The 72,089-nt window shown below is 40.9% G+C and overlaps 1 long non-coding RNA gene across 3 annotated transcripts; it reads left to right on the top strand.

The window, feature by feature from the left end:
- The first annotated feature begins 29,424 nt into the window (after window positions 1-29,424).
- Window positions 29,425-62,058, top strand: LOC114260035 (uncharacterized). 3 transcript variants are annotated; one of them, XR_014363125.1, is made up of 5 exons: window positions 29,425-29,646; window positions 29,921-29,991; window positions 33,073-33,928; window positions 34,059-34,150; window positions 61,564-62,058. It is a non-coding gene; the product is annotated as an uncharacterized LOC114260035 (long non-coding RNA). The 3 variants fall into 3 exon arrangements; XR_014363124.1 differs by having other exon boundaries at window positions 29,852-29,991; XR_014363123.1 differs by having other exon boundaries at window positions 29,852-33,928.
- Window positions 62,059-72,089: the final 10,031 nt, after the last annotated feature.

The following is a 72,089-nucleotide window of genomic DNA, read 5'->3' as shown; positions in this document are numbered from 1 at the left end:
GATATATTTATGCCGCAGCCATTCCACGAACTAGGCCTATTCGGCTAACGAATCTCGTGCAATGGCTGAGGCAAGGGCAGATTTATTAATTTGATCGGCCAAGTACTTAAGCCCGGTTCCGATAGATTTATGCCGCAGCCATTCCACCTAGGCCTATTCAGCTAACGAATCTCGTGCAATGGCTGGGGCAAGGGCAGATTTATTAATCTGATCGGCCAAGTACTTAAGCCCGATGCTGATAGATTTATGCCGCAGCCATTCCACGAACTAGGCCTATTCGGCTAACGAATCTCATGCAATGGCTGAGGCAAGGGCAAATTTATTAATTTGATCGGCCAAGTACTTAAGCCCGATGCCGATAGATTTATGCCGCAACCATTCCACCTAAGCCTATTTGGCTAACGAATCTCGTGCAATGGTTGGGGCAAGGGCAGATTTATTAATCTCATCGGCCAAATATTGATGCCTAATGCCGATCGATACCAGGTATTAAAAACAAAGTATAGCCACCTTGCAATCAACAGCAATATCATGCATTAGTAACAAAAGCTAGCACAGACAACAGCAACCCAAAGTATAGCCACCGTGCAATCAACAGCAATATCATGCATTAGTAACAAAAGCTAGCATGGACAACAGCAACGCAAAAAAGGAAATTTTCATTAGGAAATTGGGCACAAGTTGTAGCCATGTTACACATGAAAATTACCAAACAAAAAGCTATAAAAATACATTCGAAAACTCCTAAAATAGCAAGCAAAAAAGGCGTGGCCCAAATTAATCTTCGGAGTTAGACTCCAGCGGATTAATATCCACTTGCTCGTATGGAATTGGCATAGCCAATGTCACACCAGCAGCAGCAAGGGCTTTGAGCCAACCGTGCTTAAATCCCCAATTTTCAAGTTTGGAAACTTCGTCTACATATTCGGCAAGCGCAACACTTCTCTCGGCCTCTAACGCCTTACAAGCCTCCGAGTTGGCCGTTTCCTTCGCCTTCTTTACTTCCTCTAACTCAGCCTCCAGTTTGGAGACCGCCTCTTGGGCCAATTTCAGCGCCCCCTCGCTCGCGTCCGCCTTCCTCTTGGCGGCTAATCTCAGTTCTTCCGCAGCCCGTGCCCTCTCCATCTCGGCTTCGGCCCGCGCGCCTTCCATCTTCACCCTTGAAGCCTCAAACTCGGCCCTGCTCCTTTGGCCCTCAACTTTCGTTTAAAGACAGCCGACCTGTGCGATGGTGTAATGATGGCGATGGCCCATCTCCGCTATCCTTCCGACGGTCTGCAAAACAGGAAGTTAAGACCAAAATAGTATTTGCATAAAGTGAAAAGACAAAGTCAAGATTTATACCAAAAATGCCGACTGCGCGGCCAATGCTATTGAAACCAGATTCGGCTCTGCTCGGAAAGCCGCCTTGTCTGTCGGCAGTAAAACGGATGTAGCCATGCCAAGCGCGACCGCTGGATCTTTAATTATCGAAGCATTAGAAGGAATCGGCGTGTTTTTTATCTTCGGTTGAATAACGAAAGGCACGATCACATCTGACTCCTCTAAATGAGGTCATTTATCGGCTCGGTTATATTCTGAGTCGGCCTCAGCCTCGGCAGAGCGCTTCCCCGCCCTTAGTTTAGCCTCTCGATCGGCCTACACAACCAACTCGGCCTCGACACTTCAGTTTTCTACTGTCCCCTCAATAACAGGCAGCGAGGGCTGAGATTCGCTAACAGGTAGGTGTAGACGCGCCCGCGTGGGGGCCTCGCTACAGTTCGGACTCGATTTGTTGTCACGGTTCTTAATCTGAACCAAAGAGTCCAAATCTGGCAAATCGTTTTGAGAAAACAGATTTTAGGAAAGAAGTGCCAAACATGGACTACTTTTCCAAATACAGAGTCGCCACCTAAATATTTTTTATAGGGGAATTTAGGAAACCCTTACTCGGTGCCGAAGGCCACATGTCCGTCATCACCGGAGTTATCTCGGCTCGGGAGCTTGGGTACGATCGGGGAAGGTCAGCTATGAGCACCCCCTTTCGCCCGGTCCGAAGACCGGCCTCTACTAACCATGATATCCGATTTTGAAAACGTTATGTGCTCTTATTCCAGTTATTAGTCTAGAATTACTATATTATGCGCACAGCAAACAAGTATAGACTAGATTGCCTAATTTGGAAACAAGCATTGCATATCCGTTTGTTTTGAAAAGCGCTTTGGAATTTGCTACTCGCAAGTAGGCTAAAACTCGGATCTCAATGAGTCATTCTAACTCAAACAATCCAACCTTCACCCACAGGCATTCAAACAGTAATATCACGTAAGCATTTAGCCACATGGCAAAATACTGTCATGGCAACATTCACACGCATGCGAGATGCTAAAGCGTAAATACTTACATCGTACTCCGTGCCAAAAATAGGAACATGTTAGCAATCAATGCATGATCCAAGTCCATGTTAAGTGCCTAATGCATCGCACACAAAATGTCACTAGAGTAGGCTCGGCTAGTCTATGAATGACATGTGAAAATGCACAACCAACATGTAATCAGTTTGGAATTTGAAATACAGATGTAGTTAGAATGATGCGCCGAGCCCGGTACATGCAAAGCCAATGTATGAATGCAAACATGCATTACATGAGGTATGCTAATTTAAACGTGCCCTAATACTAACCATCAAAGCAGGTAAATAAAAGGGAAGAAAGAAGTGGGGATTGGAAGACATGCACACCACTCACGCACGCTTATTACAGATTTGCCCTCACTCGGAGGGACCAAATAAATAATACAAATTAATTAACTACGCAAGCTAATTAAATATTACAAATTGCCTAATTAATTAACAAATTAACTAGACTAGGAAAAACAGTAAACCGCCTCGGGAGGAGGGCCAGATGCAGCGCGTGCTCGGGTCTTACTCGGAAGTGCACCGCCATGCCTAGTCTGCCTCTGTTTTCCCTGCTCTACCCCTCTGAAGACTGCCAAAGTCTCAAAGATGCCTCCCTGTATACTGGGGTTCACCACCGGTTGAATCAGATTACCACCGGCAGTGGTATGTGGTCACCGGCACAAAATGAAACCATCGGCAGAAGAAAGATTGCCGGTCGGCAATGTACACTGCCAGTCGGCAAAGAATGCCTGCAGAACCTGCAACTCACAGCAGCAGAGGACAGAACTTGCATGGCAATACAATTCAAGGCATATATGCACCAATCATGTCCCTTATCATGTTTGTGACTCAAAGGGACATGTGTTTCGATTCTTGGACTGCCAATCACGCATTTCCATGCATGACGGCCCAAGGAACCAAGCGTGCAACTTTCATGTCAAATGAAATGCAAACCAAACAAACAAACTAAGGCCCAATTCCTATCACCAAGTCAAGGAATAAGGCATGCATGCAAGATGCAATGCAACCTAGGCATACAAGTTAAGAATGCAACATGGCATGGCAAGACACTTATGCAAGCATACAAGCATACATGAGGCAATGCAAATTAATGGAAAGGTGGACTTACACATAATTTAGGCAACTCTAATTAGGCCTAAAACAATGGCCAAAGTGACCAAAACAAAGGACTAAACACATACACACATGCACATGTTGGAAGCCTAAATGCTTAAGCATCAAAAGACTACTTCTAAGCACACTTAGAAGGGAATGATCATGGACATATGACATACATTATAAGCCTTGAAAACATGTAGGAAATGATGTCAAATTAACCTACCAATGCAAGCTATGCATGAGTCCAAACCTAAGGACCTAAAACATGACCATATGACTCATGATGCAAATGACCAAATTGAATCAAAACAGCCCCAAATCATGCAAAAGTAAGCTTCAAGAACCACTTAGATGGCATCCAAATGGCCTAATCTTAGAGGCATACACAATGGCATAAACATGAAGCATGAAACATCAATTCTTGAAACATAAGGCATATTAAGGCAATAACATGGCATTACATGGTAGGTATGCTAAGCATGCATGGTGTACCAAAACCAACACACAACAAGGTTATATCATGGCATAATAAGCATGAAAAACAACCAAGACATGATCAATACATGCTCTAACATGATGCTCTCTCAAGAGGCTAAGAGGGTCCCTTTCAAGGACAACAAGGAGAGGGGGTGGCCCTCCCCTTTTGGAGACTTCAAGGCACCATCTCCACCACTAAAATCCCTCAAGATTTCAGTGGTGAAGAGGCCCAAACACCAAAGTCTCGAAACTCACTCAAAATAGCACAAAATGGGGCCTTTCAAGGCCTAAGAGGGGTCAAGCACCTCCAAACCACAAAACACTCTTAATGAACAATCAAGAGGGCCTAAAAATAGAACTTTTTTGTATTATACACCAAGCTCAAAAACGATTTTAAGGCAGGTCAAAAAACAATGCAAAAATGGGGAATAAAGGGGTTAGTTTGTTACCCTTGAAGACCCCTTCAACAATGGTGCTCCAACAGCTCCTTCTAGGTTGAAAACAGCTCCAAAACTTCAAAATCAACCTCTTAGAACCTCAGTAGCTAAGTGAAGGTGAAACACTATGTGTTTGTGTGCAATAGTAAGACACAAATGCACTTAAACACACACAAGAGGGAGATATAGAGATAGAAAGTGTATGGTTTCTAACCCTAGAACTCAAAACCCTAAAAATGGTTGTCTAAAAATATCTCAAGTCTCTCAAGTGTCTAACCCTAAAGCCAAGAGACAAGGCTCTCTCTTATAGAGCTTATTGTCTTGTAAAGCTTACAAGACAAGCTTCCAAAGAGGGAGATCCCTCCATACACGTGTATGGAGGGGAGCCAAAAGCAAGACAGCTGTGATAAAATATCTGCAAAAGCAGATGCACAGTAGTCGGCCGGCCAAAAATGTCATTTTGACAAAATTGAGTGCGACCGGCAACAAAGAGTGCCGACCGCCGATGGCAGCAAAAACCAGCCGGTGACCTCTAGCCACTGCCGGTGGTGTGTGGGGATGCCTCACAAGGCATTCCCTGCCCCTCCAAGGCAAAACACAAGTGTTTGGTGCAAAACCAGACACAAAACGGTCAAGTTCGGAGATCCTGAGGCAGGGCGCGTAGCCGAGACCTCCGGGAACTCCAAACGAACACAAACATGGATGATCACCGAGTGTTCAAACGGTGACGTCCAAGTCTTGAGGACGGTCAAAAATGGGGTGTCTACAGTTGCCCCTCTTTGACAGAACTCGAAAGTCATAACAATGACGGGAGTGAATGTCAAAGCCCAGAGACTACCCATTTTTGACAAGGCCGAAGACTCAGACAAACATGCAAGACAAGCAAGATATGCGCCCGAAGGCAGGGGGCAAAATGTAAGACAATGCACAAAGCCAGATACAACTTATGATCATGCAATATATACAAAACAATGCAAATGAAGATGTAAATGAAAATGAAAATGCAATTGAAACAATGCAAACTATATGCAAAGCAATTGAATTACGATCCAATCACGAGTGGTTCGAAACCACACCTATGTCAAATAGATTGATGGAGGTAACAAGTCTGTCTACCATAGAACGGTCTACTGAACTATGAGCATCGTAGACAGACACAAGAACAAGTATTGGGGGGAATTGACATAAGTGGGGATACGACCAGCTGGAGAAAGGACAATGATCCTAATGCTGATGCAAAAATTACACTACAATGTAATATATATATATATGGATATGCTGGGGAGATGGCAATGGATATGGCACGCGGGCCAAACCAAATCTTGCCTAGGAAAGGCATGTACGCATACAAGCCATGTCTAACATAGAACGGTCTACTGAACTATGCTTTGACACGAGAAGTATGGGCACATACCAGACCAAGCTCAACATGGAAAGGCGCAAGCCATAGATGTAAGTGATGTAATGAATGCATGCAATCTAAAATGCAATGGGTATGGCACGCGGGCCAAACCAAATTTTGCCTAGGAAAGGCATGTACGCATACGAGCCATGTCTAACACAGAAAAGGTGCCACAACCCTCAAACCAACATACCAGCGTGGAATAGGCGCGTACACATGCAGAACTGTGCTTTAACATGAAAAGTAAGGGCACATACCAGACCAAGCTCAACATGGAAAGGCGCAAGCCACAAGCGGAAGTGATGCAATGAATGCATGCAAACTACAATGCAATGGATATGGATATTTACAAAATGCATGATAATGCAGTATGATGCTATCTACTGGGGAAAATGCAATGGATGCATGCAAGCTACAATGGAAATGCATGACAATGCACTATGATGCAATGACTATGATTGCAACTTTCCCTATCTTACCAACAGGCCGATATACTAGGTTGGTTCAGTATCCAGAACTGAGGCGTAGACATGCCGCCTCAATCTATGGGGCTTCCATACAGATTTCAAGCCGAGGATACACCCCTGGGTATTTAAACCAGACTTTAGTCTCGGAACTCCCGAACCTTTGCGTTCTAGGCATAAGCCGTTCGAACTCTAGTTTCCACCATCCCAGTTGGTCTTCTAGGAACTCACCGCAAACATAGGCAGGTGGCTTTACCAGACCACCGAAAAGTCGTTCGGGCACAACAAACACCAAAGGAATTGCACCTTCAGAGGATTTAAGGTCTCCTAGACCGGGATGTTGCACGAGGAATGCACCGAAGGTTTCGCACCTCCAAAGGATTTAAGGTCTCCTAGACCGTGCGTGTTTAAGGTCTCGCCAGACCATTGCAATATGCATGACAATGCAAATGAAGCATGATGCAAGATGATGCAAATGAGACACGCGTGCCTCATAAGATGCAAAATGATACAAGTGTGACACGCATGCCACACGGAATGTAGAATGAAACAAATGAGACACGCGTGCCTCATAAGACGCAAAATGATACAAGTGTGACACGCATGCCACACGGAATGTAGAATGAAACAAATGAGACACGCGTGCCTCATAAGACGCAAAATGATACAAGTGTGACACGCATGCCACACGGAATGTAGAATGAAACAAATGAGACACGCGTGCCTCATAAGATGCAAAATGATACAAGTGTGACACGCATGCCGCACGGAATGTAGAATGAAACAAATGAGACACGCGTGCCTCATAAGATGCAAAATGATACAAGTGTGACACGCATGCCGCACGGAATGTAGAATGAAACAAATGAGACACGCGTGCCTCATAAGATGCAAAATGATACAAGTGTGACACGCATGCCACACGGAATGAAACAAATGAGGTGCACAAAACAGTGCGATTGATATGCAATGCGCAAGACAATGCGATGCGCTAAACAGCGCGATCGATTTTGAAATGCACAAGACAGTGCGATGCGCTAAACAGCGCGATTGAAATGCAATGCACAAAACAGTGCGATGCGCTAAACAGCGCGATTGAAATGCAATGCACAAAACAGTGCGATGCGCTAAACAGCGCGAGTGATTTTGAAATGCACAAAACAGTGTGATGCGCTAAACAGCGCGATCGATTTTGAAATGTACAAAACAGTGCGATGCGCTAAACAGCGCGATCGATTTGCAATGCACAAAATAGTGCGATGCGCTAAACAGCGCGAGTAATTTTGAAATGCACAAAACAGTGCGATGCGCTAAACAGCGCGAGTGATTTTGAAATGTACAAAAAGTGCGATGCGATTTGAAATGCACAAAACAGTGCGATTGATATGCGGTGCACGTGGGGCAACTTTTGAGCTTTTGTAAAAGCTAAAAGGATACGAAAAGGATACACCTTGCACGAATTCGAGTGCCACGCATAGAAGACACGATTCGAGGTCACAACGGAGGCCGGTTGAGCGTCGGGGATGCACTTTCTTGCACTTTCTTGAGCTATGAAGACCAGAAACTACTCATATGGCCTAAACAAGGCTGTGGGAACACCACCGGCTGGGAGGGGAATCCACCGGCTGTCCATTGGCTGAAAAAGAATCCCATCAGCACAATATTCTGCCGGCCGGCACAAAATGTTGCCGACCGGCAAAAAGTTGCTGAGTCGGGGCAGTTTCGACAATTCACCTCGGGTGTTTTAAAATAGGGTTTCTAAACCCTATTCCTCACTTCCTTCATCGTCGAAAACCCAAACTCTCTCTCTCTAGAGTGTTTTCCTTTCCTTTTTCTTCCGTTTTTTCGCGTTCTACGCCCATTTCATCATCGGATTCGTGATTTCCTTCGCGTTTCGGACATTTTCAAACGAACAAATCTTTGTTTCGGTGCCTCGTTTGCCGTTCCCACCTTTTTGGGGTTTGTTCCCCTCGCTTTCCTCTTGATTTTCGTGCCCTTTCACATCCCGGCCTTTTCGGTCATTTTTGGCCTTCTCGGGAGTTGACTTTTCGGTTGACTTTCCGTATTCTAGCCCGGTTTTCCTTCCTTCGGCTATTTTCTCATCATTCTTGATATGGCGGATGACATTCCACGCGGTGGGACTCCCCCGGATCACGAGATGGATCCCGGGGTCGAGCTCCTGCCCTTGAGCGAGCGCCCGTTCGACCCGGCGACCTACCGGCCGGCGATCCATGTTTTGCCCCCAGACGGACTGCGCTAGTTCAGGAGTTTCGAGAGGTACGCGCGACCCGAGCTACTACTGCGTGAGCCTACCTCCCACTTGTCCTTCGACACTTTCGAGGTAACCCTCTTTTCTCTGCTTTACTTTCTGCAATGTAGGATACAAAACTGTCAACTGCCATATCCTGATTACAGTCGATATTCTGTATATTGTAGGTGATTGCAAATGCACTTGTAACTGATTATCTGTTTAAGACTGACACGTGTACACACACTGCACTAGCCTTGAACCACTCAACACACGGCACACACCGCATCTCACTGCGAACACCGGCACCCGATATTTGCTTGAGTCTGAATGTATGCACACATGCTATACTGTACTGAACCATCCAAACACGCTGACGCATCAGACGTTTGTAGTTCACTGTAAGCACACCGGCACTCGGTATTTGTTTAAATCTGTCAAACTTGCACACATGCTACATTTGTTCTGAACCACCCAAACACGCTGACGCATCACACGTTGTAGTTCACTGTAAGCACACCGGCACCCGGTATTTGTTTAAATCTGTTAAACTTGCACGCATGCTATACTGTACTGAATCACCCAAACACGCTGACGCATCACACGTTGTAGTTCACTGCAAGCACACTGGCACCCGGTATTTATTTAAATCTGTTAAACTTGCACGCATGCTACATCTATATGCTCCTTAGAACTGTATTTTGAAAATTGCCTCGCAATTGTTGTTTTCTGTTTACAGGGAGATTCCCATACCATTCGTGGGTATGGGAACACCGGCGCTCGAGAGTGGTACGCCGAGCTTTTCGATGCGGTCCGTCGCATCGTGGACCAGGCGGGTTTTGGTGCCTTCTGCAGAGGACTCTCCCGGCTCACTACATGCCGACCTCTCCTCGCCGCCTTGGTAGAGAGGTGGTGGGACACCACCGATTCATTCCACTTCTCCGCGGCAGGGGACATGACGATGACCCCTTACGATTTCTCGATGCTCACAAGCATCGGGGTGGGGGGTGATCCAATCCCCTTTGATATTGACATGGATGAGTGGACTGCCACTCAGATCCATCTACTCGGTGAGGTGCCACCTCTTGCTCGTCCAGGCTATGTCCGATACTCCTGGTTCGAGGTGCAGTTCCGGGTCCAGCCTACCCTCGTTGACGCAGCCCCGATGACCCCGGAGGCCGTGGAGAGGTACGGTCGCGGCTTCCTCATGTTTTTGTTCGGGACGACCATTTTCGCCGACCGGGCGAACACCGTGCCACTCTGCCTGCTCAGCGCACTGGTGGACGTCAGGCGGATCTTGCATTACGATTGGGGTGGCGCTGCTCTGGCCACTCTCTATGGATACATAAGCTCGGCTTCCCGCGGCAGCGGACAGTTGCTCGGAGGCTACTGGCGGGCTTGGGAGGTACATTTCTTCTCCGCTTTTCATTTCTGTTCTATATTTTCTGTACTCTGTACACTGCACACACTGTAGTCTGCTTTATACTTGCTGTATACTGTACACACGGCACACACATACACTCTGTTTTACACTGACTGTACACTGCTCACACTGTACACTCTGCACAATACACTGCACAACACATGGCTCCGCCATTTCTGCTTTATTCTGTATTCTGCTTTATCTGATAGTCATATTGATGTTTTCTCTGCAGTTGTGGGTTTATGCCTACTTTCCTAGGCTCGCACCTGTACCGGTCACGAAGACCCCTCTGGTCGTCCCATTTTCACGCCGCTTTGACGGGAGATGCATCGGGAGGCCGCGAGAGACTTTCAGCTTTTTCCGCCGCTTCTTTGACACCATCACCCCCGCGGAGGTATGTTTTACTTGCAGTTCATTTAAGCTTCGCCCTTCCACTGCATATTTCAATAATAGTAGATAACAAACTGTGTTGCATTTTCAGATCACCTGGCAGCCTTGGGCTCCTTTGCCAGCCGTGACGCGGGATCGGTTTGCCGGTGCCGATGAGACCTCGCGTTTCCAGATCTTGTTGGAGGGCCCGGTCTGTCGGGCTTGGTACCTGGGTGAGCGTTTCTTACGTCAGACCCTAGGATTACCTGAGCAGATAGTCCCGATTCACCCTCCCGAGGATATAAGGGAGACCGAGAGGCTCACCACTGAGCAGATGGACGATTACACCATCGGTTGGGAGGCGACCCGCTTCAGAGGTATCGGCGACTACCGAGAGTACGTGCAGACGTACCTTATGCGGCCTCTGAGCGGCGGCCGTCGAGCTGAGGAGGCTAGGCCGGTGGTGCCAGCGGCTAGGGCGGGAGTGAGAGCTGGAGCTGGAGCTTCGAGGAGGGCCCGAGTCCGTGGCAGGGGCAGAGTTCGGGAGGGACGGGGGACCGGTTGGTCTGTTCTGCCCGCTTCGCTGACTTTCCGAGGGCAGGGCGGGGCGACCTATCAGATCCCCTTCGCCCCTCCGCCTGCTGATCACGAGTTTGTCGGTGTCCCCGACTTACCCCCGGTATGTATTACTGCATTTCTGTACAGCCATTTCATTTCAGTTTATTTGATATTCCACAGAACATTGATGCACCCGATATTTTTGCAGGCTTCTTCTGCGTACACCCGGCAGTCATTGGAGATGAATGCCTCCATGATGGGGATGTTGCAGCGGACCTTTGATCTCCTGGCTCTCTACAGCATTCCGGTATGTTTTCCTGATCACGGCCTCAAATCACGCACAAGCTGATTCACGTAATCTGATGCACAGCACAACACCTGATACACTGATCTCACAGCGTCTGATACACTGCATGCACTGCATTCTGTACTGATAAACTGTCCACGACATTCACACACTGTATACATACACTGCATTCTGCACTGATAAACTGCTCACGGCATTCACATACTGTATACATACACTACATTCTGCACTAATAAACTGCTCACGGCATTCACATACTGTATACATACACTGCATTCTGCACTAATAAACTGCTCACGGCATTCACATACTGTATACATACACTGCATTCTGCACTAATAAACTGCTTACGGCATTCTGATGCATTTTCCTTTTGTGTATTTTTTCAGCCTCCTTTCCAGATTCCTGGGGTAGGAGGTGCTCCAGGTGGACCTTCCGTCCCTGCCCGAGGGAGAGATAAGGAGGGCCAAGTATTCCCCCGCACTAAGGCGGGGTGCACTTATGCCGGAAGTAGCTCGCGGGCTCCTGTCCCCGATGACGACGATGATGAGGATAACAAGTCAGAGGCGGAGGCAGAGTCAGAGGCGGAGTCATCAAAGGAGGAGACCGGAGGCAGCACTAGCTCGGGCTCTGACGACGATGCCGATGATGCTCCTGGACCTTCGTCCAGGAAGAGGACTAGGACAGACTGATAGCCCTCGGAGTCGCTGGACATGGATTTTTGTTGTTTTTCTTCTTTCTTGTATTTTTCCTTTTTGTTGGTAGTCAGGATACTTTGTACTGCCGCAAGCAGATTTTTGTTTTCCTCAAAACTTTGTACTTGAAAAAGATTATGAAATGAACAATTTTTTTTTCTTAAAAAGTGTTACATTTACAAATCTCATGTATTGCATCGCATCCCATCATGCTACACTTCAATGTAAATGGAATATGATTTGTTGTCTAAATGTTGAACATTTGCATGGTAATAATCAGATAATTAAACAGCCAACAGCAAAATAGCCTAAGCAGCCCACTGCCTGATTCTGGACACACAGCCCTTACTCTGCTGGGGATTAATCAGCATACAGCCCATAACACAGCATTCGGTTCATTCTGCACACAGCAAATCCTGAGCGGACGGCCCAATCTGACAAGACGGAGCTCAAAGATGGAACCGGTTGGAGTTGAAGTACGCTCAAATATAGAGAATGGCACAGCATTCTGAGTATAAACGATTTTTGAAATTGAATAAGGGTTTTTCAACCGGGGTATCGCGCCTACAACTGGACACAGCGGGGAGGACTCAACAAAGGTACATGACCTAAACACAGCGAGACACGCTCGGAAGAAACCTAAAGCAAAGGATGAAACCGACAAATCAAAAGACACGACACACAGACGCGTTAACGAAGATGGGGAACCTCAGATCACGAGGAGCCAGTTTATCTGGGTATTGTTTCCTACCCTTTCTGATTTGTGGTTCTCACATCACTCGACCCTCAAGCTCGGATTTTCTCTCAAAACCCTTTTCCTCACTTTTCTCTCAACTCACACCTCTCTATTCTTCATTCTCTCATTTTTCGTCCCTCCCCAAGGTGGTTAATGAATGAATAGGAAGTTGCGGGTTCATGCCCAATGCCGTTAGCTCACGGCTATTTCTTCTGGTGGGTAGAGTGCCCTTCTGGCAAGTATGTTGACGACGGGGGGGAAGACAGAGCGCCTGGCTCAACTGTGCCCCTAGTTCATCACTTTAACCATTCTTTGTTTTTTGCTTTCTACTAAAACAGTTTTGATCAAAATGAGAGTCGGATTAACGTACTTGTTCGATTTTTGATTTGAAAACCATGCAAGTCAGGCTGTAAGCACTGAAAATTTTCCTTTTTGGGTCTCAAACAAAGGTCCAGTTTTGGAAAATGGAATAGTTTTCGAGAAAATAGTCAACCTCAGTAAAAATTTTCAAAAACTATTTTACAAACAGTCAATGCTCAACGAGCATGGAACTTACTCTTTGAGATGCGCAACCCCAGATCGGAGGCAATGGAAAATTGCCCTTGGCTTAAAGGGGGTGGAAGGCAACGGAAAGTTGCCCCTGGTTTGAATGGCGTCTCGCGACGATTCGTGGCAACGGAAAGTTGCCCCTTGTTTGGATGGTGCCGCAGCAGTCCGCGAACAGTCTTCATTGGCGGTGGTCGAGCTCTTGGACACAGAGATGACGAAGACGGTCACAACAAATATATGGACACAGTCACCTTGGAAGGTGTTGGCGACTGGACTTTGGGATGAAATCGAAACCATTGCATGGACTGAGACGCTATGAAAGCGTTGGGGGCTGGACTTCATGATGAAGTTGCCTACGTATCCCAAACATGGGAATCAAGCCTCACGTAGTTCCGGTTAAGGTACACTCGGGTATTTTAACCTTCACTTTTCAGGCTCTAATTTTTGCCAAGGCGCCCGATGTGGGTTTTCGACCTTGCGAGCTTCTTTTCGTTTTCTTTTTTGATTTCTTTCCCTTTTCTTCTTTTTTCGCATTTTTCTTTTCTTTTCTTTTTTTTGTACTTTTTGCTTTTTGCTTTTTTTTGTATTTTTCTCTTGCTCTAACTTTTGCCTGGGTCGCCCTTCCGGGTTTTCGGCCCAGCGAGCCTCTCAAAGGGTAAAAGTGTAACAAGTCCATGCCAAATGGTTTTTGAAGTTGAAGCTTCTCTGTGTCTAGGAGAACGGCTGTTGCACTGATTTGTAGGAGAATCCATTATGGCTGCTCCACAAGCTTCTTCTAGTGAGATCTGATCCTTTTGACTCGCCTTCGGTGCCTCTTGCTCGAGGGTTGCTTCAAAACTGGCCACACGGGCCTCCTCCGACAGTTGACTGTTGGATGTTCCGAATGAGTTCGAGGTTCAAGACAAACAGGTCGAATCTTGAGGTTGAGAGCGATCCTAGGCTGCACAATCTCAAGAGCGGTCCCACACAGGTCTTCGCAGGGCCGCGTAAAACATTTGTTTTTGAAAGTTTTTAACTCGCTCGCGCCGAAGATAGTGTGGAACCAATCTGGATCAAGCCAGGATCCTTCTCAGTACTCATGCCGACAAGCATGATTTCGTTCATTAAGGGCTTAGCACGCCTCTTTTTCTCTCAAAATGATCAAAATTTTACAAATCCCGAGGAATTCCTTCCTCTTCGTTTTTATCACCGCAGTGTTCAAAAGGAATTTTTGAAAAACTTAGGTTAATGCAATGAATTTGGCGTGCAGGAGAGCAGGCGAGATGTACTGTCAGCCCAATCAAATTCTCTGGCACTTATGCTGAAAGCAAGCATGAAAGTAAGGTAGCAACAGCTGTTTCATTCAGGTTTATGGGTATAACTGGCCCTTCGACAGAAACAGACTCAAAAACAAAAACAGGTAATTACAAGACAAAACGGTGTTCGAGGCAACAACCCCAGAATCACCTGGTATTCTATACAAAGGGGACTGACTCGCTACAACAAGACAGACCCTTAAGCAAAAAGACTGACTCAAGACAAAGAGACAGACTCAAAACGAAAGACTGACTCGATACCCAAGCTAGGATTTACAAAGCTAGCGTTCACAGCCACTCAAAAATGCGTGCCAGACGCCACATTCAAACCCCAGAATCACCTGGTATTCTATACAAAGGGGACTGACTCGCTACAACAAGACAGACCCTTAAGCAAAAAGACTGACTCAAGACAAAGAGACAGACTCAAAACGAAAGACTGACTCGATACCCAAGCTAGGATTTACAAAGCTAGCGTTCACAGCCACTCAAAAATGCGTGCCAGACGCCACATTCAAAATACATCCAAATGCCGCCCGCAGGTGGTTCACCTTCTGATTACATACTTGCAGTATCGGTGTCCTCAAAATCCAGTAGCTGGGTGGTAACGGACTTGGCTGAGGTAGGCGGGAGGATAACCTCATTGTCAATCAAATCTTGGACCTCATGCCGGAGGCGGAAGCAGTTGTCGGTTGCATGGCCTGTCTGCTGGTGGTACGCGCAGTACTGAGCAGCATCATGCGTAGCGAGGAAATTCTTCGGGAAAGGCCGAGGCTCCAAGGGTTTAAGGTGCCCCCTCTCGGCAAGGATCTGAAGTGCCTTGGACAGAGGCATGTAGAGAGCATGAAAGGTCCTGTGCCCCCGGGGCAGGTACTTTGGGGTTTGAGCGCTCTTACTAGCTGCACAAGCGAAAGGGTCGGCAGGCGCCACCTTAGCTTTCTGATCTTTTCCGGGTGCGGGGGCGGGAACAGGAGGAACTATTCTGGCATGACGGGGCCTATCCTGATTTTCTGACTGGCTTGAACTACCCTCAGGTGGAGTGGGGAAAGCATCCTCCACAGTTTTTGCCACAACTGCGGATATCTGTTGCTTGTTCATCCCCCCGGCTTTTAAAGCCTCGACTGCCCACAGCAGTTGTTCAATGGGATCGGCATCTTCCTTCATTTTGTCTTTTCCTCTGGCCTCAGCCTGATCGAGGGTTTGGGTTGATGTTGATATGTCATTACCATAGCTGGAGGCCATCTCCGATTGGCTAAGTTCAATCACAATTCGCCCCAACAGCGGGGGCTCTTGGGGTACAAAACTCCCGGCATACGGTGCGGCTGGAGGTGAAGCTGACATTTCGTAGGCGAGATCCGCCATAGACCTTTGGAGATCCCCTATCATCCCTATCAGTTCAAATGTAGTAGGTTCGTGAGCCTGGTATAACTGGGGAGCCCAAACCGGGTGCACAACAGGCGACCTGGGTGGATGTGACACATCAATGCTGGCCTCACCTTGCAGGGTGGTCCCTTGCTCTAATGCAGCCGTCATAACTACGATCTCTTCTGAATTCTGCGTCATCATAAGCCCTGCCTTGGCGAGGGGGAGCACCAGCTATTCTGTACTAGCTGCCCGAACCCTAAAAGAGACAACAAACAACATTTCAGCCCAAATAGATCAAACACTGGTGTAGCTGAACAACTGCACTCTACTGCTGATCACTGTTCCCAGAAATCACTGTTCCCAAAAACTGAACCTGATACCCGCAGATAACTGATTCTCATAACTGACACTGATACCGGTGTCCTCAGGTCTGATACTCAAACTTGCAAACTGATATGCACTTTCACTGTAGAAATACATTCTAAAAAGCACATAGCAAGTAAAGAGAGCCAAAACACCCCTATGTTGGGGTAGGGTTTCCCTGTCCTATTTTGTCAGGAGCTAGGGTTTCACTATGCACGCAGCGGTTTTCAAACAACCTAACATCGGATAAGCAACCTGTCCTAACTTGGGATGGTCACTACGGATCCGAATATGCACTAGGTCGAATGGTCGAAAAGGGTGCCCCGGTAAAAATCGGAGTTTGTGTTCCCATATTGTCAGAGCCCATAACCGGTCAGCCTTATGGTCATGCCTTGACAAGACAAGCCTCCGGCAAACCGTTCAGGAATGGCAGATGGCAAACACGGTGTCCTAGGCGCACCAATGCACATGCAATGCAAAGAAACACATAAGTGAAATCAAAACAGGATATCACGAGTTCGAGTCAAGCTCTCTAAATCCCCAGCAGAGTCGCCAGAAACTGTAGACGCGCCCGCATGGGGGCCTCGCTACAGTTCGGACTCCATTTGTTGTCACGGTTCTTAATCTGAACTAAAGAGTCCAAATCTGGCAAATCGTTTTGAGAAAACAGATTTTAGGAAAAAATGCCAAACATGGACTGCTATGCCAGATACAGAGTCGCCACCTAAATATTTTTTATAGGGGAATTTAGGAAACCCTGACTCGGTGCCGAAGGCCACATGTCCGTCATCACCGGAGTTATCTCGACTCGGGAGCTTGGGTACGATCGGGAAAGGTCAGCTATGAGCACCCCCTTTCGCCCGGTCCGAAGACCGGCCTCTACTAACCATGATATCCGATTTTGAAAACGTTATGTGCTCTTATTCCAGTTATTAGCCTAGAATTACTATATTATGCGCACAGCAAACAAGTATAGACTAGATTGCCTAATTTGGAAACAAGCATTGCATATCCGTTTGTTTTGAAAAGCGCTTTGGAATTTGCTACTCGCAAGTAGGCTAAAACTCGGATCTCAATGAGTCATTCCAACTCAAACAATCCAACCTTCACCCACAGGCATTCAAACAGTAATATCACGTAAGCATTTAGCCACATGGCAAACATACTGTCATGGCAACATTCACATGCATGCGAGATGCTAAAGCGTAAATACTTACATCGTACTCCGTGCCAAAAATAGGAACATGTTAGCAATCAATGCATGATCCAAGTCCATGTTAAGTGCCTAATGCATCGCACACAAAATGTCACTAGAGTAGGCTCGGCTAGTCTATGAATGACATGTGAAAATGCACAACCAACATGTATTCAGTTTGGAATTTGAAATACAGATGTAGTTAGAATGATGCGCCGAGCCCGGTGCATGCAAAGCAAATGTATGAATGCACGCATGCATTACATGAGGTATGCTAATTTAAACGTGCCCTAATACTAACCATCAAAACAGGTAAATAAAAGGGAAGAAAGAAGTGGGGATTGGAAGACATACACACCACTCATGCACGCTTATTACAGATTTGCCCTCACTCGGAGGGACCAAATAAATAATACAAATTAATTAACTACGCAAGCTAATTAAATATTACAAATTGCCTAATTAATTAACAAATTAACTAGACTAGGAAAAACAGTAAACCGCCTCGGGAGGAGGGCCAGATGCAGCGCGTGCTCGGGTCTTACTCGGAAGTGCACCGCCATGCCTAGTCTGCCTCTGTTTTCCCTGCTCTGCCCCTCTGAAGACTGCCAAAGTCTCAAAGATGCCTCCCTGTATACTGGGGTTCACCACCGGCTGAATCAGATTACCACCGGCAGTGGTATGTGGTCACCGGCACAAAATGAAACCATCGGCAGAAGAAAGATTGCCGGTCGGCAATGTACACTGCCGGTCGGCAAAGAATGCCTGCAGAACCTGCAACTCACAGCAGCAGAGGACATAACTTGCATGGCAATACAATTCAAGGCATATATGCACCAATCATGTCCTTTATCATGTTTGTGACTAAAAGGGACATGTGTTTCGATTCTTGGACCGCCAATCACGCATTTCCATGCATGACGGCCCAAGGAACCAAGCGTGCAACTTTCATGTCAAATGAAATGCAAACCAAACAAACAAACTAAGGCCCAATTCCTATTACCAAGTCAAGGAATAAGGCATGCATGCAAGATGCAATGCAACCTAGGCATACAAGTTAAGAATGCAACATGGCATGGCAAGACACTTATGCAAGCATACAAGCATACATGAGGCAATGCAAATTAATGGAAAGGTGGACTTACACATAATTTAGGCAACTCTAATTAGGCCTAAAACAATGGCCAAAGTGACCAAAACAAAGGACTAAACACATACACACATGCACATGTTGGAAGCCTAAATGCTTAAGCATCAAAAGACTACTTCTAAGCACACTTAGAAGGGAATGATCATGGACATATGACATACATTATAAGCCTTGAAAACATGTAGGAAATGATGTCAAATTAACCTACCAATGCAAGCTATGCATGAGTCCAAACCTAAGGACCTAAAACATGACCATATGACTCATGATGCAAATGACCAAATTGAATCAAAACAGCCCCAAATCATGCAAAAGTAAGCTTCAAGAACAACTTAGATGGCATCCAAATGGCCTAATCTTAGAGGCATACACAATGGCATAAACATGAAGCATGAAACATCAATTCTTGAAACATCAAAAGAGTCATGAAATGTAAGCATATGAGCATGATAAGTGGACTGAAATGACATGGTGAATAGTCTCAAACCACTAAATCAATGCAAGAATGTCATGCTATACGTTCATACACTTAGGGCCAACAAGCCGGAATGCAAAGGAGCTATACTAAGCATGCCAAATCCGACCCAAACAACTATGGACAGACCTCTAGCATGGCAAAATAAGCATACAAACTTCACAAAACTAGACCTAAAACATGCTCGAACAAAGGCTAACAACCTAAGGCATATTAAGGCAATAACATGGCATTACATGGTAGGTATGCTAAGCATGCATGGTGTACCAAAACCAACACACAACAAGGTTATATCATGGCATAATAAGCATGAAAAACAACCAAGACATGATCAATACATGCTCTAACATGATGCTCTCTCAAGAGGCTAAGAGGGTCCCTTTCAAGGACAACAAGGAGAGGGGGTGGCCCTCCCCTTTTGGAGACTTCAAGGCACCATCTCCACCACTGAAATCCCTCAAGATTTCAGTGGTGAAGAGGCCCAAACACTAAAGTCTCGAAACTCACTCAAAATAGCACAAAATGGGGCCTTTCAAGGCCTAAGAGGGGTCAAGAACCTCCAAACCACAAAACACTCTTAATGAACAATCAAGAGGGCCTAAAAATAGAACTTTTTTGTATTATACACCAAGCTCAAAAACGATTTTAAGGCAGGTCAAAATACAATGTAAAAATGGGAAATAAAGGGGTTAGTTTGTTACCCTTGAAGACCCCTTCAACAATGGTGCTCCAACAGCTCCTTCTAGGTTGAAACCAGCTCCAAAACTTCAAAATCAACCTCTTAGAACCTCAGTAGTTAAGTGAAGGTGAAACACTATGTGTTTGTGTGCAATAGTAAGACACAAATGCACTTAAACACACACAAGAGGGAGATATAGAGATAGAAAGTGTATGGTTTCTAACCCTAGAACTCAAAACCCTAAAAATGGCTGTCTAAAAATATCTTAAGTCTCTCAAGTGTCTAACCCTAAAGCCAAGAGACAAGGCTCTCTCTTATAGAGCTTATTGTCTTGTAAAGCTTACAAGACAAGCTTCCAAAGAGGGAGATCCCTCCATACAAGCAAAACAGCTGTGATAAAATATCTGCAAAAGCAGATGCACAGTAGTCGGCCGGCCAAAAATGTCATTTTGACAAAATTGAGTGCCGACCGGCAACAAAGAGTGCCGACCGGCAATATATATTGCCGATGGAAGCAAAAACCAGCCGGTGACCTCTAGCCACTGCCGGTGGTGTGTGGGGATGCCTCACAAGGCATTCCCTGCCCCTCCAAGGCAAAACACAAGTGTTTGGTGCAAAACCAGACACAAAACGGTCAAGTTCGGAGATCCTGAGGCAGGGCGCGTAGCCGAGACCTTCAGGAACTCCAAACGAACACAAACAAGGATGATCACCGAGTGTTCAAACGGTGACGTCCAAGTCTTGAGGACGGTCAAAAATGGGGTGTCTACAGTAGGGAGGGCTGAATTTCGGTAGCAAGAGGCACTCCGGTTCGAATAGCCCCTGTCCTTCGTCGTGCTGCCATCCTTTCCACGTTCGCCTTTTTGGCAAGTTGTGTGAGGCTTAACCCAGCCATATCTTCTGGGTACGCGCTGGGAAGGTCCTCAAGACTGTGAAAAATATCGTTAAATGGAAGGTCCTCTCGGCCCGAAGTGGATGAGGGGTCTTCTAAATTAAGGTCGACTTCTTTAAATGCTAACTTCAAAGCCTCGTCGACTTCGGCTTTAGACTGGTTTAACTCGGTGGCCTCAGCTACTTCCGGTCGCTCAGAATCTAACCCTTCAAAATCGACTTGCCTCAAATTTTTAAAATCAGTCAAGATAAGGGCGATAAAACTCTCCTCACCCTTCGAAATTGGGATGTTTTCTGCCATCGAAAAGGTCGTATAAGTCGGCTCGTAGCGGAGCAGAATGTGGGCCACCCTCCCCTGTTTTTGAAGACTCGGCAGGCCGAAATAGTTGAGCGCAACCTTAATTTTCGAAAGGACAGCGTCGTCGGTTGAGATCAGCACTTTCTTCAAATCGTTTCCTACACAAGTAAAACTATGAGGTCCCAAAAATAAAACCTTATAAGTATAACAAAAAATAAATAAATAAAAGAAGCTACACGGCCACCTGGTTCGCCCCTCCGTCTGGGAATAGGATCGAGGCGATCCTTGCCTTCGCCGAATTCCCAGTTTCCTTGGACGACGACCATAACATCATCGACTCGTTTCCCGGAGCTGGAAAGCATAGTCACTAGTTGATGGCCATTGTCCTTGGCCCTAAGGAAATAATGCCTGTGCCGACCAGAAGACTTGGCCAAGGCGTAATAGTGCCGAACAGCGGGAATGCCAAGGTTAAGCCTAAGGTGACGGTTTAGTGCGATAACCCCCATCACGATTCTAAAGAAGTTAACATTGGGTTGGGAAAGGATTAAGCCCTAATGGCAGAGCACAGTCCTAAGGAACGGGTGAAGGGGAAAACGGACCCCGCCCTCTGCGATTGATAGAAGAAGGAAGACGATTGTGGTTTTATCAACTCTCTCCATGTCGAGGGTTCCATCTGTCACCAATGACAGACGGACGTCATCAGGAATGGAAAAATGACGTCGGAAGCCAGAAATTCAATTCGGTGAAAGGAGAGCCTTTAAATGTTTTGCCATTTCCCCTAGCCAATAGGAATATGCTAAGCCAAAAACAAAACAAGAAAAAAAATTTAAAGCAAAGAAGGAGAGAACTTACAAGGGGCGAAGAGGATAGAGAAGAAAAGGAAGTTGCAGAGGTAATTCGGAAGGAAATCCTGCGACGAGCGTCTAAAAGCGTGTATGTATTTGAAAAAGACGTCGAAGTTTTAAATCACAATAAATAGAAGTGTACGAAGAGGTGGGAATTTGAAATTATAACCGAGAAACGTGTGCTCAGACATTTGTGTTGGAAAATGGTCAGCTGCCGAATTTCGGCTTTGACTTTTCAGAAGCCAAACTCTCCAGCCAACTGTTGTTAGCGGAGTGTTTGGGGGACAATTGTGGGGGCCGAGAATTAGGAGTCGTAGGGATTCCGGATAATCTAACTTAGGAGAGTCGAAATATGTGGCATTTGGCATAGACTCGCATTCCCGAATCCAATCTGACTTGACCAAATAGCTGGTTAAGCAAGGGCCGAGTGAAGAGCGGTTTACTAAAAAATATGCCGAATAGCGAGTGGAAAATGGACCTAATCCCGAGGCCCCAGAAAGAAAGGATATAAATAGAAGAACGTCAGCCAAAAAGAGGTATGTGAAAATTATTAAGCTTAACTTAGAATACAAGTAATCTTCAGTGCAGAGACTAACTTGCTCGTCGGAGTGCCAATCCCGGCACCCCCGACCGGAGTGTTTATCTCTTTTTAGGTGACTAGAAGAGGATCACAGCGTCTCCCAGGATCAAAGGAGTATTTCCAAATCCACATCACCACAGGGTCTAATAGAGAAATTTTGGCTAAATTTTTCAAAATTTTAAAGGGGAAATATGGCTTATAGGTAATTATTCCTATTTGTTTTAGTGAAAAATTGTTTACTTCCATTTTGTCAGCTAGACTATTTTCAAAGAAAAAAAAAAGATTTTGCTGGAGTATATCCAAAAAAAATAAAGAGATTCCCTCCAATCTAGATTATAGATTGGTGGGCAGGACTCATCATGAGTCTTGTTTTGATAATTTAAGTCATTCATTTTATAAAGTACTTTGTGTATATCACTCACACAAAAAGTGAAATCGATCCAATAATTATAGCATATTTAATTTATTGCATTTGTGTCCAAAAAATTAAACATGTGTTTTTTTTTTTAAATAAACCACCATTTTTTTGGTAACAAACGTGATAAATTGAATAGATTACGATTATCGGATTGACCTAATTTTTATTTTTATTTTTATTTTGGTTGATATACATTAAGAATCTTACAAAATAAGTAGTTTGTATTTTCAAAATAGGACTCATAGTAAATCACACGGGTCAAACAACACCCTCCAATTCATAATCTGGACAAGAGAGAAGCCCCGATTGGTTTGGTTTTATTTTACTTTTTTTTTTTGGGGGGGGGGGTGGAATTACACCGATACCCCCTTAAAATTTGTTTTTAATACAGATTTTTCTTTTTATCTCAAAATTAATTTGTCTTTTAATGGATGTAATAGAAAGTGTTTAACCATTTTAATACCACTAAATAAAGCATAAATCACCATTTTACCATTTTCATGAAAATGATCATGAAAGATTTTTAACCCTTAGATTAGATATACAATAAGTTACAAAGTGTAATACAATGATGGAGATTTATTCATGATCATTTTCATGAAGCATTTTTCATGATACCTAGTATTTTCCTTTCATATTATTCTTCCCGTTCTGCTCTTTCTCTTTTTATACCACAGACCAATACATCATTTTATCTCTTGCCTCACCAATGACTACCATGATCATCACAAGAAAGTTAAGTCCACACATCAAGCATCCTTAGGAGACATGTGTGCCCATTTGATGTTTGGTCATCCGTTTCTAGCATTGCTGCGATCATCACCAATCCACTACTTCCACCACCGACCACCTGCAATGCCATCACTGCACACCCCCAGTTCGATTGCTAAGCCTCCAAAACCTCTATCCCACCACTTCCTCTATCTCTCTCTCTTGCTCTTCTCTTCTCTCTTATCATCTATCCCTTCATGGTTAAATAAAACCCAAACCAGAGTATCCCATCCTAGTATAGAGAAACAATTGCATGAACCAACAATATAAGGTGGTGAGCGGAACAAAGAGGGAAGTTGAAGTAGAAGAAATCGCAAATCAAGTGGTGGGTGGATTTGGGGGTGTGACGACAGACGAAGAAACACAATAAGATGAGAGAAATTTTTGAGACATGAATTTTTTTTAATATTAAAAAATATTCACCTTTTGAGAATAAATAATTTGTTAATATTAACAAATATCTTTTTCAGTATTTAGACGTTTGAGTTGTGATTGTGATGTGGTAGGTGGTAGAAAGAAAGAAGTGCATTCATGGGTAATGAAAAGGAAGAGAAAACGTACAGATGGTTGCTAATTGTATGAAGAGAGAAAAGAAACACAATGAGAGGAGAGAAATTAAAGGAGGGTAAAATGGTGGTTTCAAAAAAAAAAATAATGGATAACATCAACACGAGTGTCTCTCTATTTATGCACAACCAGATCTCTTAGTTCACACCATCTCTTATTTGCTCAGTCCATACTACATCTAAATTTGAAAGTCAAATTTTGTCTTAATAAACACCATTATTTTTCAAACAATACAAATTATCCTCTTTTTCATCTCTAGCAAATCCTAACCCTAACCAGTACCACCACTAGCTGACGACTGTTACCCCTTCCTTAGTCCATTGTCTCAAGCGACCCGCTAACCCTTATTTCCTTCTTGTGAATCTCTCTCAACTATGTTGATTCTCACCGTTGCCATCATCTCCTAACCCTATTGCTCATTGTCGCCCTCCTCCCCCATTATCATGATGCCCAACCCTCGTAGCCCAACTTTTGCAATCTCCTTGAGGTCTAATGACCTCCACAGTTCGACGATCATATCGCCTACCCCACGTATCCCCCCTTCACAATTCGATGATCACGCCTCCAATGAGAAAGAAAGAAAGCAACGGACAGAAATAGAGATCAACAAAGAGGTCATGGCGGTAAGGGCAAGCGAAATGTGGTGAGAGGTGGAGGTTGATGTAGATGGGTATGGGAAGGAATGAGACTTGCCAGAGAAGAAGAATAAGAAAAATGATGATGAGGTGGCGACGATACGCAACAAGAGGTGGTGGCCAAGGTTAAGGATAGTAGGATGGGGTGGGGTAGATTGAGAAGTAGAGTGATTTGTGTAGGAGATAAAAATGTAATTGACTAAAAAGACAAATATGTAGTGCTTGACGGTTTTGGATGCTACTATTTTTGTGTTGTGCTAGTGTTGTGTGCTATGCTCTGCTACTGTTGTTTGCTATTTGGTGCTGTTTGGTGTTGGTGTTGTGTGCTATGCTTTGGGGTCTTTTTGCAACAGGCCTTACTTTGTTAAGGTGCTAGTTAATGGTAGGTTATGCTTAGGTGCTAGTAAATGGTAGGATGGTCGATTGACTGTGTTAGGGTATGGTGTGGGTTGGTCTTTCCTAGATGAATGGCTGAATGTCTGTTGGTTGGTCTCTCATTAACTCTGGGGGTGCTAGCAAATTATAAAATGGGCTTTTTGGTGCCAACCTAATTGGGATGATTTAGCTCATTGTGATACTTTTGCACTTCTCTTTTCTTTATTGATGTAATTTGCTTTGTACTTTATACTTGTTTATTCCATCAATAAAGTTTCTTTTTTGCCGATCGAAAAAAAAAATTAGAAAAATGGTATGCATGGAGAGAATTGACGATGTGTAAATAGAATTTCCCCATCAGCATTGATAATTGTTTGGGATGATCTAAATAAATATATTTTTTGATTTTTTACAAAAAGATGTGCAAAAAAATAGAGAAGTGAGGTGACCTAAAAAGATAAAAAGATATGAAAAAAAGAAAGTATGTTAGTAAAGGAGATGCCAAATAGTACCAATAGGTGGTAGTTTATACGTAATGGGAATTTGAATATCAAGGAGGAAGTTTTAATTTTTGATAAGTGAAGGTGTCAATGTAATTTGCCCTTTTTATTTTTAAGAAAATTCTATTTGCACACTATTAGTCTCACTATCATCCTCATTCTTTTAATTACATCTTTATCCCACAATCAAATTACACTTTTGTCCCTTAAGTATATCTCTTCATTTCTAGATACACAGTTCTCTCTCACAACTGCCCCACCATCACCACCAACCTCTGCCACCGTCATCATTGGCGATGCCCTCCACAGTCTCCCATTCCCCACAATTAGCGCTGCAAACGAACCGAGCCGAGCCGAGCTTTGCTGAGCTCGAGCTCGGCTCGTTTACTTATCGAGCTCGTTTATTGAGCTCGAGCTCGGCTCGATAAGGAACTGGGCTCGAGCTCGGCTCGGCTCGGCTCGATAAATTCTTTTTAATATTATTTATATTATTTAATTATAAATATTTAAATAAAAAATATTATTTATATTATTTAATATATAAAAAATGTATTTATATTATTATTTTTAAATGTATTTATATTATTATTTTTATATATATTTATATATTTTTAATATATAAATAATGTATATATATATTTATATATTATTTAATAAATAAATAATATATTTATTATATAATTTAAATAAAGATAAACGAGCAGAGCCTAACGAGCCGAACACATGCGAGCTCGAGCTCGGCTCGTTTACTAAACAAGCCTAATATTCGAGCTCGAGCTCGGCTTGTTTACTAAACGAGCCAAGTCGAGTCGAGCCCTTAACGAGCCGAGCCGAGCTTGTTCACGAACAGCTCGGTTCATTTGCAGCCTTACTCACAATAACTAGCTCCCCACCTCTTCTGACAAAACCCACCCCTTATCTAGCCCTGTGAGAGAAAGTGAGATTGACATATAGGGTTTGGATTTCTAAATCTAGGATTGGAGCAACCGGAGAAGAAGAAGAATAATAAAGAAGGCTACAAAAGGAGTGTGCTGTGAACTAAGTAAAGAGGGAAGTGATAGTATTTGCTGAGATAATAATGTAAATATAATTATCCTTATTTTTATTGTCACGTGTGTGACCACAAGAAATACGTGGACGGCTCAAACCTACCGCGTAGCAGAAGCTTTGTTGCAACCCAAAACACAAGCGAGTAATTTTTTGTTCGGTCAATGTCTCATGCGTGTTGTAACTTTCTTTTACTTTGAGTTTTTGGTTTGAAATTAAAAAATTCTTCCAAACTCAAAACAACTTTTCTAAGTTGTATTTAACAAGATTTGAATTCTTTTAATTGACAGTTTAACTTGAGAGAATAGTTTTGATTTCATCAGCGGCGATGCTAGTAAAAGGGTAATGGGGTCCCATTCACACATCACCCTGCCAAAAAGTCTTAGAATTTTCTCATTTTTTTTATGGTAAAATTTTTGTTTGATGACTAATTGATTCCATTAAAAAAACGAGAGATCCCATGATTTAGAATCAAAACTTACACAACAACATATAAGAGTTTTAAATATTAAGTTTTTTTTGTCTCTAAAAGTATAAATTTTGTTGCAAAAATTTTTTAGAGACTAATTACTAAAAGTCTTCTCGAAAAGTCAAAAAATGAGCTTTTAGAGATGAAATTTTCAAAATGCCACTAATAAATACACTTCTCGGAAATAACTTAGCCCCAAAAAGGGTTATTTTTTAGACAAAACTTTTGATCCCAAAAGGTTAATTATTCATCACTAAATATTCAATTTTATCGCTAAAAACAAAAGAATAACACTTTTGGCGAAAAAAATATTTTGTCCCTTAAAAAGTAATTTTGTCCATAATTTTCTCTAAAACCTAAATTTCTTGTAGTGTTAATAGGAATCTAGTCTTTCTCTATTATGTTTCTCTTCTCACTACTTAAACCAAATGAGAGGTCAATGGTTAAATGGTTACTTATCACATATATAAAAAGAAGATATATTTGACATTATTGACAATGATGTTTGACATTATTGACAATGAGATTATCATGTAATAATTTTATTTTTTTTAAAAAAAAAAAAGCCCCTCATCGAATACGATTTTAAAAGTTTATGTAATTTTTTTTTTTTTTTGGTTAAGACAATAGTATTTTATTAAAAGTTTATTTCACTTGACAGTTTGATGCGATTCAAAGGTAAAATTATAAATCAAACCATAAATGATGGATTGAAAAATAACCAAACTAAAATTTGAGCGGTTTCAACTTGTTAGTTAATTAAAAAATTAATCTTAAAATAATAACATTTGCGTAATATATAATACTAATAATAATAATTTTTGAACTCAAAGAAAGAATACACCATGGCCTTTTTTTATATATTTCTTTAGGAAAAATAATAAATACACCTTTTGAAATTTGCTTAAAATATAAATTGCGTCATGTAATTTGAAAAATTACAAAAATCCCCTGATCAAAAAAATTTATTTAACAGAATTAACTAAAAAAATAAAATTTCTAACTTCTCTCCTACACAATAATAAAATTATATGAATTATTAATTAAAATAAATTTATGACATTATTAAATTTTTTGAATTGATTTAATAATTTATTAATAAAATAGGCCATTTGTTATGAAATTAAAAATTTCAGGGGTCGAGATGTAATTTTTAAAACAATATGAAGTAATTTGTATTTTATAGCGTTTCTGATTTAAACCCGACCTATTTGACTTTTGGATTCATGTTTCTTCTCCTTATATGGTTGTTCTTGCCTTGTTTTACACTATTTCTTCTTGAGTTGGGCTATTGGGTTGTGTTGGTTGCATTTGGAACAAGTTGGTAACTTGGTTTTCAAACTTTTGTTGTTCAGAATTTTGCTCCTACGTTCGACCGTCACTTCTTGTGCTCGAGCAGTCTTTGTGAACTCTCAGTGCTTTTGTAGGTCTGTAAAAGTACTAGGAAATGGTATTCTATACTTGAGCGGAACTCCTTGCGCTCGTGCGGTCTTAGCTCGAGCAGCCTTGATTGCGCTCGAGCGTTGGTCTTCTATCTGTAAAAGTACTGGGAGTTTGAATTTCACGCTTGAGCGTCAACTTCTTGCGCTCGAGTGGTCACATCTTTTGTGTCTTACGCTCGAGCGTCATTTCTTGCGCTCAAGCAGACTACACGTATATTAGTTTGTAAAAGTCACTTTTTACATCACTTTTTCATTTCACTCTCTCTTTAAACTTTCTAAAAACCCTAGATCCACACACTCTCTCTCTCTCTCTCTAAAACTCACCTTCTCTCTCCTAAAACACCCAGATCCATTGATTTCTCTGTCCTTTTCCCTTTGAGAAGAAGGTAGAGCTCACTTGGAACTTCATTTTCATCCGAACAAAGTTAGGTTTCGGCGGTATTGAAATTTCTTCACTCTCTCTCTTGCCTTCTAAGCTTGAGGTAAGGATTCTCCACACTCTTGTATAAGTTTTGCCTTAGTTATTTGCTATTTCAAAGGATTACAGTGGTTTGGGTTGTTTTGGTAAAACTTAGGGTTTGAAATCACACTACAACAATTCACACTTTTGGCAATCAAATTTGGCGACTAAAATTTGTATTGGTCGGCAATGGTTCATATTTTAGCTACTAAAATTTTCTAGTAGCCGTATATTACTTATTGGCGACTAAAAATACAATTAGTAGCTAAAAAGTGACTCAATAGGCGACTAAAAAATAGTTAGTCGCTAAAAAGCCCCCAATAAGCGACTAAAATACAATTTAGTCGTTAAAAAGTTACTCAATGGGTGACCAAAAACCACTTAGTCGGCAAAGGTTATTTTCAGTGATCAAAATGATTTCAGCAATAAAACTAAGATTTTTTTGGTGGGAACACAAATTTGCAGCCTGATTTTGGTTTATGTTTGTTTTTTATTTTATTTTATTTCTCTGTATGTATCGATGCATACGCCAAAGGAAAAACCAATCAACACATTGTTTGCTCTCACTCCCGTCGAACTGCCTATCGCTTTCCGTCGGTACACTGTCTCATCGCCACCGTCACTCACCATTGCTCACCGTCTCAAGCCCATTGATTTTGATTTAGGTATTTCTCTCTCTCTCTCTCTCTCTCTCTCTCTCTCTCTCTTCCTCTATTTCCCCATTTCACTATAGCTCTAGGTTTTTTTTTTTTTTTTTTCTTTTTTGATGTTGTAGGAGTTTCATTTCTAGGAAACAAGTAAATTGGTTGCGATTTTTGTTCTAGATTTAGGGTTTTTTTGTTTTGTACATATATATATTTTTTGATGTAGAGGCTTGATCTCTCTTGGTAAATAATGAATATATTCATGGAGATTTGAAGTATTTTACACTCAACTTAGAAACATAGTTCATTCCACAAACAACATTCAACATGCAAATTGCTGTCAATCTGGTTCAAGAAACAGACGAGGTATGCCCTTCTTCAACTTCCATATGCCATTAGTCGTGTAACCAATTCTTAATTTCATTATCCTATGGTTGCTTGATTGAGAACTCTCTTGGCTCTCTGTGTCTGAGTTTGGTTTGTCCTCATATTGAATTGGATTTGTAGTTGTTGATTTGTACTTTTCATACATTTGTTCTTTACTATGGATTTGTTCTTCATGTTACATCTTTCGCCCTCCAACTGTTTGATGCAATGCCCAAATCAAAAATTACTCATCTTCTTCTTCTACTTCTGTTGTATTCTGAAGTCACATAGTGGTTTGGGTTTTAATATTTAATAAATTTATTTCTTATTCCTCTAGACCCAAGAAAGAATATCATGAAACAAGAGAGAATAAAATTAAGAATCCAAAAACTGTTGTATGGCTGCTAAAATGTGATTGTAAGCAAAGTTCTGATAATTTTCTTCCCCTCATGTCTGAAGAAAAAAAAAAGTAGATTAATATGAGAACAACTCATACACATTGATTGTGTATTTATTTGCATGTATGGCTGCTAAAATGTGATTGTAAAGCAAAGTTTTGATCATTTTCATCCACTCCTGTCTAAAAAAAAAGAAAAAGAAAGTACATTAATATGAAAACAACTCATACACAGACAAAAATATTCTTAGGGTATGTATTGGTTTTAATAGCTTTCAGAATTGCAAAATGTCAAACTATACAATCAATGGCTTTGGCTACACCTTTCATTTCTTTTCAAGATTCCAAAGTTGGTTAGTGTTTTTTGGCGGGGAAGAAACCATATATTGAGATGAGATTTCAATTTTAACGTTTTAATTGAATGGATCAGACCTACATTTTTTCCACTTGGGTGGATTTTCAATAATTGTCATGAAAAGATTATATTATAAATGCAAATGTGGTGGTATCTTCTGATTATTTTCAAGTGGGTTAGATAAAACTCCAAGTGATTTTAATAATTTTCAATATTTTAAGACTTTTGGGTGAGGATGGCGATGGTTTGTTTGGCATTATCCCTAAGAACTGATTCTGTTTTCAATGATAAAAAAGTACTATGGTGTGGAAAAAAAAATATTTTTCCTGCAATTTTGGGAGACTGTTTTCCAAATAATTTCTTAAAAAACGAGGCATCATATTTGCTCAAGTTGTAAAAAGAATGATTTTTCTAATTTGCAAGTATATACAAATAAGCATTGTCGGCTGGGTAGAGTTTTTGATTAGGTGATTTGAATTAAAGCAAACTATTTTTTGAACATGATCCTTCATAGGATTTTTTAGTATTTTTCTGTTCTATTGTTGGTTCTTGTAGGATTATGTAGGTATCCCCCTCTTTTGTGTGTGTGTGTGTGTGTGTGTGTGTGTGTGTGTGTGTGTGTGTGTTATTATTTACATAATAACATACCTATCTGAGCTTGAGAACATTTCAAGGAATTTTTGGCATATTTAGAGACCATATTGTTGGAAGGCATCTTAATCTCTATGATAGAAACAGTTGGAAGATTTTGTAGGCATCCCATTTTTTTTAATCTTATTATTTACATAATAACACAAATGTGCTTGAGAACATTTCAAGGAATTTGTGGCACATTTAGGGAAGATATTGTTAGAATCTATGGCATCTTAACCTTTGTGGTAGAGACACTTGCAACAATTTGGAAAGATAAACTTAAATTATTGAGTCTGAATTGTTTGAAAAAGGGAAGTGTTGGAATGAGGTTCATATAAAACTGATTGAAGCCGCAATCAGTAATTTGATTTCACATCCTATAGTGGATGACTGGATGGTATGGCCATGAAAAAGGAAGTAACTAGATGACAAGATTCACTAAGAGAACCAAATAGTTGGAAGAATTCAATACTCATGTTGGATTCTGGCAACAAGGAATAGTATTTCCAAAGGTGTGTAAAGCATCTTGTCTCCATAGTTCTATTTTCCATATATAACCCTCCCTTTTGTAATTTCATTCACATTTTCCTTTTGATATAATCATTTTTTGGAATTCAATTATCGTTTTCAGTTTTACCCATGCCTGGGATTGTGCTTGACTCTTCTAAATGAAGCTAATGATAAGTTTACCCAATGTGCTTAATATCCATGGCTAGCCCATACTTTGTAACTGCTAGTTGACTATTACAAATATTTCTCCCTACGACAAACAAAGAAGAACTTGTTGGATGTGAGGCATTCTATTTATTTAATTATGTTATTGTAATTCCTTCCTGTTCTTTTATTGTTCTTTCTCTTGATGTCAAGCGTGTTATCTATTCAACTTGATGAATAAAGTGGGTGATTTATAATTTAGTTTCCTTGTTACCACATTTTATCTTGTGCATGTGTGGCTCCTTGTGCATCATGTAATCTACCTATGTCATTAGTTTAACATTAAAGTAGTTTAAAGTAATAATACTTGGTTTTTGTTTTGTTTTGCTTTTGTTTTTGTTTTTGTTTTTTTTTTAAAATTATATATGCTGCTAATAGTTTGGATGCATTGTCAATATTATTTGATATGGATGCTATGAATTCCTAAACCAAGCTTCTTTCAACATGATATATTGATCTCCATGTTTTCTGGAATTTTAACCTGGTTATTCTATGACATATTGATCAATTATTGTGCATTATTTTTAAATGGGAAAATAGATTATATATATTTATATATCCCCAATGCCCCATTTATAAGTGGATTGTATTGTTTGTAAATTTTCTGCAAAATGTTTAATTGGCATATATCATGCCGTCACAGGATTTTGTGCTAATAAGCAGATACCACGTGGCAAAATTTCTTTAGTTTAACTTCATTGACAGATCTTGTCTTATTTTTCAATATCATGGTCTTATTAGTTAATTCATGGATGCTACTTTCTGAAGACATGACTTAACTGAGATTGCTGCTGGAAAAAAAAAAAGGAAAGAAAAAGAAAAGCAGAGGAATTAAGCCTAGTTTACTTTAAGACGCACCAAATAATAATTAGTTATAAATAATAACATAGGTGTTTGTCAAAAATGGGAAAAAAAGCATTGTTTTTTTCCCATTTTCTTTTGTACTAATCGTTTTTATGGTTATAAACCTTATTTGCAACAGAGCAAAGGTTGTCTTAGATGTTGTACTAAGCCCCCTCTGATAATTGCTGTCAACAAGCCATCCAAGAGACTGAGAATTCGAGGCTGAACAGTTAAGAAATCAAGCATTTTAGAGGATTTTTGGAGCACCAACACTTGTGAGATGGACAATAGTATTGTTCAGTCCTAGAGAAGTGGATCGTCAATGAGCACGTCAAATCCGCCCCTAGATCCCCATAACAGTGCTGGAAGCACAAGTAATCCTACTGAATTTGTAAATCATGGAAAATTCAAAAAATAAGTTAATTCCTTCTATTGTTAACTGCTTACCAGAATGGTTGCTTGCATTCCCCATAATATCAACCAACGTGTTGCTTAGCCATTGTTTCTGACAAATTACCTCTACTCATCCTCTAAGATATTCTAGGCCCCAAAACTGTGAACTAGATGATTATCAATCTTTATTTAGATTAGTGGTGGTTCTTTGGATAGATGTATGGTTGGAACCACTAATTCTTTTTTCTTTTTTTTTTCTTTTTTTCTATTTTTGGTCTATGGACTATGGAGTTTGGGCACTTGATCAAATTTTGAAAATGCCCCAATATACATGCCGCTCTGATTTAACGAGCATGTAGTAACTTCCACAATACATATTTTATATTACTGAACTGTTAAGTTAAATGCTTTGCATTTCCCCTAGGCCACAAAGAGCTTTTAAGGGCACTCTCATATGAGACTTCTCCAGTAGTGTGCTTCTTTGTCTACTAAATTTAATTCTTCATTTGTCTAGGTCTTCTTCTTTGGAATTATATAAGACAGGAATGGATTGGAAATAAGAGGTCTCAAAACCGTACATAAGTTCCCAAACCCAAACTAAGGTGTTTTACTTCGCCTTTCTTATATTTATGTGAAGTGCAAACTTGTCATCTTCATTTATAGTTCCTTGAAGCTTCTCTTCTTGTTTTTCATTGCAATGTGACTTGATCATCATTTATGATGTTATCACAGGTTTTATTGGCTGGTGATATCTAGGTTATGATCTTAGGTTACCAGCCGAAATGTACACGATGGTATAAATAATTGAGTCACTTGCTCGGCAGGTAAGTTCCATAAACAAGACTGCATCTGATTTGCCATGTCTGCTTGTTGATGTTGTCTATCGTTTAATGGGCTTCAAAACATATTTATTCATGCTGATTTAGTGTAGTGTATTTTTAATTGAGCTGTTCTCTGTGACAATACAAATTTAATGCGCCAAATAGTATTGAGTATGGCCACTTGCTAGTTGGAACAATAGACAAATGGAGATTCTTTTGTTTGGCACCAACACCAATGTTGTGCTGTTATAATGTTGTAATGCTATATGTTATCTGCATATCCATTGAGTTCACTGTCAGGATAAGTCATAGAAAAAGGGCCCTAAACTTAGGTTGGGAGTTAGAGCCGAATATGTCCGAAACTTAGTTGAAAAAGAGCTTTTCGGGGGCGAAAATTGAAAACAGCCCCTGAACCACCGTTTGGCTCACACGGGCAGTTTCCCCATGACAAATAGGACTTGTCACAACTGACGGAACGTAATTCGAACCTGTAGGTTGGGAGGTAGAGTCGAATATGCCCAAAACTTAGTCGAAAAAAGACGTTTTGGGGGCGCCCTCGAACCGCCGTGTGGCCGACACAAACAGCTTCCCCATGCCAAATATGACTTGTTACACTTGACGGAATGTTATTCGGACCCATATGTAGGGATTTAGAGCCGAATACGCCCAAAACTTAGTCGAAAAAAGGCGTTTCGGGAGGCGGAAATTCAAAACAGCTCTCGAACCGCCGTGTGGCCAACACGAATAGCTTCCCCATGCCAAATATGACATGTTACAACATACGGAATGTTATTCGGACCCATATGTTGGGATTTAGAGCCGAATACGCCCAAAACTTAGTCGAAAAAGGGCGTTTCGGGAGCGAAAATTGAAAACAGCCCTTGAACCGCCGTGTGGCTGACACGAACACCTTCTCCATGCCAAATAGGACTTGTGACAACTGGCAGAATGTTATTCGGACCCTTAGGTTGGGATTTAGAGACGAATACGCCAAAACTTAGTCGAAAAACGGCCTTTCGGGGGCGAAAAATCAAAATAGCCCTGGAACCGCCGTATGGCCTACATGAACACCTCCCCCATGCCAAATAGGACTTGTGACAACTGACAGAATGTTATTCGGACCTGTAGGTTGGGATTTAGAGACGAATACACCAAAACTAAGTCAAAAAAGGGCGTTTCGGGGGCGAAAATTCGAAACAGCCCTTGAACCATTGTGTGGCCGACACGAACACCTCCCCCATGCCAAATAGGACATGTGACAACTGACGGATTGTAATTCGGACCCGTAGGTTGGGATTTAGAGACGAATATGCCAAAACTTAGTCGAAAAATGACATTTTGGGGGCAAAAATTCAAAACAGCTCTCGAAGCGCCATGTGGCCGACACGAACACCTCCCCCATGCCAAATAAGACTTGTGACAACTGACGAAATGTTATTTGGACCCGTAGGTTGGGATTTAGAGATGAATACGCTAAAACTTAGTCGAAAAACAGCCTTTTATGGGGAAAAATTCAAAACAGCCATTGAACCGCCGCGTGGCCAACACGAACACCTCCCCCATGAAAAATAGGACATGTGACAACTGACGGATTGTAATTCGGACCCGTAGGTTGGGATTTAGAGACGAATACGCCAAAACTTAGTAAAAAACGGCATTTCGGGGGCGAAAATTCAAAACAGCTCTCGAACCGCCGTGTGGTCGACACGAACACCTCCCCCATGCCAAATAGGACTTGTGACAACTGACGGAATGTTATTCGGACCTGTAGGTTGGGATTTAGAGACGAATACGCCCAAAACCTAGTTGAAAAATGGCGTTTCGGGGGCGAAAATTTAAAACAACCCCCGAACCTTCGTGTGGCCAACACGAGCAGCTTTCCCATGCTAAATAGGACATGTGACAACTGACGGAATGTTATTCAGACCTATAGGTTGGGATTTAGAGCCGAATACGCTCAAAACTTAGTCGAAAAAGGGCGTTTCGGGGGTGAAACTTCAAAACAGCCCTCGAACCTCCATGTGGCCAAAACGAACAGTTTCCCCATGCCAAATATGACTTGTGACAACTGACGGAATATAGGTTGGGATTTAGAGCCGAATACGCCCAAAACTTAGTCGAAAAGATGCGTTTCGGGGGCAAAAATTCAAAACATCCCCCGAACCTCTGTGTGACCAACACGAATAGGTTCCCCATGCTAAATAGGACATGTGACAATTGACGGAATGTTATTCGGACCAGTAGGTTGGGATTTAGAGCCGAATACGCCCAAAACTTAGTCGAAAAAGGGCGTTTCGGGGGCGAAACTTCAAAATTGCCCCCGCACCTCTGTAGACACCCCATTTTTGACCATCATCAAGACTTGGACGTCATCGTTTGAACGCTTGGTGATCATCCATGTTCGTGTTCGTTTTGAGTTTCCGGAGGTTTCGGCCGCGCGCCTTGCCTCGGGATCTCTTAACTTGCTTGTTCTGTATTTGGTTTTGCACCAAGAACTTGTTTGTTTTTGCACTTGAGGGTAGGAAGTGGCTTGTTAGCCATCCCCTAAAACCCACTGGCCGTGGCATGAAGCCACCGGCCTTGCTTTTTTTGCTACCGATCAAATGTTTGGTCGGTCGGCACTTCTGTTAGGTGTATTGGCTCTTTGTGTGGTCGACCGGCACTTTATTTGGCCGATTGTCTTTTTTTTTTGGCCGGTACCTCCTTTTTGCCTTTTTGAGGAATTGTGCATGCCAGCTGTGCCAGTTGGAGTGCACGGACTTGTCCTCCATACACGTGTATGGAGGATTTGCACCATTTACACCTTTTTTGCTCTAGCTTCTTGGAGAAGCTTGCACCTTTTGCCTTAGCTTCTTGAGGAAGCTTGACCCTTTGTCTTAGCTTCCTCAAAAAGCTTGCACCCTTTGCCTTAGCTTCCTTGAGAAGCTTGACCCCCTTGACCCTTTTTTGTTTAGCTTCTTTAAGAAGCTTAGGTCTTTATCTTGCTCTATATAAGAGAGCCTTCCCTCTCCTTTGAAGAGGTTCAACAAAAACCAGAGATATATAATATATACAACTTTCTCTCTCTATATCTCCCTCTCTCTCTTCATTTGTGTGTGTTAGAGGGCTTAAAATGGTGTTTTGTTCTTAGTTTTGCACTAAGGCACCTAGTATTACACCATACTTGGGTTATTGAGGTGTTGGGAGGTTGTTCTTAGAGCTTTTAAGCTGGTTTCGATTAGAAAAGGGGCCTGAGGTTGCTGTTCTTCAAGTGTTCTTCAATGGTGAGCATAATTACTTTATATTTTTCATTCTTGCACTAGCTTTTAACCCACTTTGCATGTTGTTTTGAATTTTGTGTATAACTGATAAAAGTTCTATTTTTTGATGTTTAAGATGTTTTATTGAGGTCATTTTGGTGTTGGGGGTCGACCTCTCCCTCTTAGGCCTTATTTGGCCCATTTTGTGCCTTCTTTGTTGAGCTTTGGAACCTTTTGTGTATTGGCCTTCTCACCACTGAAATCTAATGGATTTTCAGTGGTGGTGAAGGGGTCTTGAAGTCTTGTATAGGGGAGGGACACCCCTCTCCCTTTGTTTCTCATTTGTTCATGTTTTTGGCTCATAAGGGTAGCATACATGTTTAGCTTTACTTAGCTCCATTTCAGAGGTTTTTGGGTGTTATTTGGTCACATTATACCTCTGTTTTTGGTCGGATTGATGGTCCATTACATGCATCATACACTTGTCTAGTAACCCCTTTTATTGTCATAACATGCGCCATGCATTTGCCCTCTCCATGCTTGCATGTTCTAGCTTGACTTCATGAAGCTTTTGGTCATATTTCATCATGCTTGAGGTCTGTTGGGTACTGATTTGATTATGTTTGCCATGTTTGGTATAGCCACCATGCATTTTGGCTTGTGAGCCTTGAGTGTGAGTCATTAGCATACTTTAGTTGGATTGTTTCAGTGATTTGGAATCATTTTACATGCTATTTCAGTCCATAATCCATGCTTGTATACTTGTATTCATCATCCTTTCCATGCTTTGAAGAGATGCTCTTTTGTGCCTTAAAATGAGTCATTGTGCATGCCTATGTGTTTGAGGCTTTGGGCTGCCATATTAGTGGGTTTTGGGGCTCCTTTTGCATGTTAAAACTCTGTTTTCCATTGATTAGTCTATGCCATATGTGGTTGGGGTGGTTATAGTAGAGTGCCCTCTTTGTGGCCTTCAATCCCCCTTTGTTTTGCATTCATTTCTTAGCATGTTTTAACAATGATCTATGCATGCTTTAGTCTTGTTTTGGAAGGACTGTTTTAGGTCATTTTGGTCCTTAGAGGTTTGGTTGACATAGCTATGGTTTGGACTCCTTTGTTGGCTTCAAGTTTTGGTCATTGTTGCATGCCTTACTTGCATAACATGGTTTATTTGGCATCACCCTCTATACACTTTCAGAATTTAACATGTTGGTCTAATGTCCATGATTATCATCTTTTGAGTGTTCTTGAAAGTTATCTTTTGTGCCTTAGCTTTAGGCCCATTGGTGTACATGTTTGCATGAGCATTTATTTATCATTTCCATCATTTTTGGCCACTGTTAAAGGCAAGGCTGAGGTCTGTCCTTTGCGGTTTAAGCCCACCATTACATGTTTGTTGCATATTTGGTTCATTGTGTGTTGTCACATGCTAATTTCATTGCGTATTGTTGCATGTTTGGCACATTGCATACTTGCAGGATAGGTTGCACCGCATTTGGCATGCTTTGTTAACTTAGTCTCATGTTGAATATTTGAGTCATGTTACATACTTGAGCCGCATCGCATACATGCATTACATTTTGCTTGGTTTGGGGTGTCAAACCAAGCATGAGGAATGAGATGTGTTCGTACTTAAAGTGACGAAACACGTCTCAATCCTCGGTCGTCGATGCCCTTGATCTCAACATGATAGGGCGTGAAGCATTCATTCGTTTTGTTGCATTCATTTACATTGATTGGCAAAGTTGGTGCCTTTGGCCATCATGCATCGAGATGCGTGATTGGTGGCCCAAGGACCAAGGGCCACACTCCCTTGAGTCCATAACATGATAGGGAGTGTGGTCATGCATACATTGCTTTGAAATTTCCTTGCCATGCACTGTCTGTCCACTACTGCAGCAAAAACAGGATTCTACAGGAATAAATGGCCGGCCGGCCACTTTCAGTGCCGACCGACCATCAGAGTCCAGTCGGTGACCCAATTTATGGTTGATTATCACATTTACATGGTCGGTGGTGCTTTTCATTGGCCGGTGGCATTTCAAAATGATCAGGGAATCGTTCAGAGGTGCCTCAAGAATTTTCACATCCCTCAGAGGTGCAGAACAGTGCAAACAGAGGCAATAGTGGCATAGTAACGGGTTTCCGAGCAAGGCAAATCGAGCATGCATCATCCATGCATTCCGAGACAGAGCTGCAGCGGTCTCTTTAGTTTCATATTTAGGCTGTTTTTGTAATTAATTTGTTAATTAATTAGAAGTTTTGTAGTAATTAATTAGCTAGGATAGTTGATTCATTATTTGGCTTGTATTTTTCTTTCGGACCCTCCGAGCGAGGGCAATTGTGTAATAAGTGTGTGTGAGTGTGTGTATGTCTTTCAACCCCCACTTCTTTCTCCCTTTTATTTACCTACTTTCAATGGTTAGTATTAGGGCATATTTAAATTAACATACCTTATGTTATGCATGCGTGCATTCATTCATCTATATTGCATGTACCGGGCTCGGCGCATCATACTAATTGCATGGTATTTCAATTTCAAGTTGAATACATGTTATCTGTTGCATTTCATATGCCATGTTTAGAACAGCCGAGCCTATCTAGGTTGCATTTTTGCATGTGTTGCATTAAGCATTTCAGCATAGTTAGGATTCATGCACGTTTACTAACTAGTTTTTGTTTTGGCTTGGAGTACTCGGTAAGTTTTTATGCTTTAGCATCCTTGCATGCGTGTGAGTGTTGCCATGATAGCATGCTTTACCATGAGGCTATGTGTTTATGTGATATAACTGCCTGAGTGTCTGTGGGTGAAGGTTGAGTTATTTAAATTAGAACAATGCATTGAATGCGAGTTTTAAGCCCACTTGAAAGTGACAAAACCACGTTTTCTAAGCCCACTCGAGGGTGGCAAAATCTGCATTTTAGCCTACTTGTAAGTAGCAAACCGTTTTCAAAACAAGCATGAAATGTTTTGTTCTAATTCAGTCAATCCAGTCTATACTTGTATGCTATGCGCATCACATAGTAAATCTAGGCTAATAATCGGAATAGGAACGCATAATGTTTTCTAAACTCGATGTCATGATTAGTAGAGGCCGATCTACGGATCGGAAGTGGGGGTGCTCATAGCTGACCTTTCCCAATCGTACCCAAGTTTCCGAGCCGATGCAACTTTGGTGATGACGAACACGTGGCCTTAGGCAATGAGTCAGGGTTTTCTAAATTTCCTAAACTAAAATATTTAGGTGGCGACTCTGTATCTAGCAAAGCAGTCCATGTTTGACACTTCTTTCTAAAAAAATCTATTTTTCAAAAAACGATTTGCTGGGTTTGGACTCTTTGGTGATTTATCAGTCTTGCACTGCACTTTGCAAGATCAGATTAAGAACCGTGACAATTTGAGTCCGAACTGTAGTGAGCCCTAATGAACAAAACGGGGGATTTCCTCCCGGGACGTTCGGGGACGTCTACAGTTTCTGGCGACTCTGTTGGGGAGTTAGAGAACTTGACTCGGACTCGTGATATTTAGTTTTAACTACACTTATGTGTTTCTTTGCATTGCATTTGCATTGGTGCGCCTAGGACACCGTGTTTGCCATATGTTATTCCTGAACAGTTTGTCGGAGGCTCACTTCGAGAAGCGTGCCATAAGGCTGACCGGTTACGGGCTTTGCCACGATGGGAACACAAACCCCGATTTTTACTGGGGCACCCTTTTTTGATCATTTGACCTAGTGCATATTCGGAATCCATAGTGACTATTCCAAACTAGGACAGATTGCTTACCTAATTCTAGGTTGTTTGAAACCGCTGCGTGTGTAGTAAAACCCTAGCTCTTGACAAAATAGGATAGGAAAAACCCTATCCCAACATAGGGGTGTTTTGGCTCTCACTTGTTTGCTATGTGCTTTTAGAGTTGATCTCTACAGGGAATGCACATATCTGTTTGCAAGTCTGGGCATTAGGCCTGCGGGCATCAGTTCAGTATTTTGCGAATCAGTTATTTGCGGGTTTCAGATTCAGTTTTGGGGGCAGTGATTTGGGGAACGATGATCAGCATTTGAGAACGGTCTATTCAGTTTATCGACTGCGTGTTGTTATGCCCGACTGTGTGTTGTGTGCTTATTTTAAGTCGTTATGCTGTCCGTTTGTCTGGTCGTTTATTTCCTTCTTATTGCTTTATTTATCTTTTTGCTAGGTAGTTTAGCGCAATTGCTTCAGACCAAGCAGATATTCCCCAAGCACTCTAGACTAGAGGTCGTCGACTCCATTGATCTGAGGATCTGGTAGACGGACAACTAGTGTTCTATTCTTTACCCTCGGTTGCTAGGCGGAGATCAAGAAAACGCAGTGTATTGGTACCGAGATTGCCAGATCAGTGGTCTGTGAACAGTCGGGTTGAGATTTCCGAGTCTACTATAGGGGCAGATACACCGGCAGTTCAGATAAATCAGGGCATTATGTCGGGGATGGAAGACATGGTTCGCCAGCTCCAGGAGAGCATGAAAGCCATGTAGAAGGACGCTGTTCGTCAAGCAGAATTTGCTAAGCAGCAAGCCGTTGTCATGGCCCAACAGGCAAAGCTAATTACTCGGTTACAACAACAAACCGGAGCATCTGCTTCACACCAGGCTCCTCTCCTAACAAGAGTCCCAATACCTGAGGAGACGGCGAATGTTCAGAATGCCCAAGAGGATACAAACATTCCAACGGGGCCGGCTCCACCCTTGATTCTACCTTAACTGTCCAAGGCATCCACGCCTATCAATTAACTGGACTCCCACTTTGAGTTCGAGGTGGACCCTACATCATTGAAGTTGAGCAAACTTAAGAAGTTGTTCAAAAAGTCCCAAGGGGTAAAATCCATCCCAGATATTGAGGACGAGTATACTGACGCGGCTGTGACACTGCCAGATCGGTTCAAGATGCCACAAATCGACTGCTTCGACGGGTCCGGGGATCCCATGGTGCATCTACGTTTGTTTTCAGATATATTAAGGCCGATGGGCCTCACCAGACTATAGAAGCTTTCATTGTTTGGCCGGACCCTGTCGGGTGTGGCGGCCATCTGGTACGCAAAACTAGAAGACGATGTCAAGAGGAATTGGGATGAGATGGCCGAGGCTTTCGTCGTCTAATACTCCTATAATACACAGATCGAGATTACAATCCGTGATCTTGAGACGACTAGGCAGGAGCCTTAGGAGAGCTTTTCTAACTTTGTGACCCGATAGAGGGCTAAGGCCTCAATGATGACCATTAGTCCAACCAACAAAGATTAGATTCGGATGGTTGTGCGCAACCTCCAACCCAAACTCATGCAGAAGATGATCGTTCTCCCCTTCCCTACCTTTTCGGATTTGTATGAGATGAGAGTACAGATCGAGGATGCCTTGAAACAGGGCTTGATTGACAATGACAAAGAGCAACCCAGGAGAACCTTCAACAACCGCAGTACGAATGCAGGCACAAGCAGTGCTACAGCTGCCAGATCTCAAGAAGTAAGCATGGTCACCACCAACTAGGGCTGGGCAACAAACCGACCCGCCCGCACAAACCGCCCGACCCTACCCTACCCGCAGTGCTTTGGGCGGTTTCGATGTAGGTAGGTGGGCGGGTGCGGGTCAAGAAATTGGCAAAGATCGGGTTCGGGTCGAACCCGACCTGCCCGCAACCCGTATCTTTTTTTTTTTTTTTTTTTTAAAGAAAAAATAACTAGTTATTATTATTATTTTTTGCATTTTGGATGGATGGAGATAACTAGTTATTATTTTTATTTTTACATTTTGGATGAAAGTAAAATTTATTATATGGGCACTTATATACATTATCATGATCTAATGATATTTAAATTAGTGTTATTAGTTTGACTTTTATTTATATATATAAAAAAAAATCATTATATTCCATTAGTCTAGTAGACACAGTTAAATATGATATTTTGAATTGTCATTTTATTATTACATTATTGCATATTAAAAACTAAACAGTGAAGATTAATCCACTATTAAAATTAGTGTTACTAGTTTGATTTTTAAGGGTTTGTTTTTGCATATTTAAATTAGTGTTACTAGTTTTACTTTTAAGGGTTTGTTTTTGCAAGCTAAGGAGGAAGATTAATTACTATCCTCAAGCATGGTTCCATATCATCTTATCTAACATGTGGACTATTTATTATGATCATGAATTGTATATCTTGTAATTTAATTTATAACTCTTCTAAAAAAAAAAAAAAATTGTTTAGAAAGTAACAAAAAATGTCAAATTTACTTAAGTTTAAAAAAAAAAAAAAAAAAAAAAAAAAAAAAAAAAAAACACTAAACCGCAAACCGAACCGCACCCGCCCGCACAAACCGCGAACCGCATCGCGGGCGGTTGCGGGTCCATTTTTCCCCAACCGCATAAGTGCGGGTCGGGTCGGTTTTGACCCGCACCCGGCCAAAACCGACCCGCGAGCAGCCCTACCACCAACACCCTAAGAACCCTTGCGGCTACGCCATTCACCGGTGCGTTCGGTAGTAGTTTGCAAACAGCTAGATACCCATCCAAAAGCCAAAGAACCTTCGCTCCACTATATATGCCCTGGTCCAAAGCTTTGGGGGTTTTAATCAAAAAAGGGCACTTGAAGCCCCTAGAGCCGCGGCCATTATTGGAAAAACTCCCCCCTTCCCATAACCCAGCCAAATACTGCTCGTTTCACCAATAGCACGGTCATGACACCGACCAGTGCTTCCGATTATGCCATGAGATTCAGGATCTCATTGATAATGGGGTGATCGTGCTTCTAGAGAAACCCAATGTCACAACCAACCCTCTCCCACCACACAACCAAGCTCCACCTCCCAAACGCATCAACTTTATCCAGACCGGGGCTATGTCATACGACCCCAGTATATATATCACCCCATCCCACCTACATAAGCTGGAGGTGTTCCTTCCTGACTGTACTAACTTATGCATGTTGGACATCTCCAGAACCCAACCTGAACCAATGGTGGTGACTGTCAAAGACAGAACATGGGAGATTTCAGTAGAGAATGGGATTGTTGAGTCAAAATCTGAGGAATCTGGGAATTTTGCTGAGGAGGTACACAGTCCGAGTGACTACATTCTATCAGTAGGCCAGGTTGGGCCAAATGTGGAATTGCCGGCAGGGGCAGAACTTTGTGTGATACAGAGAGATGAATTTGGTTAGAGGATAGATAACTTGGCGACTGTAGAGGGGGATTTTGCTAACCTTCAGTTTTTCAATGAACAAGATTCAGAAGGCGTGGCAGTCAACTGGTCTGATGTTGAAGAGTCAACAGAGGTTATCGGGTGGCTTGATGACCTACCAGACGTTGTTGAAGAAACGCAGTTAGAACGGGGCCCAGCAGGGGCAAGAACATCAGTTGTGGCCGGAAGGGTCGGAAATCAGAATGCATCGCCAGAGAGCGCCGGTGCTGAGAATTTTGCTCAGGACTTGGGCATTGTGAATCTGGGAAGTGTTGAACAGCCAGCTGTACTAACGCAGTTGGAACAAGAAAGGTTCGGGGATTCTAAGAGAATCAGAAAAGCTAAGGCCCCTGTGGGGACTGAAAGTGCTGTATGCACAGGAACAGAGGGTGTTGTGAGTGCGTGGATAGAAGGTACCATGAGTACAGGGACAGTGGTAACAGAGTCGGACAGGTATTTGTTGGCTGCCGATGGAATGTGGTGGGAGGACGATGATCTATGTCTTGCCCACACAGATGAGGACTGGGGGAGCAATCAACCAGACGATACCTGGTTCATCGGCAAAGTCGATCATATGAGCAGGAGCGGGCGGTATTTCAAGCCCCCGCATTTAGACCAACCAGAAGCATCCGAGAAGGACAAGGAGGCCGAGAAACAGAAAGAGAAGCAACTTGAAGAAGTTGTACTGAAGCAGCTGAAAAAGATACAAGCAGACATCTCCATCTGGGGACTGCTTATGGCATCACGTGTTCATCGACAGGCCGTCCTATCAGCAATGGATAAGGCCAAGCTCTCAATAGAAACCACACCGGAACAGCTGGTGGGATTGGTCTTTCCGGGAGGAGCTTCCCCAATGCTGACCTTCTCCGACAAAGAATTGCCACCCGAGGGTGCGAATCACAACAAACCACTCTACATCTTTGTGGAGTGTAAGAACAAATGGATATCGGTGGTTCTTGTTGATACCGGATCCGCCATCAATGTGTGCCCGGCAAGGACAGCCTATGCAATCGGGTTGAAACCCGCAGACTTTGCGCCAACCACCCAGGTGATAAGGGCGTATGATAACACAAGCAGAGAGGTGAAGGGGACCGTGCAAATTCAAACTAAGGTTGGTCCGGGACAACATGAGATAGACTTTCACGTCCTGGAAGTTCTTGCAACTTTCAATTTACTCTTGGGGCGGCCGTGGTTGCACCAGGTAAAAGCACTTTCGTCCACCTTGCACCAGATGTTGAAGTATCCCCATGGGAAGGGGGTGGCCATTGTTTTCGGAAATTCGTCGATCCATCCACCGCCAGAAATATCCACGCCAGTATTGGAAATCGAACATGGTATGGAGGATGTGCTCTTGTCGGGTTTTACCTTAGTCGAAGCTCGGGTTGTGCAAAACATCATGGCTGTTAATGAGGGGGTCTATGTTAGTGTTCAATCAGTATACCTCATGAACAAGCTCCAACACATCCCCGGGATGGGATTAGAAAAGAGTGGTCGGAAGGGGGTTGCAGCATTGGCTGAAATACCAGACAATCCACATACCTTTGGCTTGGGTTATCTGCCCACCAAAGAGGATTGGGTAAGAAAAGGTAAGGAAATGGCTGGGAGAGCTAGAGCGAAGCAGGCAGGAAAGCCTTTTGAGTTGATGCACCAGCCCATCCAAGGCACCCTAAACTGACGCTTCGTTCGGAAATGGGAGGACTTTCCATTTTGTGGCTTCTCAGAACCATGGTTGAATGCGGAGAGGAGGCGTGTGCCAGGTTTTGAGATCTTCTTCGACCTACAGTTATTCGGGGATGATGTTGCCGAAGAGCGGACAGACCCATCAGCTAAGGTTGAGCAGTGTAAAAATGTGGATTTCGTGAGTGCTGAAATTGAAATGGGGGTAGCGTTGGCTTGTCTACTTTCAGATCCTCCGATCAAACAGAAGTGCTTGGGGGATAACTTCTTGGTGTCCATGATCGAGAATGAAACGGCTCCGGGCCTACCATCAAACATTTTGGATGCATCTGTCGCACCCTCTCTCATTTGGCAGTATGAAGAGGGATTTTTGTCAAGCAGCACCAGGTCAGGTAGTGAGCCGGAATCTGATTCCACCGAGTCTATTGAGTCGAAATCAGGTTCCAGCTCGACTGAGTCTGAGTCCGGTATTCCAGGGGGTGATGACCTGGATACCACAGTCCTATCCAGGTCGTCTTTTTCTTTCTCTTTTGAGTCTGTTATAACCGAAGAATCGGACGATTTGGATGTGCTTTATGAGAATGATGTGGCTATGATTTCTGAGTACTTTTCTGTGCCCTTGATTTATTGCATTAACTCAGACTTTCAAAATTTTAATGAAAACGACGAGGAAGAAATTTTCCCGATTTTGCAATGCTTAATTGAGCAAGAGCATGAGAGATTTGTTAAACCTTTAGTTGATAAAATCACTATTGTGAATATTGGTACTGAGAAGGACCCGCGGCTGGTCCAGATCGGGTCCACGTTGTCTTCAGAGGAACGCGAGCGCTTAGTCGCTTTATTCAAAAATTTCAAAGATGTTTTCGCGTGGTCCTACGAAGACATGCTTGGAATCGATCCTGAGATTGTACAGCACCGGATCTCTCTTAACCCCGAGGCCTGGCTCGTTTAACAGAAACTCAGGAGGATCCGCCTCGATTGGGTTCTCAAAATTAAAGAAGAGTTCACCAAGCAGATTGACGCAGGGTTCCTGCTGGTATCCGAATACCCAACTTGGTTGGCCAATATCGTTCCAGTGCCGAAGAAGGATGGTAGGATCCGGGTATGTGTGGATTTCAGGGATTTGAACAGAGTCAGTTTGAAGGATGACTTTCCCTTGCCGCATATTGATGAGTTAGTGGACTTCACAGCGGGGCATGCTTTGCTTTCATTCATGGATGGATTCTCGGGCTATAATCAGATAGTTATGGCACCTGAAGACTGGGAGAAGACTGCTTTCACCACCCCGTGGGGGACTTACTGTTACCGGGTGATGCGATTTGGGTTGAAGAACACTGGAGCTACATATCAACGGGCCACGACCACAATATTGCATGACATGATCCACAAAAAGGTTGAGGTGTATGTGGACGGCATGATTGTCAAGTCCAAAGAAAGAGAGGACCACTACACCGCCTTGCAAAAGTTCTTCCAAAGGACCAGAGAATTTCGGTTGCGGCTGAATCCTCAGAAGTGTACGTTCGGTGTTACAGCAGGGAAAATGCTGGGGTTTTTGATTACACAGAGAGGCATCGAAGTCGACTCTTTCAAAATCAAGGCCATCTTAGAAATGCCACCACCAAGGACTGAAAACGAGGTGCGAGACTTTCTGGGTAAAGTGCAATTCATAAGACGGTTTATCTCAAAATTAACCTTGACTTGTGAACCACTTTTTGGTCTCCTGAAGAAAGGAATGAAATTCCAATGGGACGGTCGATGCCAAGCTGCTTTTGAACAAATCAAGGAATACTTACAGAACCCACCTGTGTTATCACCGCCTGAGTTGGGGAAGCCGTTGATTTTGTATCTTTCAGTGACTGAGACCATAATAGGCGGCATGCCCGCACAAGAGTCTGAGGACAAGGTGGAGAGGGCTATCTACCATCTGAGCAAGAAGATGTTGGAGTATGAAACCCGCTACACACCGTTGGAAAAGGCTTGCTTAGCCTTGGTATGGGCTACCAAGAAGCTGCGGCACTACCTGTTAGTTCACTTTGTAACGCTGGTTTCAAGATTAGATCCCATCAAATATCTCTTCGAGAAACCGGCACTTACAGGTAGGCTAGTTCGCTGGTCGCTTTTGCTTTCCGAATTCGATCTGAAATATGTGACGCGCAAGTCAGTCAAGGGAAGAGCGGTAGCGGGGTTCTTAGCTGATCATCCAATTGAAGGAGGTGAAGCAGTTGAGTACTTATTTCCAGATGAGGCCATTTTGCATATCGAAGACGAAACTTGGACGATGTACTTTGACGGAGCGTCAAACCAATATGGGTATGGGATAGGGGTATTGCTGATAGCACCCGACAATTCTCGTATTTCCTTAGCCTTCAAACTCCGTTTCAAAGTCTCGAACAATGAAGCAGAATATGAAGCATGCATTGCTGGTTTAGAAGCAACCCTGAAACTAAGGGCAAAACGGTTGGACGTCATTGGGGACTCGAACCTTGTTGTATCCCAAGCTAAGGGAGATTGGAAAGTCAAAGAAGAAAAGATGATAATGTATCACCAGACCTTGGACTTGTTAATTTCTTGGTTTGAGAAACTAAACTTCACTCACCTACTAAGAGAAAACAACAGGTTCGCAGATTCACTAGTAATTCTATCTTCCATGATAGACATCCCTTTTGGAGTCTGGATGCGTCCAGTCATTATCGACCAGAAATTTATGCCGACTTATGAGTCGATTGTTGCTATAGATGAGGTTCAAGATGAGAACCCCTGGTATCACAATATCTGGAACTTCTTGGAGAAAGAAGCATTCCCACCAGGCGCGAATGCTAAGAATAAAAGGGTCATCAGAAGAATGGCTGTTCAGTTCATTATCTACGGAGAAAAACTGTATAAAAGAGGTCATCTAGGAATGCATAAGCTGTGCGTTGAGGCTAAAGAATCAAAGCGCCTAATGGAGGCCATCTATGGAGGAGAATGCGGAGCACACGTGAACGGGGTAATGCTGGCCCGAAAGATCCTCAGACAGGGTTACTACTGGTCCACCATGGAGGAGGATTGTATCGGCTTTGTTCGGCGATGCCACAAATGTTAGATCCATGCAAACCGCATGAACATCCCACTGTCGAAGCTGTACAATATGACTTCGCCATGGTCATTTTCAGTTTGGGGAATCGATGTGATCGGGGCTGTCACTCCAAAAGGGTCCAATGGGCATGATTTTATTCTGGTCGCGATAGATTATTTCACAAAGTGGGTTGAGGCCCAATCTTATGCGGTATTGAAATCGTTGCACGTCGCAAAGTTTATTAGGAACAACATCATCTATCGCTATGGCGTCCCAAACGAGATTGTCTCAGATAATGGTTTCCACTTCAAGAAGGAAGTGATTGACTTGTTGGAGAAATACAATGTGGCTTTTCACAAGTCATCCACATACCGGCCTCAGACCAATGGAGCAGTTGAGGCTGCCAACAAGAATGTCCAGCGCATTTTACAGAAGATGGCGGAAACCTATCGGGACTGGCCAGATAAGCTGCCGTTTGCTCTGTGGGGCTACCAGACTTTGATTAGAACTTTTACTCGGGCGACCCTGTATTCATTAGTTTATGAGATGGAGGCCGTTCTACTTATTGAAATTGAGGTTCCGTCATTAAGAGTGCTGGCTGAGTGTCAAATAGCCGAAGCAGATTGACAACAGAGCAGATTTGAAGAACTCATGCTCTTTGATGAGAGAAGACTGAAAGCACTGTACCATGTTCAAGGTTATCAGCGCAGAATTGCCAGGGCTTTCAACAAGAAAGTTAAGTCCAGGAATTTGAAAGAAAGAGATTTGGTGCTCAAGGACAACCAAGTTGGGTATTTGGATACCAGCAGGAATCCTGCGTCAATCTGCTTGGTGACCTTCTTTAATTTTGAGAGCCCAATCGGGACGAATCCTCCTGAGTTTTTGTTTAACGGGCTGGGCCTCGGGGTCAAGAGGGGTTCGGTGCTGTACAATCTCAGGATCGATTCTAGGCATGTCTTCGTAGGACCACGCGAAAATATTTTTGAAATTTTTTAATAAAGCGACTAAGTGCTCGCGTTCCTTCGAAGACAACGTGGACACGATCTGGACCAGTCGCGGGTCTTTCTCAGTACCAATATTCACAGTAGTGATTTCATCAACTAAAGGTTTAACAAATCTCTCCTGCCCTTGCTCAATTAAGCGTTGCAAAATCGGAGGAATTTCTTTCTCGTCGTTTTCATCAAAATTTTAAAAGTCTGAGTTAATGCAATAAATCAAGGGCACAAAAAAGTACTCAGAACCACAGCCACATCATTCTCATTAAGCATATCTAAATCGTCCGATTCTTCGGTTATAACAGACTCAAAAGAGAAAGAAAAAGACGACCAGGACAGGACTGTGGTATTCGGGTCATCACTTCCTGGAATACTGGACTGAGACTTAGTCGAGCTGGAACCTGATTTCAACTCAACAGACTCGATGGAATCAGATTCCAGCTCACTACCTGACCCGGTGCTGCTTAACAAAAATCCCTTTTCATACTGCCAAATGAGAGAGAGTGCGATGGATGCATCCAAAATGTTTGATGGTAGGCCCGCTGCCGTTTCATTCCCGATCATGGACATCGAGAAGTTATCCCCCAAGCACTTCTGTTCGATCGGAGGATCTGAAAGTAGACAAGCCAGCGCTACCCCCATTTCAATTTCAGCACTCTCGGAATCCACATTTTTACACTGCTCAACCTTAGCTGATGGGTCTGTCTGCTCTTCGGCAACATCATCCCCGGATAACTGTAGGTCGAAGAAGATCTCAAAACCTGGCACGCGCCTCCTCTCAGCATTCAACCATGGTTCTGAGAAGCCACAAAATGGAAAGTCCTCCCCTTCCCGGACGAAGTGTCCATTTAGGGTGCCTTGGATGGGTTGGTGCATCAACTCAAAAGGCTTCCCTGCCTGCTTCGCTCTAGCTCTCCCAGCCATTTCCTTACCTTTTCTTACCCAATCCTCTTTGGTGGGCAGATAACCCAAGCCAAAGGTATGTGGGTTGTGTGGTATTTCGGCCAATGCTGCAACCCCCTTCCGGCCACTCTTTTCTAATCCCATCCCGGGGATGTGTTGGAGCTTGTTCATGAGGTATACTGATTGCGCACTAACATAGACCCCCTCATTAACAGCCATGATGTTTTGCACAACCCGAGCCTCGGCTAAGGTAAAACTCGACAAGAACAGATCCTCCGTACCATGTTCGATTTCCAAAACTGGCGTAGATATTTCTGGCGGTGGATGGATCGACGAATTTCCGAAAACAATGGCCACCCCCTTCCCATGGGGATACTTCAACATCTGGTGCAAGGTGGACGAAACTATTTTTACCTGGTGCAACCACGGCCGCCCCAAGAGTAAATTGAAGGTTGCAAGAACTTCCAGGACGTGAAAGTCTATCTCATGTTGTCCCGGACCAACCTTAGTTTGAATTTGCACGGTCCCCTTTACCTCTCTGCTTGTGTTGTCATACGCCCTTATCACCTGGGTGGTTGGTGCAAAGTCTGCGGGTTTCAACCCGATTGCATAGGCTGTCCTTGCGGGCACACATTGATGGCGGATCCGATATCAACAAGAACCACCGGTATCCATTTGTTCTTACACTCCACAGAGATGTAGAGTGGTTTGTTGTGATTCGCACTCTTGGGTGGCAATTCTTTGTCGGAGAAGGTCAGCATTGGGGAAGCTTCTCCCAGAAAGACCAATCCCACCAGTTGTTCCGGCGTGGTTTTTATTGAGAGCTTGGCCTTATCCATTGTTGATAGGACGACCTGTCGATGAAAACGTGATGCCATAAGAAGTCCCCAGATGGAGATGTCTGCTTGTATCTTTTTCAGCTGCTTCAGTACAACTTCTTCTTCGAGTTACTTCTCTTTCTGTTTCTCGGCCTCCTTGTCCTTCTCGGACGCTTCTGGTTGGTCTAAATGCGGGGGCTTGAAATACCGCCCGCTCCTGGTCATATGATCGACTTTGCCAATGAACCAGGTATCGTCTGGTTGATTGCTTCCCCAGTCTTCATCTGTGTGGGCAAGACATAGATCATCGTCCTCCCACCACATTCCATCGGCAGCCAACAAACACCTGTCCGGCTCCGTTACCACTGTCCTTGTACTCATGGTACCTTCTGTCCACGCACTCGCAACACCCTCTGTTCCTGTGCATATAGCACTTTCAGTCCCCACAGGGGCCTTAGCTTTCCTGATTCTCTCAGAATCCCCGAACCTTTCTTGTTCCAACTGCGTTAGTACAGCTAGCTGTTCAACACTTCCTGGATTCACAATGCCCAAGTCTTGAGCGAAATTCTCAACACCAACGCTCTCCGGCGATGCATTCTGATTTCTGGCCCTTCCGGCCACAACTGATGTTCTTGCCCCTGCCAGGCCCCGTTCTAATTGAGTTTCTTCAACAACATCTGGTAGGTCATCAAGCCACTCGGTAACCTCTGTTGACTTTTCAACATCAGACCAATTGACTGCCACACCCTCTGGATTTTGTTCATAGAAAAACTGAAGGTTAGCAAAATCTCTCTCCACAGCTGCCAAGTTATTTATCCTCTGACCAAATTCATCCCCCTGTATCACACGAAGCTCTGCCCCTGCCGGCAATTCCACATTTGGCCCAACCTGGTCTACTGATAGAATGTAGTCACTCGGACTGTATACCTCCTCAACAAAATTCCCAGATTCCTCAGATTCTGACTCAACAATCCCATTCTCTACTGAAATCTCCACTGTTCTGTCTTAAACAGTCACAACCATCGGTTCAGTCACAACCATTGGTTCAGGTTGGGTTCTGGAGATGTCTAACATGCATAAGTCAGTGTAGTCAGGAAGGAACACCTTCGGCTTAGGTAGGTGGGATGGGGTGATATATATACTGGGGTCATATGACGTAGCCCCGGTCTGGGTAAAGTTGATGCGTTTGGGAGGTGGAGCATGGTTGTGTGGTAGGAGAGGGTTGGTTGTGACATTGGGTTTCTCTGGAGGCACGATCACCCCATTATCGATGAGATCTTGAATCCATGGCGTGATCGGAAGCACTGGTCGGTGTCATGACCGTGCTGTTGGTGAAACGAGCAGTATTTGGCTCGGTTATGGGAAGGGGGGAGTTTTTCCGGTAATGGCCGCGGCTCTAGGGGCTTCAAGTGCCATTTTTTGATTAAAACCCCCAGAGCTTTGGACAGGGGCATATATAATGGAGCGAAGGTTCTTTGGCTTTTGGGTGGGTATCTAGCTGTTTGCGAACTACTATCGGACGCACCGGTGAATGGCGTAGCCGCAAGGGTTCTTGGGGTGTTGGTGGTGACCATGTTTACTTCCTAAGATCTGGCAGCTGCAGCACTGCTTGTGCCTGCATTCGTATTGCGGTTGTTGAAGGTTCTCTTGGGTTGCTCTTTGTCATTGTCAATCAAGCCCTGTTTCAAGGCATCCTCGATCTGTACTCCCATCTCATGCAAATCCGAAAAGGTGGGGAAGGGAAGAACGATCATCTTCTGCATGAGCTTGGGTTGGAGGTTGCGCACAACCATCCGAATCTGATCTTTGTCGGTCGGCCTAATAGTCATTATTGAGGCCTTAGCCCTCCACCGGGTCACAAAGTTAGAAAAGCTCTCCTTAGGCTCCTGCCTAGTCGTCTCAAGATCACGGGTTATAATCTCGATCTGTGTATTATAGGAGTATTAGACGACGAAAGCCTCGGCCATCTCATCCCAATTTCTCTTGACATCGTCTACCAGTTTTCCGTACTAGATGACCACCACACCCGACAGGGTCCGGCCAAACAATGAAAGCTTCTGTAGTCTGGTGAGGCCCATCGGCTTTAATATATCTGAAAACAAACGTAGATGCACCATGGGATCCCCGGACCCGTCGAAGCAGTCGATTTGTGGCATCTTGAACCGATCTGGCAGCGTCACAGCCGCGTCGGTATACCCGTCCTCAATATCTGGGATGGATTTTACCCCTTGGGAATTTTTGAACAACTTCTCAAGCTTGCTCAACTTCAATGCTGTAGGGTCCACCTCGATCTCAAAAGGGGAGTCCGGTTGATTGATAGGCGTGGCTGCCTTGGACAGTTGATGTAGAATCGGGGGTGGAACCGGCCCCGTTGGGATGTTTGTATCCTCTTGGGCATTCTGGACATTCGCCGTCTCCTCAGGTATTGGGACTCTTGTTGGGGGAGGAGCCTGGTGTGAAGCAGATGCTTCGGTTTGCTATTGTAACCGGGCAATTAGCTCTGCCTGTTGGGCTATGACAACGGCCTACTGTTTAGCAAATTTTGCTTGACGAACAGCGTCCTCCTACATGGCTTTCATGCTCTCCTGGAGCTGGCGAACCATGTCTTTCATCCCTGGCATAATGCCCTAATTTATTTGAATTGCCGGTGTATCTGCCCCTGTAGTAGACTCAGGAATCTCAACTCGGCTGTTCACAGACCACTGATCTGGCAATCTCGGTATCGATACACTGCGTTTTCTCGATCTCCGTCTAGCAACCGGGGGTAAAGAATAGAACACTGGTTATCCGTCTACCAGATCCTCAGATCGATGGAGTCAACGACCTCTAGTCCAGAGTGCTTAGGGAATATCTGCTTGGTCTGAAGCAATTGCGCTAAACTACCTAGCAAAAAGATAAATAAAGCAATAAGAAGGAAATAAACGACCAGACAAACGGACAGCATAACGACTTAAAATAAGCACATAACACACAGTCGGGCATAACAACACGCAGTCGATAAGCTGAATAGACCGTTCTCAAATACTGATCATCGTTCCCCAAATCACTGCCCCCAAAACTGAATCTGAAACCCGCCGATAACTGATTCTCAAAATACTGAACTGATGCCTGTAGGCTTGATATCCAGACTTGCAAACGGATATGTGCGTTCCCTATAGAGATCAACTCTAAAAGTACATAGCAAACAAGTGAGAGCCAAAACACCCCTATGTTGGGATGGGGTTTTCCCTGTCCTATTTTGTCAGGAGCTAGGGTTTCACTACACGCAGCGGTTTCAAACAACCTAGAATCGGGTAAGTAACCTGTTCTAGTTTGGAATTGTCACTATAGATTCTGAATATGCACTAGGTCGGATGGTCAAAAGAAAGGTGCCTCGGTAAAAACCTGGGTTTGTGTTCCCATCGTGGCAGAGCTCGTAATCGGTCATCCTTATGGCACGCTTCTCGAAGCGAGCATCCGACAAACCGTTCAGGAATAGCAGATGGCAAATACGGTGTCCTAGGCGCACCAATACAAATGCAATGCAAAGAAACACATGTGCAGTCAAAACTAGATATCATGAGTTCGAGTCAAGTTCTCTAACTCCCCAGTAGAGTCGCCACAAACTGTAGATGTCCCCGAATGTCCTGGGAGGAAATCTCCCGTTTTGTTCATTAGGGCTCACTACAGTTCGGACTCAAATTGTCACGGTTCTTAATCTGATCTTACAAAGTGCAGTGCAAGACTGATAAATCACCAAAGAGTCCAAATTCGGCAAATCGTTTTTTGAAAAACAGATTTTTTTAGAAAGAAGTGCCAAGCATGGACTGCTTTGCCAGATACAGAGTCGCCACCTAAATGTTTTGTTTTGGGAAATTTAGGAAACCTTGACTCATTGCCTAAGGCCACGTGTCCGTCATCACCAAAGTTGCCTCAGCTCGGGAACTTGGGTACGATTGGGGAAGGTCAGCTATGAGCACTCCCGTTCGCCCGATCCTTAGATCGGCCTCTACTAACCATGATATCGAGTTTTGAAAACATTATGCGTTCCTATTTCGGTTATTAGCTTAGATTTACTATGTGATGTGCACAACATACAAGTTTAGAACAAAACATTTCATGTTTGTTTTGAAAGCGGTTTGCTACTTGCAAGTAGGCTAAAATGCAGATTTTGCCACCCTCGAGTGGGCTTAGAAAACGCGGTTTTGTCACTTTCAAGTGGACTTAAAACTCGCATTCAATGCATTGTTCCAATTCAAATAACCCAACCTTCACCCATAGGCACTCAGGCAGTTATATCACATAAGCACATGTCCTCATGGTAAAGCATGCTATCATGGCAACACTCACACGCATGTTAGGATGCTAAAGCATAAAAACTTACTGAGTACTCCAAGCCAAAACAGAAACTAGTTAGTGAACGTGCATGAATCCTAACTATCTTGAAATGCTTAATGCAATACATGCAAAAATGCAACCTAGATAGGCTCGGCTATTCTAAACATGGCATATGAAATGCAACAGATAACATGTATTCAACTTGGAATTGAAATACCATGCGGTTAGTATGATGCGCCGAGCCCGGTGCATGCAATACAGATGAATGAATGCGTGCATGCATAACATAAGGTATGCTAATTTAAATATGCCCTAATACTAACCATTGAAAGCAGGTAAATAAAAGGGAGAGAGAAGTGGGGGTTGGAAGACATACACACACTTATTACACAATTGTCTTCGCTCGGAGGGTCCGAAAGAATAATACAGGCCAAATAATGAATCAACTATCATAGCTAATTAATTATTACAAAACTTCTAATTAATTAACAAATTAATTACAAAAACAGCCTAAATATGAAACTAAAGAGATCGCCGCAGCTCTGCCTCGGAATGCGTGGATGATGCATGCTCGATTTGCCTTGCTCGGAAACCCGTTACCATGCCACTGTTGCCTCTGTTTGCACTGTTCTGCACTTCTGAGGGATGTGAAAATTCTTGAGGCACCTCTGAACCATTCCCTGATCATTTTGGAATGCCACCGGCCATTGAAAAGCACCATCGACCATGTAAATGTGATAATCGACCATAAATTGGGTCACCGGTTGGACTCTGATGGTCGGTCGGCACTGAAAGTGGCCGGTCGGCCATTTATTCCTGCAGAATCCTGTTTTTGCTGCAGCAGTGGACAGACAATGCATGGCAAGGAAATTTCAAAGCAATGTATGCATGGCCACACTCCCTATCATGTTATGGACTCAAGGGAGTGTGGCCCTTGGTCCTCGGGCCACCAATCACGCATCTTGATGCATGATGGCCAAAGGCACCAATTTTGCCAGTCAATGTAAATGAATGCTTCATGTCCTATCATGTTGAGATCAAGGGTATCGGCAACCGAGGATTGAGACGTGTTTCGTCACTTTAAGTACGAACACATCTCATTCCTCATGCTTGGTTTGACACCCCAAACCAAGCAAAATGTAATGCATGTATGCAATGCGGCTCAAGTATGCAACATGACTCAAATATGCAACATGAGACTAAGTTAACAAAGCATGCCCAATGCGGTGCAACCTATCCTGCAAGTATGCAATGTGCCAAACATGCAACAATACGCGATGGAATTAGCATGTGACAACACACAATGAACCAAATATGCAACAAACATGTAACAAACATGTAATGGTGGGCTTAAACCGCAAAGGGCAGACCTCAGCCTTGCCTTTAACAGTGGCCAAAAGTGATGGAAATGATAGATAAATACTAATGCAAACATGTATACCAATGGGCCTAAAGCTAAGGCACAAAAGGTAACTTTCAAGAACACTCAAAAAATGATAAACATGGACATTAGACCAGATGTTAAATTCTGAAAATGTATAGAGGGTGATGCCAAATCAACCATGTTATGCAAGTAAGACATGCAACAATGACCAAAACTTGAAGCCAACAAAGGGGTCTAAACCATAGCTATGTCAACCAAATCTCAATGGACCAAAATGACTTACAACAGTCCTAACGCACTCCAAAACAAGACTAAAGCATGCATAGATCATGGTTAAAACATGCTAAGAAATGGATGCAAAACAAAGGGGGATTTAAGGCCACAAAGAGGGCACTCTACTATAACCACCCCAACCACATATGGCATGGACTAATCAATGCAAAACAGAGTTTTAACATGCAAAAGGAGTCCCAAAACCCACTGATATGGCAGCCCAAAGCCTCAAACATATAGGCACGCACAATGACTCATTTTAAGGCACAAAAGAGCATCTCTTCAAAGCATGGAAATGATGATGAACGCAAGCATACAAGCATAGATTATGAATTGAAATAGCATGGAAAATGATTTCAAATCACTGAAACAACCCAACTAAAGCATGCTAATGACTCACACACTCAAGGCTCACAAGCCAAAATGCATGGTGGCTATACCGAACATGGTAAACATGATCAAATCAGTACCCAACAGACTTCAAGAGTGATGAAATATGACCAAAAGCTTCATGAAGTCAAGCTAGAACATGCAAGCATGGAGGGGGCAAATGCATGGCGCATGTTATGACAATAAAAGGGGTTACTAGACAAGTGTATGATGCATGTAATGGACCATCAATCTGACCAAAAACAGAGGTATAATGTGACCAAATAACACCCAAAAATCTCTGAAATGGAGCTAAGTAAAGCTAAGCGTGTATGCTACCCTTATGAGCCAAAAACATGAACAAATGAGACACAAAGGGAGAGAGGTGTCCCTTCCCTATACAAGACTTCAAGACCCCTTCACCACCACTGAAAATCAACTAGATTTCAGTGGTGAGAAGGCCTATACACAAAAGGTTCCAAAGCTCAACAAAGAAGGCACAAAAGGGGCCAAACAAGGCCTAAGAGTGGGAGGTCGACCCCCAACACCAAAATGACCTTAATGAAACATCTTAAACATCAAAAAATAAAACTTTTATCAGTTATACACAAAGCTCAAAACAGCATGCAATGTGGGTTAAAAGCTAGTGCAAGAATGGGGAATATAAGTAATTATGCTCACCTTTGAAGAACATTTGAAGAACAGCAACCTCAGGCCCTTTTTCTGATTGAAACCAGCTTAAAAGCTCTATGAACAACCTCCCAACACCTCAATAACCCAAGTATGGTGTAATACTAGGTGCCTTAGTGCAAAACTAAGAACAAAACACCCTTTTAGGCCCTCTAACACACACAAATGAAGAGAGAGAGGGAGATATAGAGAGAGAAAGTTGTATATATAATATATTTCTGGTTTTTGCTGAACCTCTTCAAAGGAGAGGGAATGCTCTCTTATATAGAGCAAGATAAAGGCCTAAGCTTCTTAAGGAAGCTAAACAACAAGGGGTCAAGGGGGTCAAGGGGGTCAAGCTTCTCAAGGAAGTTAAGGCAAAGAGTGCAAGCTTCTTGAGGAAGCTAAGACAAAGGGTCAAGCTTCCTCAAGAAGCTAAGGCAAATGGTGCAAGCTTCTCCAAGAAGCTAGAGCAAAAAAGGTGCAAATGGTGCAAATCCTCCATACACGTGTATGAAGGACAAGTCCGTGCACTCCAGCTGGTACAGCTGGCATGCACAATTCCTGAAAAAGGCAAAAATGAGGTACCGGCCAAAAAAAAAGACAATCAGCCAAATAAAGTGCCGATCGACCGCACAAAGAGTCGATACACTTAACAGAAGTGCCGACCGACCAAACATTTGGTCGATAGCAAAAAAAGGAAAGCCGGTGGCTTCATGCCACGGCCGGTGGGTTTTAGGGGATGGCTAACAAGCCACTTCCTACCCTCAAGTGCAAAAACAAACAAGTTCTTGGTGCAAAACCAAGCACTGAACAGGCAAGTTAAAAGATCCCGAAGCAAGGCGTGCGGCCGAGACCTCTAGGAACTCAAAACGAACACGAACATGGATGATCACCGAGCGTTCAAACGATGACGTCCAAGTCTTGAGGATGGTCAAAAATGGGGTGTCTACAACCTCCTTGTGGTTGACACGAATAGCTTCTCCATGCAAAAATGACTTGTGACAACTGACAGAATGTTATTCGGACCTGTAGGTTGGGATTTAGAGACGAATACGCCAAAACTTTGTTGAAAAAGGGCGTTTCGGGGGTGAAAATTCAAAACAGCCCCCGAACCTCTGTATGGCCGAAACGATTAGTTTTCCCATGCCAAATATGACTTGTGACAGTTGACGGAATGATATTCAGACCTGTAGGTTGGGATTTAGAGACGAATATGCCTAAAACTAAGTTGAAAAAGGCCATTTCGGGGACGAAAATTCAAAACAGCCCCCGAACCTCCGTGTGGTCGAAACGAACAGTTTTCCCATGCCAAATATGACTTGTGACAATTGATGGAATGATATTCGGACCCGTAGGTTGGGATTTAGAGACGAATATGCCCAAATCTTAGTCGAAAAAGGTCGTTTTAGGGGCAAAAATTGAAAACAGTCCCCGAACCTCCGTGTGGCCGGCATGGGTAGCTTCCTTATTCGGACCTATAGGTCGGGATTTAGAGTCGAATACGCCCAAAACTTAATCGAAAAAGGGCGTTTCGGTAAAATTCAAAACAACCCCCGAACTTTCGTGTGGCCGAAACGAACAGTTTCCCCATGCTAAGTAGGATTTGTCACAACTGACGGAATGTTATTCGGACCCGTAGATTGAGATTTAGAGACGAATACGCCCAAAACTTAGTCGAAAAAGGGCGTTTTGGGGGCGAAACTTCAAAACAGTCCTTGAACTGTCGTGTGGCTGAAATGAACAGTTTCCCCATGCCAAATATGACTTGTGACAAATGACGGAATGTTATTCGGACTTGTAAGTAGGGACTTAGAGCTAAATACGCCGAAAACTGAGTCGACAAAGGGTGTTTCGGGGGCGAAACTTCAAAACAGCCCCCGAACCTCTGTCTGACTCTCACGGGCAGCTTCCCCATTACAAATAGGACTTGTGACAACTGACAGAATGTATTGGAGATGTATAGTAATGGAAAATTATGGGAAAAATATTCAGAAACCAATATGAACTCAATTTACGCCTTATTTTAAACTTGTTAATTTTTTGAACGTACACATGTGTGTTATTATTTTTATCACATGTTCTAATATCCTTTTTGAAATGGCACTGACATACATTAATAAGCACCGATGGTTTTATATCCAATCTAATGATTCAAGTGCCTTTTGCAAACAAATAATGAGGAAGTTGGTAAAAAAAATACTTTCTATTCACATTGGGCTTTGATATTGGTTTAGCCACAGAATTTGGATACATGTTGCATACAAATAGAAGATTCTTACATTAGTTTTATGTTACTAATGAAAGATTTAGTAATGATTGTTCTGCATTTAACAATGTTCCTTATAACAAAAGACTTTAGAAAGACTGTACAGTGATTGATAATTGATTCATCATGGAACGTTGCTTGTCACTTATTTTTATTTGTCACTTGTTCCCAAATTCATTTATGAAGTTGGGCATTTTTTGGTCCAATTCTAATTTTTTTTTTTTTGTTTTTTGTAGATGACTTCGTTGCGTGGACTTGCAGAGATATTTTGGTGTATGGAGAAAAAATTGTACTTTTGTATAGAAGTAATATAATACTTTTGTCGTCTCCGGCTTTTGTGCAATTAACTATTCCTAATATAGAAAACTTTTGGTAGCGAACAGATAATTATTGGCATGATAGATGGATCACCTTTTGATGCCGTACAGATATATGATTTTTTGTCGTGATACATAGATGTATTTTTAGCTTGGTACATACATCACTTTTTGTTGTGGTACAGATTACGATGGTAATTTGTACCATGCCAAATGGTCATTTCACTTGGTATAGTAAATGTAATTTTTGTATATGGAGGGTTTTACTTTTTGTATGATTGTATATGTTGTATGAAATTATTATTTTAGTTTGGACAATAGTTCGTTTGTATGTACTTGGACAGTTAAAGTAATTTATTTTTTGTATACGGATGCAGATTGTGGAATGATTGATAGTTTATTTATCATTTTATTTATATACGTACTGCTAGTTGCATGGAATACAGACAGGTTATGGACACATTATAATATTTGTAATAAAACATAATATTATGTTTTTGCCGACTAAATGTTTTGTAGCCAATAAAAAGGAGAAAAAAAAAACAAACAAACAAACATATGGCTATTAAAAGTTTTGTAGCTAAAAGAAAATCAAACATTTGGCTACTAAATTTTTTGTAGGCAAAAGAAAAATAATCATTTGGCTATTAAATTTTTTGTAGCCAAATGAAAATCAAACCTTTGGTTACTAAAGTTTTGTAGTCAAAAGAAAAGCAAACATTTGGTGACTAAAATATTTAGTAGTTAAAAACAAAAGTTGAAGAATAAAAATATTTTTGGCGACTAAAAATTTAGTAGCCAAAAATGTCTGAGTTTAGGCAACTAAATTTTTAATAGCCAAAAATGTGGAAGTTTAGGCAACTAAATTTTTAGTAGCCAAAAGAAATAATATTTGGCGACTAAAATTTTAGTAGCTAAAAAAGATTGACTTTAGGTGACTAAAATTTTAGTAGCTAAAATACTAGTATTTGCTTTAGGCGATTAAATAACTGGCTTTTGGCGACAAAAAAATTGGTCGGCAAAAATGTATTATTTAATTAATTTTCCAATCTATTGGCGACTAAATATTTAGTCGACAAAGGTATACATTTGGCGACTAAATTAGCTTTAGTTGGCAATTAGATTTCTCGACTACTCTTTCGCTACTAATTTTTCGACCAAAAAATTTAGTCACTAAAGACTATAAGCGACTAAAAGAAGACTTTTGGCGACTAAAAATTTAGTCGCCAAAAGTGAAAATTCTTGTAGTGTCAAAATGATAAAGAGGACACTACTAAAGAAAGGGTCTTTTGAGTCGGTTTTTTGAGTCGGCAAATTTTACCGTCGCAAAAGGTAGCCTTTTTGAGACGGCACAGAGTTACCGACTCAAATACCAAACCTTTAGTGTCGGCACCGTTGGCCGACACAAAAAATTAATATTTGATAGTATTATTTGAGTCGGTTGAATTTACCGACGCAAAAGATAGACCTTTTGAGTCGGCATAGACCTTTTGCGTCGGTAAATTTGTGCCGACGCAAAAAATTAGACCTTTTGAGTCGGCAACTGATGCCGTAGCAAAAAAAAAAAATTATAACCAAGATATATATTTATTTACTTGATTATATTTAATAAATATATTTATTTATACATATACTTTTATATTAATATTGAGTGTATATACTATAAATAATATATATCTCGTTTAATATCTGAAAGAGGTGTGGTGGTGAAGTGGGTGTAGTGCGTTGACCTTGGGTCAACTTGTCCAAATGGGTGTGTGTTCGAACCTTGGGAGCCTCAGTGAGAAAATTATGAGTTAAATTTTTTAAAACATTTAACCACTTTTTGAGTCGGCAATCTACCGTCTCAAAAAATTAAAACTTTTTGCGTCGGCAGATTGCCGACTCAAAAACTTTTTGCGACCCCACCATTTTCGTCCCTTGAGTTGCCGTCGAAACGCCGTCGCAAAAAGTTTTTGCGTCGGCAAATCTGCTATTTGCGACGGCAAGCTGCCGACTCAAAAGCCCTGCTTTTTAGTAGTGGGAGTTTTCAAATGGTCTCTTGGAAAAGTTTGTGGCTATAAAATTGGGATTGATATATGTTGAAATGAGGTATTTTTTTACATTGAAATTGATTTTCATAGAGAAATGGATTTTTGCCCAAAAATATGAATGTTTGAGATTGTAAAGAGAAAAATGAAATTGATATGGAAATTGTGAAATTGAAATAATGATAATGATGAGGGTGGAGTTAGATATGTATTATCACTCCCATTTTAAGATTGTGAAAAAATGTATCTTTAATTAAATTTATTTATCTGTTTAGAGATATCTATTTTGGGTTATTGGTAGAGGATAGTTATGAGTGTTGTAGAAATTGCATGAGAATTAGGTGAACTAAAACTAATTTTTCATCCATGTGCATTGAACATTTTTGCTTATTTACTACATTGAAAATGTATATGATATTGAGAAAAATATGTGAACGTTAAAAAGAGGTGTGTATCACAAAATCAAGTTGACCTGTGTGTCTAACGTAAAAGTCTCAAAAAACGCGCGTATACATGAGTGTCGGTTTCCGCAGACGAAATATCCATAAAATAACAATAGTAGTGCTTGTATAAGCTATGCTTATATGGGTGTCGTTTGACGATTTTCTGCAGACGAGATATCCGTGAAATGTTGTACTGGTTTGAGATTTCTCCTTATTTTCTATTGTAAAAGGCATGATTTTGAGAATTATGATATAAACCTGGCATGACATGATTTTTGAAAAGAAATGTAAAACATTTTGGTATGGGTATTACATATGCATAAAACCTTATGGCTTTGTTAAGATTTAAATATTGTGTTGTAGCATTTCTACTAGATTTTGGCTTATCCTATGTGGGAAAAACATGTTTTAGTACGAGTGATATGCCTCCTTAGCTTGGGAGGACTGTGGAGTTGAAGGCTTAGTATTGTATTTTTTATAGTTAATTTTATATAAGCTTAGATCTTTATTTGTATTGAGCTTAAGATTCACTTTTGATGTACCCAAGCATTGACTTGGAAAGATGTAAGCCTTCAAGGCATATGATTATCTGTTTAGCTTTTATTTCTTTTCACAATCTCGTAACACATATTGTAGATTCAGGATGTACTGTTTATGAATGTATATTGCATGTGTCATCTTTTGTATATCAACCTCTGATTAATGAAAGTTTATCAGTTCAATTATTTTGTTATTTATTAGTTATTATGAGATGAGTATATTGTAATTATTTCGTGACGTTGTATATTTTAAACAAATTTTAAAAGACGTATTTATAATTTATCCCTTTCTTTATATATACTTTTGATTAGATTATTAAATAAAATAAAATATTAATAATAATAAAAAATAAAATGCAAAAAATTAAACAAACAATGTTTGAGTTTGAAAATAAAAAGAGGAATACATTCGATAATAACGGTCTCCACCGCCCACTAATGTGAAAAAAAAAAAAATAATAATAAAATAAAGTTTGAAGGAAAATGATGTCAATTTCGGTATTGACTTGGTCGTACGTAGTTAAAAAAGGTTACTTGAGCTAGGGTCTGGTAAAAATCGTAAATTAATCTGATTGAGATAAAATAATATGGTTTGGTTTAATTTTTTTTAATGCATGTTCAGGCGAATCGTACTTAACGGTTCCATTTGAGTATAAAAGTTAAAATATTCGTAAATTGATACGGTCAAGATCAAATTGCGCAATTTGATTTGGTTTGATTTGATTTTCTTAATGTACCATTTGATTATGATTTTGAAAATAGGCGAGTTATATTTCACAGTCCGTGGTTTTATAAGTATAAATCCAATTGAAACTGAACTGGAACATTTAGATTATATATATAATTTGTTTCTATATGCAAATATTAAAATATTTTATTAATATAAATATATATATATATATATATATATATATTATAACTCTCTACTATTAAAAATATATTTTTATATAGTGATAGAGCTAGTTTTAAACAATTAAATAAAAATTCTTAAGTTTGGAATAATATTTTGTAATCATATTGTTAATAATAATAATATTTTTAAAATTCGCGGTTTCAAACCAAACCGAACTATCGTTCAGTGATTCGGTTCGGATTAGTTCCAAGATTTTGAATGGATTGGTTTGGTTTTAAATTTGATGGAACTATAAGTAATGAATTAGTCTTGGTTTACAACTAAACCAAGCCAATTCAAACCACGCTCACCTCTCGGGTCCAAATTTTTTTTTTTTTAAATTTTGGGCAAATTACTTACATCCTCTTGAAGTTTAGCTAAAATATAAATTCATCATTGAGATTTCAAAAATTACATCTCACTCTCAAAGTTTTGTAGCCACATAACAATTTACCCCATGCCGCCGTGAAGTAAACGTTAGGAATTATTAACAGAAACTTGCTAACATCAAAAAATAGGCCGTGATGGACAATATTGTTAGTCTAGCAATACAATTAACAATATATTAAACATGAATATTATAAATAAAAATGACAATAAATAATAATATATATAGATAAAAAATAAAAGTAGAAAAAAAAAAAAAAAACTGTTAGATTTTGGAAGTCACGTTGTTACCCTCTTAAAACTGCTCTTCCTCTTTTTTTGGGTAACTGCTCTTCGTCTCATTGTAAAGGGCAAATTATATATACCTCCTTCGAGATTTAACTAAATTATAGATATCTCTGAAGTTTCGAAAATTATAGATATTCCCTGAGATTTATATTTTCATAACAATTTGTCCCCTAATTTGTTATGTAAATAATACCTTCAGAGGGTATCTGTAATTTCTCAAATCTCAGAGAATATCTATAATTTTGTTAAACCTCGAGGGAGTATATGTAATTTGCCCCATTGTAAATGTACAACTGAAATAAAACAATTTCAAGATAAAATTTAAGTTGCTCGCACCACCTCTCATCAAGTGTTCACAACCACCAAAAAATTTGAACCAAACCACAAATTAGGGTTACTCAAAATAATATAAAATACATTTAAAGAAATAGAGAACTCTCTCTATATCTCTTATTTTGAAATCACATTTCTTCTGTTAAATCATCTTTTCGTGTCTCCTCTTGTGGCTCTAAACCTTTAGAAGACCATAAGTGCATAGAGAGAGAGAGAGAGAGAGAGAGAGAGGGTATTGTTTAGTCAATCCACTTAATAGCACAATTATAATAAATATTAAAACGGATTTCCAAATTAAACACAACTAACCCATCACCCGTGCTATATACATGATGAAATAATATATTATTTATTAAAAATATAATAATTATATTTAATATTTTTTATATATATTTTTTTGAAAATAAAATTTTATATATAAGTTTAAGAATTTTGTTTCAAATGTTCCTTTACTAATATAATATAGATAGATTAAAATTATTGTATTGATAATTCATAATTAAAATTATACTTTGTTATAAAAAAAAATGACATAGTTCTAATATTTCACTATTTTAGAATAAAAATATATGAATTTAAAAAAATTGTCATATTGGTTTTTGAAAGGGAAATGATTTTAAAAAATTTAAAAACTTAATGAGTAAGAAAGAATCATCATAACAAGTAAAATCGCTAAAATCACGGTTAAATCAGCAAATCATTTTAAATAAAAATGGTTTAATTTAATCAATTAGGTCAAAAGACCAACCAGCTTACACAAAAATTAATTAATTAAAACTTCAAAATTTTATTTTATTAAAATTTAAAATTGACACAATATGAATTTAAAATTATAATAATCTATCCCATAATTTATGAGTTTTAAATACCCATAATTTATAAGTTTTAAATACAAATTTAAAATTATCATAATTATCTCATAATTTTTGTATTAAGGAGCAGTAAAATGACATTGACAATATCAATATATCTATATATTTTACAAAATAATACTTTTAAGGTGAGATATTATGAGAGTTTTAAAATCTCATCCAACATTATTTTTAAAATCAAAACCTCTATGTGGGATTGTAAAATAAAGTTAAATGGAAGTTAGCCAATCGGGATTTTCTTAATTGTTTAAAATTAATAAAATCAAAAAAATTAGTATGAAATATTGATCATAAGGTTTCTCACTAAAAATCCCATTTTGTTTATATAAATGGGAGTATAAGATTCACTTTATGTAAGTGAAACAATTCACATTTTTTTTTTCTTTTCTCGATGTGGGATTGTAAAATAAAAATTAAATAGAAGCTAACTAATGGAAATTTTCTTAATTGTTTAAAATTAAAAAAATTCAATAATTTATATAAATGAGAGCATAAAATTCACTTTACGTAAGCGAAATAATTCACTTTTCCCTTCTTTTTTCCGTTGTGAGATTGTTAAATAAAAATTAAATAGAAGCTAGCCAATAGAAATTTTCTTAATTGTTTAAAAGTTAAGAAAATTTAATAATTTTAGAATAAGTGATTGGAACTTTTATAAATCTTCTCTCTAAAAACCCCTTCTTTCCTTATATAGGTGTTGTTTGAGAAGTGTTAGATTAATATATTTTTTGACTTTTTACCCAAAAACTATGAAACATGGGTTGAATTTGAAGTGATGCGGTAAAGAGTTGATCTGACCTAAATAAGATGATTGTGACCTAAATAGGATAATGTATTAAAATAACAGGTGCTATTTTAGTACATGACAAACAAACACGTAATATAAGTGAAACAACTTACTTTTTCTTTTTTTTCCCAATGTTGAATTTTATAAAATAAAAGTTAACAATTGTTTGGGCGGAAAGTTTATTTCGAATTAAGCAATCTTGGTTGTTTAATCTTTAATTAGGTCAATCTTTAATTTATTTCAAATCAAATAAATCTAACTAATATATTTTGATAAAACCGCTAAAATTACAGTTAAACCAGCGAATCATTCAAACCGAAAACGGTTCACCCTATCGGCTAGGTCAAAGGACCAATCAACTTTACAAAAATTAATTAATTAAGACTTTTAAATTTTATTTTAATTTTAAAATTTAAATTGTCTTGAACTGAAACACATCCAACACTACAATATTAAATAGGAGCATAAGATTTATATAGTGAAACAACTCATGTTTTCTCATTTTCCTGATGTGAGATTGTAAAATAAAAATTAACAGTTGTTTGGACGGAGAATTCATTTCTAATCAAACTATCTCAGTCGTTCAATTTTTAATAAAGTTAATCTTAGTTTATTTCAAATCAAACAAATTTATGTAATATATTTTGATAAAACAACTAAAACCACGGTTAAACCAGTTAATCAGTCAAATAAAAAACGATTCAGCCTAATCGGCTAAGTCAAAAGACCAACCAATTTACAACCAAATTAATTAATTAAAACTTTCAAATTTTATTTTAAAATTTAAACCATCTTGAAGTGAATCATGCACAATATTATAATATTAAATGGGAGTATAAAAATCACTTTATATAAGTAAAACAACTCATTTTTCCTTTCTTTTCTTGATATGGGATGGTAATTATTTTTAAGTTAAATATTATGAGAGTTTCAAAATCTCATAAAAAATTATTTTTAAATCAAAACCTCTATGTGGATTTGTAAAATAAAAATTATATGGAAGCTAGCCAATGGCGATTTCTAACAAAAAAAAATCGGTGTGAGATATTGATCATACGGTTTCTCACTAAAAATCTCCTTTTACTTATATAAATGGGAGTATAAGATTCACTTTTTCCTTCTTTTCCCGGTGTGGGATTGTAAAATAAAAGTTAAATGGAAATTAGCCAATGGGGATTTTCTTAATTGTTTAAAATTAAAAAAAATCAATAATTTATATAAATGAAAATATAAGATATACTTTATGTAAGTGAAACAATTTACTTTTTTCTTCTTTTTTTCGATGTGGGATTGTAAAATAAAAGGTAAATGGAAGCTAGTTAATGAAAATTTTCTTAATTGTTTAAATTTAAGAAAATTCAATAATTTTAGAATGAGGGCTTGAATCTTTTAGAAAACTTCTCCCTCAAAACCCCCTTCATAAGATTTACTTTATATAAGTGAGACAACTCACTTTTTCTTTTTTTTCTGATGTGAGATTGTAAAATAAAAATTAACAATTGTTTGGGCGGGAAGTTTATTTCTAATCAAGCAATCTCAGTTCTTTAATTTATTTCGAATCAAACAAATCTAACCAATATATTTTGGTAAAACCGCTAAAATCACGGTTAAATCAGCAAATCATTCAAACCAAAAACAATTTAGCTTAATCAGTTGGATCAAAAGACCAACCAGCTTACATAAAAATTAATTAATTAAAACTTTTAAATTTTATTTTATTAAAATTTAAACTGTCACTAAATATGGAAATCAATCTATTAATTTAAATTTAAAATTAACGCAATATATATTTAAAAATTATAATAATCTATCCCATGATTTATATGTTTTAAATATAAATTTAAAATTATCATAATTATCTAATAATTTTTGTATTAAGGAGAAATAAGAGTGACGTCGAGATTATCTACAAAAGAATACTTTCAAGGAAAGATATTATGAGAGTCTCAAAATCTCATACAAAATTAGTCTTAAAATCAAAACCTCTATGTAGGATTGTAAAATAAAAGTTAAATGGAAATTAGCTAATGGGGATTTTCTTTATAGTTTAAAATTAAGAAAATCAAAAAAATTAGTATGAGATATTGATCATAAGGTTTCTCACTAAAAATCTCCTTTTGCTTATATAAATGAGAGTATAAGAGTCACTTTATTTAAGTGAAACGATTCACTTTTTCTTTCTTTTCTCTATGTGTGATTGTAAAATAAAAGGTAAATGGAAGCTAGCTGTAACTGGTTTTTCGTGCTTCTCAGATGGGTTAGTCTCCTTGAGTACGATATCCCTACAGTTTAGACTCCCGTGGTTCTAAATCTAGTTTCACAAGTGTAATGTGAAATAGAAAATCGAATGAGAGTCCATATCTGACAAATCTTAGAAAATCCATTAGTCATCAGAGATGTCAAAAATGGACTGTATTGCCGGATTTCAGAGTCACCACCTAAATATTTTTGAAAAATTTAGGAAACCCGTGACTTGTGCCAAAAGCCACTTGTCCGTCATAACCAAAGTGTCTTTGTTCAGGAACTTAGATATAAGAGGGAAATGCCATGAATTGAGCACCCCACCCATCTGATCAAAGATCGGCCTCTACTAAGTCATGATGAATTTTATGGACATTATATGCACATGTTCCTATTATTAATATACTAACTTTACTATGTGAAGCAAACAAGTATAGATCACGTCACTTACTTTGGAATGCTTTGGTTTCATGCTTTCTTGAACAGTGTTTTGAATATGTGCAACTCAAAGGAAAAATGAGCTCATATCTACAATAATCAAAGGCATTCCAATCTAAGAAAATAGTCTCCATCCACAGGCATTCACAAAGATATTTCAAGTAAGTGTGTAGCCTCATGGTAGTATGCTTGACATGGCAATACAAACACACATGCGATATGCTAAAGCAAAAAAGCTTTCCCAGCACTCAAATGAGGCAAGCCGAAGAAAAGAAGATAGAAAAAATGCATGATCCTAATATACAAAGTGGCTAATGTATCTAATACAAAAGTGCAACTACTAGATTCGGCTACTAGCATGACATGTGAATCAACTCATAGCATGAGGTAACGCACGTAGTCAAGTAAGAAATGATAATGGCATGAAGTGTAATGAGCTGAACCTTAATGCATACAAAAATGGATACAAAGCATGGAAATGATAAAAGAAAATATGACGCTATATGATTATGGTAAGAGTTTAAATAAAATGGGAGAAACAAATGAGGGTTAGAAGACATACATATATTACAAATTTGCCCTCGCACAAGAGGGTCCGAATGTCCTAATTAACTAATTATTACAAACACAAATGAATGAACTAATTATTACAAAATACAAATCTCAAAGCTACTAACTTAAAGGAATTGAATGAGAGGTGGAAATCACATTTGCACAAATGAGAACATCCTCCGAAAACCTCTTTGTTTGCTGCCAGAAGTTGCCCTGCTAGCAGTTATAAAACAGTTCTGTTTTGGCCTCAAGATCTACTATGTTTTGTTGGAAAATCACCACTGTCGTACAACATGCTTGGCCGGCCGGGCTAATCAGTTGGTCGGCCATACAGAATAATAGACGACCAGCCACTGTTTTTGAGAAATACCCTATTGCAACAGAACTGGAAACAGAGCAAGATAGAGTGTTTTCAAAAGATGTTCATCCTTCCTGCCCCCTCCCCTCATAGAGATTTTCAAGGAGGGAATAAGTTTGCTTCCTTAATCATCAACCATCGCAAGTTTGTTGCATGATGATCTTAAAAGCAATAGGAGAAGACTTAGCTAAACACACACAAAAAAAGGGGGCTATTCTCTTTACCTCTTTCCTATCGTGAATTTATTCAAGAAAGAGATAGACATGCTCTACAAATCATCAAACA

This window comes from Camellia sinensis, chromosome 3 (assembly GCF_055761805.1).
Source record: "Camellia sinensis isolate YWXY chromosome 3, ASM5576180v1, whole genome shotgun sequence".
In the NCBI taxonomy this organism is placed as follows: Eukaryota; Viridiplantae; Streptophyta; class Magnoliopsida; order Ericales; family Theaceae; genus Camellia; species Camellia sinensis.
Note: the sequence above shows the minus strand (reverse complement) of the source record. Positions and strands in the feature narration are given on the sequence as shown.